The sequence below is a fragment of the Humulus lupulus genome, chromosome X (assembly GCF_963169125.1).
Source record: "Humulus lupulus chromosome X, drHumLupu1.1, whole genome shotgun sequence".
Classification (NCBI taxonomy): Eukaryota; Viridiplantae; Streptophyta; class Magnoliopsida; order Rosales; family Cannabaceae; genus Humulus; species Humulus lupulus.
In genome coordinates, this window is record NC_084802.1 from 67,169,275 (window position 1) to 67,241,363 (window position 72,089).

At 40.5% G+C, this 72,089-nt stretch overlaps 5 protein-coding genes across 5 annotated transcripts; 4 read left to right on the forward strand and 1 right to left on the reverse strand.

The window, feature by feature from the left end:
* The first annotated feature begins 17,226 nt into the window (after window positions 1–17,226).
* LOC133805915 (uncharacterized mitochondrial protein AtMg00810-like) lies at window positions 17,227–17,928 on the forward strand. Its single transcript, XM_062244061.1, has 2 exons — window positions 17,227–17,317; window positions 17,492–17,928. The coding sequence occupies exons 1-2, from the start codon at window positions 17,227–17,229 to the stop codon at window positions 17,926–17,928; spliced, it is 528 nt and encodes a 175-aa protein (XP_062100045.1).
* A 3,880-nt stretch (window positions 17,929–21,808) lies between these two features.
* Window positions 21,809–23,135, forward strand: LOC133804009 (uncharacterized). The gene is made up of 5 exons (XM_062242149.1): window positions 21,809–22,047; window positions 22,127–22,342; window positions 22,415–22,507; window positions 22,593–22,697; window positions 22,777–23,135. Exons 1-5 carry the CDS (start codon window positions 21,811–21,813, stop codon window positions 23,119–23,121), a joined length of 996 nt encoding a protein of 331 aa, XP_062098133.1. The 5' UTR covers window positions 21,809–21,810; the 3' UTR covers window positions 23,122–23,135.
* A 1,304-nt stretch (window positions 23,136–24,439) lies between these two features.
* On the forward strand, window positions 24,440–34,208 carry LOC133805916 (protein FAR1-RELATED SEQUENCE 5-like). The gene is made up of 6 exons (XM_062244063.1): window positions 24,440–26,518; window positions 26,692–26,784; window positions 26,866–26,973; window positions 27,063–27,128; window positions 33,314–33,710; window positions 33,937–34,208. The coding sequence occupies exons 1-6, from the start codon at window positions 24,440–24,442 to the stop codon at window positions 34,206–34,208; spliced, it is 3,015 nt and encodes a 1,004-aa protein (XP_062100047.1).
* Window positions 34,209–57,776: 23,568 nt separating this feature from the next.
* On the forward strand, window positions 57,777–59,756 carry LOC133805917 (uncharacterized). The gene is made up of 2 exons (XM_062244064.1): window positions 57,777–58,731; window positions 58,939–59,756. Exons 1-2 carry the CDS (start codon window positions 57,777–57,779, stop codon window positions 59,754–59,756), a joined length of 1,773 nt encoding a protein of 590 aa, XP_062100048.1.
* A 7,040-nt stretch (window positions 59,757–66,796) lies between these two features.
* LOC133804915 (uncharacterized) lies at window positions 66,797–68,725 on the reverse strand. Its single transcript, XM_062243019.1, has 3 exons — window positions 67,893–68,725; window positions 67,222–67,343; window positions 66,797–67,110 (listed from the first exon to the last, which is right to left on the reverse strand). The coding sequence occupies exons 1-3, from the start codon at window positions 68,355–68,357 to the stop codon at window positions 66,957–66,959; spliced, it is 741 nt and encodes a 246-aa protein (XP_062099003.1). The 5' UTR covers window positions 68,358–68,725; the 3' UTR covers window positions 66,797–66,956.
* Between the last annotated feature and the right edge of the window lie 3,364 nt (window positions 68,726–72,089).

Consider the following 72,089-nt stretch of genomic DNA (forward strand, 5'->3'; position numbering starts at 1 on the left):
CTTCCGGTCATTAGCGGATTACTTCAATGTCTCCCCTTTTTAGATAGCTCCCAATGGAATTCAGGCATTATCTGCTCTATACATTCTATACTTCTTTCAAGGCTGGGATCCACCCACTCCTCATGAAGTGCACTACCTCTTCGACGTTAGGACCAATCCGAGCCACAAGAATACAGGTTTTTTCCACTTATTCCACAGGCATAAAGGGATCAAATACCTCCATGGTACTGCACATAAATCAAATCTTGGAAAATACTATACAGAGTATTTTTTGACTTCAGATATTAAGGCCCACAACTTGGGCTTCACGCATGCGGGCCCATTCCATCAACCTCTGCCAACCAAGGAAATGTACTCTCAAGCAGAAAAACTGGCTAACATGTCCATCGAAGAGAAAAATGTAAAAGGGTTGGTCAACGTGGAGAATCTTCTGATGGTGGGTTTGTTACCAAGCAATCAAAACATCATAGGAGACAGCGCTACTGAAGAAGTGAACACGACTGACCAGTCAAACGCTGACGCTGAAGTAGTGACCGATCAGTTCTCTCCTGAATCGTCTCCCTACTCTCGTAGACCAGGCAACCTTATCATTAGGGAACCCCTTCCAGAGGACCAGTGCAGACGTGACATTCTTACAAAGCCTGGGAAAGGAAAGACCATTGAGCTCCATAGAGATGTCACCTCATCATCTGAAGAAGAGGACGACTTTCTTGATCAAATTCTAAACTCAGGTTCAGTAACCATAGTTTGATGTTTTGTTATAAGTAACATTCTTCGAGAATGATTGTATAAAATCTGTAGAGTTTTCTAGTAGTAGTAAAAAAAATTATTTATATACATATTGTTCCAATTTTTACTAACAAATCTTGTGCTTCACTCTTTTGCAAATTCAAATATGTTCAAGCAATTCAACACTACCTCTGCCCAAAAGAGGAAACCTGGGGAGGGAAGTAGCTCAAACCCTCCAAGAAAAGTTGCAAGGACAATATCGACCAGTCAGGGGAGATTACCTGACCAGCCCATCACCATCCCACAGCTGACTCCCTCATCAATTCCTCCTTCTGCTAGTTTAACGCCTATTCGCTCGGCTGGCTTAAGTGAGCCCCTTCGCATCGCTGGTGACATTGGGAAGGAATTTCTTGACCAAACTCTGCACGATGCTTCAATAATTCAAACCTTTGAATCTTTGCCTTGGCTCAGTGTTGAAGTCGTCATGCAAAGGGGTCTTGCCCAACTGATGAGTGTAAGCATTTTATCATAAGACATCCCATTTTGTTATTAATTGTTTTGACTTGTAGTAACTCTCTGTTTTCCACTACAGTCGCTTATTACTATCAGTCATGCACAGCACCGAGTAGTAGACTATAAGGAGTTGATCAAGGTCTTAAATGATCAGCTGGTGGAAGCCCAAGCTAAGACAGAAACTTTAACTTCATCCAAAAGGGATCTCCGATCCAAGGTCGAGCAGGCGGAGAAGACCATTGCCAAGAAAGATGGATCTCTAAGAGTGTTGGCCGATGAAAGCAAGAAACAAATTCAAACCCACAAGACGTTGGCTGATCAACTCGAGAAAATGACGTGTGAGAACGAGGAGCTAAAGCGAGAGAAGGAAGTCGATCTTGCTCGCTATGAAGGGATTTGTTTCAACTGCTTCTACCAGGTATGGAAGTTGAACAAGCCCCTCAACCTTTCTCACAGAGGAGGCCAGGGCAGAAGAACTTGCCAAGTACGAGGCAAAGGCCGCTGAGGAGGCAGCCAATCCTGCTGGTGTTATGCCTTTTTCTCCTGCGTTATCATTCCGACCAGAGGAAGTCACCAATCCCGAGGATGGTGCTGATCAACTTGTTAACAGTTTACCAAACCAGTGACCATACTTTTAGTCGACCAGGGAGTCCCTTAGCTAACCAATAAGCCTTTAGCCGACCAGAAAGCCCTTCATCTGACTAGTAGACACTTATCTTACTATCTTGTTATTATACTTTGCTCGTATGGCCGAGCTATTGGCATGAACACTTTACTTTTTAGACTTGAGTCATTTAAAAGTTTTATTCTAATAGATGCCTTACATTTTCATATGAGTACTTAGTTTTCTAACTTAGAAATTCTAAACATTTCATAAGTCACCACTAAGTATGCTTTCTCACATTCTTATTGCTCTAACATTTTATGAGCATAGTATTTTGTTTACACACGAATAGTTGTTCTATACTTAAAATTTTGAAAAAATTCTAAGTTACTTAAGCATTGTCAAACAAGTTAGCTTAATGGCCTTTTTTGACTTCAAAAATTACAAGTCAGCCTAAAAACAAATATCTTTGCTCGTGCTCTTGTTGACTGTGTTGAATCACATACCAGTATACCCTATGTGCCCCCCAAGTGATTGAGGGTTGAAAAATCCTTGATCACTTGCTACTTGACCGAATTTGTTCGAGCAGTTATTACTCGTGAAACACATCGAATATAAAGAGGATATTTCAGCAGTTAAACACTGCAAAAATATTCGACTATTTAAATGCTGGCAATTTATCTGATGGATACCGACCAGTTGAACACTACCCGATTTTTTCCTCTCAGAATTTTTGTTTTTTTAAATGAACTGACAGTTGAACACAGCCAAAGTAAACATAATAACAACATATGCAAAATTTGTAGCAAGATTCGACCGCGCTGCGCGTGATCTCTTTTATTACTCGTAAAAAATAAGGACAAAGCGTGTCTAATCACGAGTCTCAAACAAAATAAAATTGTTCAAAAATAAAATGACTGGTTAGCAAATAACCAGTTCACAAACAAACTTAAATAATAAGTTAAACACTTGAAACTAAGCTACTGCTCTATAAGCAGTATTCATTGATAATACTTCCTCAAGTGCTCACCATTCCAACAGTTCCTGATCAGCTCTCCATTTAATCGAGAAAGTTTGTAAGTGCCGGGTGGCAGGACTCACTCAATCTGATACGGTCCCTCCCAATTTGGTCCTAGCACTCCAGCTTCTAGGTCTTTGACGAACACCTTTCTGAGGACCAAATCTCCGACCTGGAACTTCCAATCTCTAACTCTAGGATTAAAATAGCGAGCCACTTTTTGCTAATGGGCAGCAACTCTCAAGCTTGCTTTTTCTCATTTTTCTTCAACAAAGTCCAAAGATTCAGCTAACAACTAGTGACTCTCCTCTTGGTCATACGTGGTTCTCCAATGAGATGGTGGGTCAACCTCGATAGGCAACATGGCTTCATATCCATATGCCAAGGAAAAAGGAGTATGACCAGCTGCTATCCGGGCAGTAGTTCTATATGACCAAAGGACCTCTGGCAATTCCTCCGCCCAACCACCCTTAGCTTGTTCTAGATGCTTTTTTAAAGTATCCTTCAAAGTCTTATTTACGGCTTCAACCTGCCCATTGGCTTGCGGATGAGCTACCGAGGAGAAACTTTTTGTAATGCCATGTCTAGTGCAAAAATCAGTAAACAAGTCACTGTCGAACTGAGTGCTGTTTTCAGAGACTATCTTCTTGGGCAGACCATAGCGACATATAATATTCTTAACCACAAAATCTAACACTTTCTTCGAGGTGATCGTTTCTAGTGGTTTAGCTTCGATCCACTTGGTGAAATAATCCACAGCAACTACCGCAAACTTCACTCCTCCTTTTCCTTTGGGTAGTCTCCCGATCAGATCAATTCCCCACACTTCAAAAGGCCATGGACTCCATCTGCTTCAAGACATTCGGAGGTGCCCTGGGTACTTTAAAAAATCTCTGGCATTTATCACACTTCTTCACATACTCCATGGAATCTTCATTCATTGTAGGCTAGAAAAATCCTTGCCGCAAAATCTTTTTGGAGAGACTTTGCCCCCCAGCATGATCTCCGCAGAACCCCTCGTGCACTTCGGTCAGCAAGTTTTTTGACTAGTCGGGTGCTATGCATCTAAGCAGTGGCATAGAGTACCCTAATCTATACAATACCCCATCCATCATAATATACCTAGCAGCTTGCCTCATAATCTTCTTGGCTTCATTACAATTATCTGGTAGGACTCCTTGCTCAAGGTAAGTAATGATGGGTGTCATCCAAGTGTCAGCTAATGTGATGGGCATGGCTTCCTGTTCATTAATACTCGGCTCTGCCAAGTATTCTACTAGCACTATGTTCAAAGTTTCAACATCTTTTGCACTAGCCAATTTTGCTAAAGTGTCTGCATTGGAGTTCTGCTCACGTGGTACCAACTTAATAGTATACTCCTCGAATTGTGCTAGCAGGTCCTTGGTTTTATTTAAGTATGCCACCATGCACAAACCTCTTGCCTGATATTCCCCTAAGACTTGGTAGACCACCAACTGGGAATCGCTATTTACTTCAACCGACAGGGCACAAAAATCTCTAACCAGGCGCAATCCTGCTAGTAGGGCTTCATACTCTGCCACATTATTAGAAGCGTTAAATCTTAACCTCAACGCGCAATGAATTCGGTGCTTCTCCGGTGTGATCAATATAATTCCCGCCCCTGAATGATGTTCGTTTGATGACCCATCAACAAAAAGTTGCCAAGTAGGAAAATCCTCTCTCTGCCCAGTCGCATTCTCTTGCCGGTCAGGTATATCAGGAATCCCAGTGCATTCAGCAATAAATTCCGCCAAAGCCTGTCCTTTAATGGCGAACCTTGGTTGATATTTGATTTCAAATTGGCCTAGTTCAACCACCCATTTAAGTAAATGACCAGATGGCTTTGGCTTCTGTAAGACTTGGCGTAGGGGCTGGTCAATAAGTACTTTAATGGGATGTGCCTGGAAGTACGGTCGCAATTTGCGAGATGCAAGTACTAAAAAATAGGCCAGCTTCTTGATCACGGGATACCTTGATTCCGCTCCTATCAACCGCTTGCTAACATAATATACTGGATGTTGCACCTTATCTTCTTCTCGCACTAGAGCAGCACTGACTGCATGCTCTGTGACTGCTAAATAAACAAAAAGGTCCTCTACATCTACTGGATTTGAAAGAATAGGAGGTTGAGCCAAGTGTTTCTTTATGGCTTGAAAAGCTTGCTCACACTCTTCCGTCCATTCGAATTTTTTGCTTCCTCTAAGCAAGTTAAAAAATGGGACACATTTGTCCGTTGATTTGGAAATGAACCTACTTAGAGCAGCACTCCACCCAGTCAAGCTTTGCACATCCTTAATCCTGGCTGGAGACTTCATTTCTGCGAGCACCTTTATCTTCTTCGGATTCGCTTCTATTCCTCGCGAGTTAAAAATAAACCCAAGAAATTTTCCAGAACTTACTCCGAACGAGCATTTGAGGGGGTTCAACTTCATGCTGTACTTTCTCAATACTACAAAGCATTCCTCCAAATCTCGTACATGTCCTTCAGCTTCCTTTTACTTTACCAGCATATCATCTACATACACCTCCATGTTTTTGCCGATTAAGTCACAGAACATGCCATTCACTAAACGCTGGTAGGTGGCTCCCGCGTTCTTCAAGCCGAATGGCATGACCTTATAACAATACAACCCTATGTCTGTTTGGAAACTGGTATGCTCCTCATCGGGTGGGTGCATACTAATCTGATTATACCCCGAGTAAGCGTCCATAAAAGACAAAGTTTCATGACCAGAGGTCGCATCAACCAACTGGTCTATCCTTGGTAAAGGAAAACAGTCCTTAGGACATGCTTTATTCATATCGGTAAAGTCCACACAAGTCCTCCACTTCCCATTGAACATGGGCACTAATACTGGGTTTGAAACCCAGGCAGGGTAATAAGCCTCTATTATGAACCCGTTTACCTTTAGTCGTTCTACCTCCTCTTTGAGAGCCTTTGCTCGCTCCTTGTCAAACAATCTTCTCTTTTGCTGCACTGCTGGGTAGTTTTCATCCATGTTGAGCACGTGGCTGATCACAGTTGGTGAGATACCCACCATATCCTTGTGAGACTAGGCGAAGACATCTTGATTCCTCCGCAAAAATTCTACCCGCTGTGCTTTTACTTCCAACTTCAACTTTTTTCCAACTTTGACCCCTTTGGTCGGGTCATTCTCATTTATTGAGACCTCCTCTAATTCTTCCATGGGTCCCACTTCACTATCGAAATCCCCAAAGCGAGGATTAAAGTCCATTCCCTCGCTTTGGGCAACGCCCTATTTGGTGACTTCATCACTGGATGGGGCTTGTTGCTTATTGAAACCAAGAGTGCTTTCTTGGTTAACATCTTCTAATACTCTTTCCTGATCGGATACAACCATATTGCTTTGTTGGTCAACATCCATCTCCTCTGCTTCTTCTATATCTACACACACAATCATATTATTCCCCTTAGCTCCCTTTCGCACTTTAGTTACCGAGGCATTGTAACACTCTCTAGCTTCTCTTTGGTATCCTCGGACACAACCTATTCCTGCACTGGTCGAGAACTTCATAGAAAGGTGCCATATAGAGATTTCCGCATGTAAGGCCGTGAGTAGTGGTCCACCAATCACCACATTATAAGCTGACGAACAGTCGACTATCAAAATCTCTGTCATAACTGTCTCGTGCTTAGGAGCATCTCCTGTTGTGATCAGTAACTTGATCGTTCCGGCTGGTGACAACCCTTCTCCAGTAAATCCATAAATGACTTGAGAGCATGGCTTCAAGTCATTAATGGATAGTTTCATCCTTTCAAAAGATGACTTGTAAATAATGTTCACAGAGCTCCCCGTGTCGACCAGACATGTTTTCATCTTCATGTTTGCCATTTGGACTGTAATGACGAGGGGTCATTATGAGCATATCTCACATGTCGTGCATCATCTTCAGTAAAAGTGAGAGACTCACTTTCATACCGTGGGTTCTTTGGAGGTCGCTCCTCTACAGCCATGACCTCAGATGTCGATGTTGCATCCAAATCATGTCGAAGTGTTCGAGCATATCTCTCTCTTGCCATGTTGCTATCCCTAGCCAAATGTGGACCTCCACATATAGTGTCTAGAGTGAAGTCCACAGACTCGGGTTTCAAGGGCGGAGACCGCTGTCGCTTAAACCTAGGATTGTTGTTACTTCCTTCCCTTGGGTCTTTTCTGCTCGATACTTTTTTAATTTTCCCAACCGGAGGAGAAAATCTATCCCATCTTTGAGATGATTGCACTCATTTGTGTCGTGACCATAATCTCCATGGAAAAGACAAAAATTATTCAAGTCTCTCTTACTCATCTCCTTCTTGATGGGTGGGGGTTTCCGGTAGGGAATCTCTTGATGACTTGCCAGATATATTTCTACTCGGCTGGCCAAAAGAGTGGTGTAATTGGTGAAACGAGGTTCATACTTAGTTGGCTTGTCGTTTGGTCCCGACTTAGCCTTCTTTTCCTCATGGCGGTCAAACCCATTATGTCCACATTTCTTCCCACCATTTTTTCCATTTCCACCATTCTTAGGAGGATCAATTGATCCGCCCGGATTGTTTAGGCCCTTCTTTCCTTTCTCAATCGTGTCATCCAATTTCATATATTTGTCCGCCCGGTCAAGAAATTGTTGTAGTGTTGAAATTGGATTGCAATGAACACTGTCCCACAAAGGACTCCGATAGATTATACCAAAAGATATGGAAACCATCTTCCCCTCATCTCCAACAGCAGTTGCTCGGTTGGCTTCTCTCATGAACCTTTGTATGTAGTTCTTGAGAGATTCATCTTTCCCTTGTTTGATATCTGCCAAGTGATTGGCATAAACTGGAGGGGTCTGAGCAGCGCTGAACTGCCTACAAAATTCTTTCCTGAAACTCTCCCAAGAGGTAATGGAGTTCGGCTTGAATTTCCAATACCACTCTTGGGCAGTATCGGACAATGTAGTGGGGAAAACTCTACAGCGATAGTCATCACTCACTCCGAGCAGCTCCATTTGTTCTTCAAACTTCCCAACATCCCTTATTAGGTCTGCCTTTTCTGTATAAACTGGCAGTACCGGTGCTTTATACTTTGCTGGCGGTTGGGCTGCTCTGATTTGGGCACAAAACGGGCTACCACTCCTGTGGTCTACCGGATCGATTGTAGAAGGTCGTTTCGACAAACCTTGAACTGCAGTCATTAGCGCATCAAGCTGGGCCTGGATGCCTGGGGCAACCGCTGGGGGCCCAAGGTCTGGACCGCCTGGTCGGGCGTTCCTATCCGGCGCACTATCATCAAGTATTTCTACTTGACTGGTAGGTCGGGTCGGATCTTGCCCTTCAACCGGGATGATCCTTCTTCTGTCAGTAATGAAATCTCTTAAATCCTTCTGAGAGGTATGTCTCCCCAATCGATCGAACACTGTGCTCCGAGTTTTTTTGGAAGGCTTACCGCGCGGGACATGCTCCTTCCCACTGCACTACTAGTTAGGATGCAGTGGTGGCCTTCTTGTCTGTGTCGGGCAGTCTTTTCCTCCTTGCTGGTCGTTGCCATCTTTTTCCTTCGACTGGTCGGTGTGATGAATATTAGCTTCATCACAACCATGCCCATATTTGAAGTGCGAAGTTCCTTTATCCCGAGGAGTTCCGGTTTGTTCCTGCCCGGGTGGAGTCTTTTTACTACCCGATCGGTGACTCCCGGATCTAGAAGTTTCTGATCGGTGGCTCCTATAAGGGGTTCTAGAGTTCCCCCTTTGAGTCGAGGCAGTGCCAGATCATACCCCATCATCTTCCCGAGGGTTACTCCCACTTCTATTCGGCCCTCGAGAATTGGGTCTATCAGTGGTTTTTCGACCAGCATCTGTTGTCCTTGCTCCTTGGGTGGCTGCTCCTTGTGCTACATCTTGGGCATTGGCCTGGATCAATTGCGTAGCTGCCTCCAGAGCGATTGCAGCCTCGCGGTGTCTCCTATCAGCCTCCTCCTGCCGTCGCCTGATCTCTTCGCTCCTGGCGTCCATCTCCCATCTTTGCTGCTTAAATGTAGCTTTCTGTCTAGCCATCTCTTCAGCGAATGACTCTTGTTAGGCGTTGAATTGCGCCATCTCCTCTTGGAAGGCCCCCATGGCTTCCTGGAGTTGTTCAACCTCTGGAGTCATTTCCTCGAGAAAGACCCTAGGCTCAGTCTCATGGTCTTGACGGCCAGTACCTTCTGATCTAGCAGGCTCTTTAGATGAGCCCAACTTCTTGGAGGCCGCATTGGTGTTCTTGGGCGCCATAATAATACGGTAATTGTGTGTTTTTCCCTTCAGGCACTCAATGAAAGCACCAAAATGTTGACCACGATTTTGGCCAACGACGAGTAGACGTCAAAACTACAATAAACCTTCAAGAGAAAAAATGACACTGATAATTTTTATAGTGGTTCAGCCCCAATATATTGGTAATAGCCTAATCCACTTAGAGTTGTGATTTATGGATCTACACTCAAGATCAGATGAACCTGTGTCAACTGAGTTTCTTAAGTGTAAATGAAAAAAATACAATATTTCTCTCAGAATACAAATACTCTCCCGGGAAAATCAGAATTCGAATCCTCTCAATGATGCCATGAGCTCTGTATTTATAGGCCTAGGATCGTACAAACCAAAATCCCTCATAATCGGGATCTTTCTGTTACTCTCACAATATTTAATTAATAATAAAATTTAAAATCCAACAATATGTGATTTCTTTGGGATAATCTGAGAGATTCCCGTGTAGGTACGACTAATTCTGGCCGAAGCCGTTACTGGAATTTCGCTGCATAATGATGATCTGTCTAGTCGGCCAACTTCACTCCTTGAAGAAAGACTGGTCGGCCAAAATACTCGACTGGTCGGCCAAAACATATGACCGGTCGGCCACACACTTCACTAGTCTGCCAAAGCAGATGACTGGTCGGCCAAGCACTTCACTGGTCGACCAAGACAGATGATTGGTCAGTAAAAAATCTTTACCAGTCGGACAGAAATTCTACCAGGTTGGACAAATCACTTCCAAACCAGATAAACAATTTCCATGTCAGTAATATCACCAGGTTAATCTAAAACCTTTGACCCAGCCATTTCTTGCCACTTGTCACTTTTATTGCCACGTAATCGTTTTCAAATTTTGGGGATAACAAAAGGTAATTGATTTTTCTTCATTATAATTATTATGGTAATAATGTCTATATATTCTATTTGATAGAAAATAGAAACAATAAGTTTTTGACAATTTTTTGTACAAGAAGAATAACTATCATCTTTTCCACTAAAAGAAAAACCTATTCTCTCTAGCCTATAATCAAAAGTCTCATGTATTGAGAATACTTTTGATTCACAAAATTGATCATTGTTCTCTATGTTCCCACCCACATCTTGAGGTGTAGAGAACGTCTTGGAAGATCTAGGTGTGAGTACTCAAGCAAGGATAGGAAGATCAAAATACATATGAAAAGATTCAAGGATTATTGATAGGCTACAAGAAGTAAATCATTTTCGTATTATCTTAATGTTCATATTATATATTTATTAACATATTGGATATTAAAGGATCCTGATATAAATATTGTTTATATAAAAAATTTGCTGTGTACCATTACCACAATTTCCGCTGCGCACTAGGAATCGTTCCTAACAATGGAATCTTTTAGGGTATATATTTTTTTAGTTTTTTTTTTATATATTTATATAAAGAGAGAGAAAAAATTAATTGCATAAGAAAGAGGAGAGAGAGATAATTAATGGGCCCTATGATGTCTCCCACATGGAGACGTGGCAAGCATTGGACGTCTCCTAGCGGGAGACGTCGAAAGTGACTTCTACCTTCTCCCGCTAGAAGACGTCCAATTCTTGTCAAGTCTCCCAGTGGGAGGCGTCGTAGGCAAGCCCAAATACGATTGTGGGGCCCGCCCAGTCTACTTACATCATCTCCCTATAGTTTTAATGACTTACAATTTTAGTAACTAAAAAAAATCTCAATTTCTCCCAACATAAGACATTAAAGACCCATTCTAACTTTTAATGTCTTACACCTATAGCGTTAGACATTATAGGGAGTCATTAAAAGTATAATTTGTTAGCATTCGAGAGGCTTGCATAAATATGTATGTGTGTGTGTGTGTTAGGATTAGTTAAAATACAAATCCTAAGTGGCATTACACAAGCTAGGTGTAAAACTCTAACAATTTCACATAATGTAGATGTGAAGTTTGCCTTTTTGTTGTAGGCATTTAAAATTTGTAATTTTTGGTCCAAAGTGATACATTGAGGTATTTAAGGATGCCCAAAAAAGTTTAGGAGCATTTAGAAGTATTTAAGGTCACTTTTGAGAAGTTTAACTGACCTATCTGGTGTTACTTTGCCTCCTTGTAGGTGACGCATCACCTAGGTCTTAAAACCTAGACGAAACGTAGTAGACAAGTCGCCTACCAAGTGACACCTATCTAGTATGTGAAATGTCATTTTTTTAAGCTCCAAATGATGTGTTTAAAAGCTCTAATCCTATTGGTTAGACTTAATGAATGTATCTATTCTATAAAATGGGCTTTTTTAAGTTTTGAGGCCTTGATAATACTTTCAATACTCTCTCTAACTCTCAAATATCACAAGTTTTCTCCAAGAAATTTATATAAAAAAAAAAGTACTTATCTTTGGAATTTCAAGGTTTGTTCATTCTTAATGATACATCTCATGTATAAGCCTTATGTTTGATTCTCCATCATCAAAGAATATTCAATTGGTGTTCCGTCTAGGGTTTGAAGCTTTCAAGAAGATCGAAAGTTTTTGTTCTACAACTAGGGTTTGTAATTCTCATCTCTTATCTTTTATTAAACTCTGTCAAGCATAATTTCGTGTAATTCTTATTATACTGGTGATGTAATTTCACTTCCCCCAACAATATGTACATGAGAAGAATATATGATATATTTTCTTTTTCACTTTCTTATTAAAAATGCATGTACGGATTAGTAAGTACTGAGTTGAACCATGGAGCCCTTAGGGTTTCTGAAGGAGACTCTTTATAATATAAAGATAAAGGTCATCTTTACTTCTTTTCCTCTTTTTTTTTTTTTAATAATATAGATATAATATTATATACATATAAGAGTTAGTTTCGAAATTAAATTACGATTTATACATAATATAAGAGTTTTTAATCTAATATTGTTCTAAATATTTCTTTTATATAATAAATTAAAATTAAATTAAATAAATACTCAAAAAATAATATTAAATATGAAAAAAAATTATAATACAAAAATTAAAATATATTATAAATAATTTTAAAAATACATTATTGACCAAAATCATTTCGAGATGTTTCTAATTAAATTTAATTAATAATTATTTAGTTGCAATATAATTTTTAATTCAAGTAATTGATGGTGATATTTTAGTCATGTATATTGTTTTTAAATGATATTATATTAATATTATTTATTTAATAAAAATATAATTAATTAATATTGATTTATAAATTTTAAATAATTATTTGAATTTAATTAATAAAATAAAGAGAGTGTTATATATATATATATTCAAGAGAATATAAAAATATAAATTTTTAATAGTTAATATATTAAAATATAGCTTAACCAAGCTTTTCTAAACTTAATTTTTAAAAGGCATACTTTTTTTATCTATTAAGTTTTAAATTTACTCATAAAACCATATATCTCAAATTGATAAAAAGCCATAGAAACAATAACAAAGGTAGATTCTCATAATAAAAAATATATATAACAAAAAAAAGAAATTAAGTGGCAAAAAAAGGCATATATAGTATATAGTGTGATATTTAGAGTATTGGATTGGAGATGAAAATAAAGAAAAAATATGAATAAAGTAAAATTAATGTAAAAGATTGAGTAAAATGGAAGGATGGCCTTAGGCCATCTCCAACCTATGCATCAAACTATCTTCAACTTCAAAAATGTCAAATTTCCTTCTCCAACCTAATGATCCAACTCATAGAACAAGGAAAATGTGGCAAATGATCCAGAAGAAAACGAGAACCAAAGCCTACAACTGGAAATTGTAAGGAAAGGTTTCATTGTGGAACTCTCTCTGGAACTTGAAGCGGACATTGAAGTCAATGCAGAGACCGTTAATACATGGGTGCTGGCCAAAATGTTTGGTAAGAGAAACATCTTGAGAGGTCAAGTGAAACAGAACTTGCTTAGGTTATGGTCTTTGAAAGGAAAATGGAGAATGAAGACTATGCAAGAGGGACTATGGGGCATATTTTTTGATCTGGAGGAGGATTGTCAAGAAGTACTTTGAAGGAGACCATGGTTGGTCTTTGGCCAACTCCTCAATGTTAGGGAATGGCCTGAGGATGAAATGTGGCAGAACGTTGATATGGAAAAAGCCAGATATTGGGTTCAAGTCCAAGGACTCCTTACTCCCTATCTAACGTGGGAGAATGCACTAGCGATAGCTCTGAAGATAGGTGATTTCTTTGGCTGTGACACTAAAGATAGAAGGCTCACAACGAGGAGGGGTTTCCTCAAACTCCTAGTCTACATAAGAATCAATCATCTGATTCCCTCTAGGTTCTTCCTCAGCATAAGCAGAGACAGAAAAGAATGGATCCAATTTATATACCACAGGCTGTCATTGTTGTGTTTCAACTGTGGGTACATTGCCCACTCAAGCCAGAAATGCTGGAGAGCCAAAGCTTTCGTGTATCCGCCGATTGGCAAAGCAGTCCAAATGTATGGGGCATGGCTTAAAGTCGATGTTCCCATTGAAAAGTGCTTTGATACTCGAAATCTCCTCCTACTGAGACGTGCGGGTGGGCGGCCGGAGGTGGAAAGTGTAAAGAAATGACACGTAACCTGCCTTATCACTCAACAAGCTGAGTCATAGTGCTGATGCAGAAATTCTAGAAGATTGTTTTTCGTATCTCTGTGGTCCTCAGAATCACATCAAAATTGCTAGAAGAATGAAGTTGTTATTTTATTCCTTTTCTGTTATGGGTTGGGGGCACGTGTAATCAGCCAAATGGCTTGTAATGCTTACTTTTGTATTCAATTCATTATACATACAGTTCTATACCCTGAGCTCCAATTGAACTGAGATTTCATTCTTCATTTCGTATATATTATATTTTCTCTTGGTATCAGACGCCACCATGTCCAACGACGGCAATAAAACTCCAGCCAGCACTAGCTCTTCTCCTTTGGCCACCAGTGCTTCTACTGCTCAGGCTCTTTTAGTTCCTCACCCAGCTCTTGTCACTTCGTTCAGTAGTACCCTCTCCCAACCCTTCGCTCTTAAGCTTGATCGTCAAAACTTCACTCTATGGAAGACCATGGTCTCTGCTATTATTTGTGGTCACCGCCTCTTTGGGTATCTCGATGGTACTAAAGTTTTTCCCTCTGAGTTTCTCTCTTCTGGTGCCTCTGGTGACTCTACCGATGCTCCCGCTGTCAATCCAACTGCGAACTCTGGGTTTTCAACGATGAGTTGCTTATGGGTTGGTTATATGGTTCGATTTTGGAGGTGATTGCGACAGAGGTTATGGGTTGCACGTTTGCTGCAGGTCTTTGGCATGCCCTCAAACAGCTTTATGGTGCCTATTCCAAAGCTTGGATGGATGAGACTCACACCAAAATTCAGACTACTTGGAAGGGGTCTATGCCGATGGCTGACTACCTGCGCCAAATGCGTGTTTGGGCCGATATCCTCGCGTTGGCAGGTAGTTCTTACCCTGAATCTCATTTAGTTACTAATGTCCTCAATGGTTTGGAATTTGATTACCTCTCCATTTTGGTTTAAATCGAGGCCAAGCCCTCCATCACTTGGTAGGAATTACAAGATCTTCTCCTCAGCTACGATAGTCCTCTTGAGAGGTTTAGCGCCTTGTCTCCCTCTTTCAAGTTGCTCAAGGATTCTAGCTCTCCCACTGCTCACATGGCCACCAAGTCTGGTTCCTTGTCTTCTCCACACTGCTCCTCCGATTTCTCTCCTCGGGGTTGTGTGTCCTCTACTCATCCTTGCTCTGATCGTGGGGGTGGTTCCCGGCCTCGTGCCAGGGGGTAGAAGCAATAGCAGTCGACCCACATGCCAAGTTTGTGGAAAATACGGTCACTCAGCTGCCGTGTGTTACAATCGGTACAATGATGCTTTTATGGGATCTTATCCAAATGGGAATCAAGCTCACTCTACAACTCAACACTCTGCCTATGTTGCTTCACCTGAAGTCATTGATAGTGAAGCTTGGTATACTGACAGTGGAGCCAGTAATCACTCACAGCTGATGTAGTTGCCATACCAAACTATCGTGACTAGAAGGGTAAGGAAACTGTGGTTATTGGTGATGGTAACAGACTCCCTACTTCTCATATTGGGGCTGGTTTTCTAACTAAAAAATCTGAAACTCCTCTTGTTCTTAAAGAAATGCTGCATGTGCCCAAAATAGCCAAAAATCTTATTAGTATCTCTAAACTTATAGCTGATAATAATATACTTATTGAGTTTCATGCTGATTGTTGTTTTGTAAAGGACAAGGTAACAAGGAAGGTGCATCTTCAAGGGATACTTAAGGAGGGATTATACAAATTCGACACAGTCCACACCAAGACAGCCTCCACAGTCTCTAAGTTCAGCAGTCCGAGTCGGTCTTCTAGTTGTTTTGCTAATGTGTTTTGTATGTCTGAATCTGATGTAAATCGGTCCATGACCAATGTGTCTTTTCTTTCCAAGAATGATGTTTTGCATAGGAGATTAGGTCATCCATCTACCCGAATCTTGAGTCAAGTTTTAAGTTCCTCAAATGTAAAAATTTCAAGAAATGAGATAGTTCATTTTTGTGATGCTTGTCAACTTGGTAAATCCCATGCACTTCCTTTTCAATCCTCAACAAATAGGTTTCAATATGTCTTAGATCTTATTCACACCGACCTTTGGGATCCTGCACCAGTAATGTCAAACACAAAGTATCGATTCTACATCCATTTTATTGATGATTTCAGCCGATACACATGGATTTATCCATTGCGAACAAAATCTGAAGCACTGGGTGCTTTTGTCCAGTTCAAAGCTTTGGTAGAAAATCAGTTTGAACGAAAAATCAAAATACTCAGATCTGATTGGGGAGGTGATTACCAATCTTTTTCCAATCTAGTTGTTGAAAATGGGATCATTTTCCAACACTCTTGCCCACACACTTCAGCTCAAAAGAGGAGAGCTAAAAGGAAACATAGTCACATTGTGGAAATGGGTCTAACACTCTTAACACCAGTCTCTATGCCCTTGAATTTTTGGGTTGATGCATTCCAAACCTCTGTCTATTTGATAAATAGACTTCCCACTCCAGTCCTTGACCAAAAGTCACCATTCAAAACACTTTTTCATAAGAAACCAGATTACCATCTGCTAAGAGTGTTTGGAACTTCATGTTTTCCTTGCACTAGATCCTGCAATGAGCATAAGTTTCAATTTAGAGCCACTAAATGTGTCAATATGGGTTTCAATGAGTCATTCAAAGGCTACAAGTACCTTAGTTCCACGAGGAGAGTATATATCTCTAGACATGTAACCTTTAATGAGTCAGAATTCCCATTTCATCAAGGATTCTTAAATACACACAAACCAGAAACTCAAACAGAGGTTTCCATCTCAGGTTGGTCCCATCTCCCGAATATGCATTTCACGCCTATGTATACCACTCCAACATGTTCCCCTTCCAGCTATAATTCTCCGCAAGTATCTCCTGAAGCAGCATCAGCCATAGAAAACTCATCTTTACAAGGTAACAATCAAGTAGAACAAAGTGTACATTTAAATTCCAGCCCACCTTCCACTGATATTACTGGCCAATCTGAGTTTAAAGCAGAATCACAAACTCAACAAGAATCACAAGTTCCATCTGATGCATTTGAAATATCTCAAAAGATACCAGCTCTCCAACCATCGCATCCTATGATCACTAGAGCTAAGGATGGCGTATATAAACCCAAAGTGTACTTGGGTCTAGCAAAATGGAATCCAGTTAGTGATGAACCAACTAGTGTAGAAGAGGCACTTAGTCATCAGGGGTGGAAATCAGCAATGGAAGAGGAAATTAATGCACTTCAGGCCAATAAAACTTGGATTCTTGTCCCACACTCAGCTCAGTACAATCTTGTTGGCAATATGTGGGTATTCAAAATCAAAACTAACTCTGATGGCTCATTTCAACGCTATAAAGCCATATTAGTGGCTAAAGACTTTCACCAACGGCCCCACATAGATTTTGGTGAGACTTTCAGCCCAGTGGTGAAAGCATCTACAGTTCAGATCATACTCACAATAGTTGTATCAAGGAATTGGGAGATTTGACAACTCGATATTAACAATGCGTTCCTCAATGGTTACTTGGAAGAAGATGTATATATGGCCTCACCTACAGGATTTGAAGATGCAAGCAAACCTCACCATGTATGCAAGTTGGTTAAGTCTCTGTATGGTCTAAAACAATCGCCTAGAGTCTGGTTTGATAGACTCAAACGAACCTTGGTGGAGTGGAAGTTTACCAATTCAAAAGTAGACAATTCTCTATTATTTTACAAGACTGACACAGTGATAATTTTGGTGCTATGTCGATGACATAATTATCACAGGGAATAATTCCGCAAAGCTTAGAGATTTCATTGATGCACTCAACAAAAGGTTTACACTCAAGGACCTTGGGGCATTACACTACTTTCTTGGCATTCAAGTTCATAGAGATAACACCGAGGTGTATTTAACACAAACAAAATACATTGAGGAACTGCTGCAACTATTTGATATGAGGAATTTGAAACCAGCTCCTACTCCTATGACCGCAGGGAAGCCAGTATCACAAGCAGATGGTGAAGTTCTAGCAAATCCAACAGCCTACAAGAGTCTCATTGGAGCCTTACAACATCTATGTTATACTCGGCCTAATATTGCATTTTCCGTCAATAAACTAAGCCAATTCCTCCAGGAACCAACAACAGTCCATTGGAGTGGGGCAAAGCGCATTTTAAGGAACTTAAAGGGCACTCTCAATCATGTTATAGCAACAAGTTGAGCATTACTGGTTACTCCGATGCAAACTGGGCTTGTTGTCCTGGCGATAGGTGCTCAGTTGTTGGTCATTGTGTATTGTTTGGAGACTCTCTCGTGTCATGGTCATCAAAAGAGTAGGTTGTTGTATCCAGATCTAGTACAAAGTCAGTTTTTGGCACATGTTGCAGCAGAAATATCATGGATACAGTCACTATTACAAGAACTGAAGTTTCCCTTGCCATCTGTATATGTTACTTGGTGTGACAACGTAAGTGCCATTGCACTAGCCTCTAATCATATTTATCATGCAAGAACAAAGCATATAGAAATTAATATACACTTTGTGAGAGATAAAGTACTGAAGCAGGAACTTCTGTCTAGAATATAATATAATATAATATAATATATATTATTACAATATTTGAGTTTATTGAATTTTTGTTAATCACTCTTTTTTTTTAACGTGTTGTTATATAACTTACTCAATTTTTTTTTTATATTTACAATAGCCACTACAAAAATATTAGTCTCTAGCGACGACACCTCTAGCGACGACATTGAAAAAGTCGTCGCTAGAGGTAATTTCATAGACGCGCCCACATCTTTTCTATTACGCGCCAAACTAAATAAAAAGACCTCCAAAATTTTATTTTTCTCTCAGACCGTATACTCAAACGTCTCAAACCCCTCTCTCTCTCATCTTGACCCCAAACCTCTGGCAACTGAACCCCAAACCCCAAACCCTCTGTAAGGATCTCTACTCTCAAACCTCAAACCCCAAACCCTCTGTAAGGCTCTCTTCTCTCAAACCTCAAGCGACTGAACCCCAAACCCCAAAATAGTTTCAGACGCAGACGGGTCCAAACGCAGACGCCGACGGCTCCGATCTTGGGCAGCTCCATCGTAGACGGGCATCCCCAAGCTCTCTGATCTTCCTCTCGGCATTCACAGGTATATGTATATATATATATATATTTTTTTTTTTTTTTGAGGTATATGTTCTTTACTTTCCAGACCTTTCTTCTCTATCTTGTCTGGGTATAAGTTTTCTTCTTAAGTAACTTAATCATGTATTGTTTGGGTTCTCTTTGCAGTGTTCTATAACACCTTCTACTGCTATCTTCTTCTAGTTGGACTCCTCAGGTTTGCTTTCTTGACCCTTTTTTTTTTTGTAATCGAATATGTTTAAATTTTGTGATGGGTTTTTCAAATGCTGAACTTTTAATTATGTTACATTTGGGCTATTTTTGTATATATTGGCTCATGAATTCTGAATTTTTTTGTGATGAGATTTTGTTTGTGTTTTGGGGCAAAATATGTTGTCATTTTGCAATTTCTTTATCTGGTAACAAGACTTTAATTTGTTTATGTTGTTTCTTTAATTTTTATTGTTGTTTCTTTATTTTCTGAAATTGGTGTTTTGGTGAAAATAAATAGGGGTATTTTGTTGATTTAATTTGGTATTGAAGAAAACAATTAATCAATTAACCTTTATTAGACTCATATTGTTTAATTTTTCAATTGTTCTGTCTAACAATTAAGTGATCATAAAAGGTTCTTATTGTGGTATTTTACTTTGATACTTGCATTGAGCATAAGTGACTGCACTATTTTGTTGAAACTTTGGTTCTATTTTTGGATGTTCTGTTTTGGTTGGACAAGAATAAAGTGACTGCACTGAGTGCATTTATCTTAGAAACTTTTTTAGTTATGGAGTGTCTTTTAGGTCCATTTTTAAGTTATGGAGTATTTGGATAGAAGGTAGGTTGTATATGTTCTGTTTTTGTATGATTGAGAAGAAACATTAATGCCTAACATATACATATATGTTATATATAAATATATGCAATTGCCATTACTTAATTAAAATGTGGTTCCCATATAAAAAAAAAATAAGTGGACAATCTTCATTAAAAGTTGTTTAGTTAAGTTTTTTTGAATGTCAACAGAAGAAAACTCTGATCAACTACGGACAAGTTTCCTGTATATGAAGTGGGAGACAAGTTTTACAGTTTATTAATTTTCCCTATATATCTATATATTTAATTTTCATTATTATTATTATTATTATTATTATTATTATTATTATTATATATGAGTCTTAGGCTGTTAGACTTATGGATCACTAATGGTCTCTTTCTCTATGATTGATAACTATATATTAAATGAAGTGTGCACATGACGATTCAATTAATACAGATCTAGCTGACATTATAAGAAAACGAAAATAATATGTTTAAATGTTAAAAAGAAGACAAATAAACTAGCTAGCAAAAAAGTGAAATATAGTACTTTATTTATTAAATAAGGAGAGTTATATGTCACCCAATCAAGAATTAATTGACTCTGGTTTATGGTGTTCAGAGGTACTTGTTATATAAGTATGTATAAGTTATATTGGTACAATTTGATCTTGCTCATCAGGTTGGTACTTGAGATTTATCCTTGTTTTACTTTTCTGTAGCTTTGATTATTAAGATCATTTTCTTTTTGATGTTTCGAAGTCTAGATTTAGCTATCTTGTTTGCTTTGTTCATTTTTATGTTATCTTAATTTATAGTGGGGTTTTATACAAATGCACGTATAGAATTGTAAATTTGAAGTACATGATTACATTTAAATCATAAACTTAACTGGGATGACTATTAAGGCTTTCTTCAGATAGGTTTTCATAAACCTTGCTGAATAGGTGTCACTGGAACTTTTATATTATTTTATTAATATTTCCTATATGTATTGCAACCATAATTCTGGCCAGAACAAATTAATAGAGAATAACTCACATGTAACGTAAGCATCAATCACAACCACCAATATACGGATACAAATGAGCTAGTTTTCAACAACAACATGAAAGCTTTTTATACTATGTCTGTTTTTATATTATAATGAAAACAACCATATTGAGTATTAATTAGAGCCCAAGAAAACAATGACCAAATTGGATGACTTGTCCCTTTCATATGCATTGACATTAGACATAGTTCTCTATAGTTATAGTTATAGTTATAGATGGTGTGGACTTTCTAAACAAAAATCTATTGTATTCAGTTTGGTATTTCTTTTTGGAACTATAATAATAAAAACATTTGGACTTGCTGGTTTTGTGCTCTTGCTTGTTCTGTTTTGTGTTAATATCAGGATTAAAAAATATATGCTTTTACTTTTTGCTCTGTGTTTTCTGTTAAGTGTTTTGAATTTTAAGCTTATTTTATAGCAATCAAAGAATAGCTTAAGCTCTGTTTTTTCTGTGAAATCTCATTAGTCGTTTTTTTTATGCAATCAATATTTATGGACTTTGTATCTTGAGGTATTCTTTTGGTTCTTTTATATGTTTAGGATTAATTAGGTGCCCATTTTGTTATTAGTTTGTGTATATGTGTGTTTAAATCAAATTCTTATCCTGTGCAGAGTATGATTTATGGTTTATTTTAAAGAGTGTTATTAGTTGGTTTGTTGAGATTTTTAGATAGAAATGTATATGTGTTTGAACTTGGTTTCTAATCTATTTATAAGTCATGTTGATTAAATCAACACTATTCTGAAATATTAATGATGACCCATTGTTTTGAGGCCTTTTGTATGTTTAGTATATGATTCATACTTTTGACTTTGATGAATATCTGGTTTGGCAATTTGTGTGTTTCATTCCTTAGGCTTTGAGTTGTATGTGATGTTATGGAGTTGTGTTTTTTATCATAGGCTTAGATATGTCTTCTGCGGTTATGCAATATCACGAAGGTGATGGTGGGGCAGATCCTCCTCCAGATCCAATGCAGATGCAGGCTGATTGTGAGAGAGGTATCACATGCAATTATTATTATTTTGGATGAATATATTGAATTAATTTATTTATGTGTATATAATAATTATATGTATTTGAGAAATAATAGTGACGACTAAAATGAAAAGGCGCGGCATCAACAAAGGGTTTTCAACTCGAGAAGCTAGAGTTGCATTAGGTAGACCACTACCACTGGAGTGGGATGTTCGAGGGAAGACTTACAAAGAAATTGGTGATTATTCCCAACATTTCTCTAGAGAGATCGGCATTCTCATTCGACAATATGCCGATCCCGACTACGACCGATGGGATAAATTACCCAGCGAAGTTAGGGATTGCATACTTCCTCGTCTAAAGGTAATTTATTTCTATAATTTTTTTATTGGGTTCACTTTAATATTAAATCTAGCTAATTTATTTTATTTTTTTTATTCAGGATGATTTATTCGACATTGGTCGAAGTCGATATGCCTCAGAGAACCTCCCCAGTATTCTTTTAGGCATTCAACGGTCGTGCGCTGATCGTTACTCGAAGTGGAAGAATGTCTTGTCCACTCATTTAAAAAAGAATGGTCGAGCACATCCTCCTGATGGTTTGGGCATGGAGAAATGGCAGAAGGCGCTCCAGTATTTTGATCGCCCTGAAGTGAAGGTATTCACAAACATATTATTTTTTAATTTATTCTTGTTAATTTAACATATGGTTAACACAAGTTCTTTGCAGAGGCGTTCTGAGATTAACTCTGGGAACCGTGCAAAACAAAAACAGAGAAGCATGCAGGGCTCGCAGTCTACGCCAGCCCTTCGTTACAAGAAGGTACTTTCTTTTTTACATAATTTTTATTTATGTTTTTTTATACTGATTTTTTTTCTTAATTTTTTTCAAACTTCTTGTATTGTAGCGTGATTTACAAACTGGGTGTCTTGCTGGGGTTCCAGAGATTTGGATGGCGACTAAGTACATAGACGGGGAAGGTTGGGTGAGCAAGGCAGCAAAGGATAACTATGTAAGTAAATTTATATTTTATGATTTTCTTACTTTATTGTGTTGTAAATTCTAATATTTTTGAAAATTGTGTGATACAGGAAAAGATGATGGAGATACGTGACACTCTGCAGTCACAATCATCTACGAGCGCTTCTGCTTCGAGTACTATCCCGAGAGAAGAGGATGACATTATTCTTGTTGAGACGATCTTTGGACGTCGTCGAGGCTATCAGCCGGGCCTTGGTCGTAGGATTCGCACGAGGGCGAATTGTGAAGCGGCTGATGTACCTCAACCAGCCCAACCACCTCCTACCGCACAAGACATGCAAGAGGTGAGGGAGCGACTCCGAGCCATAAAGGAGCACTTGGCTAGGATTGGTGGAGTCTCGGGATCTGGATCTTCTCAGCAAGGTCATGGTGTCGATCCTACAACACCTAGTTAAAAACATTTATATTTATGTATTTTAAATTTACTATGATACTGACTTTGTCATAAAAATATTTATAGTAAGAATATAATTTTGTGCATAGTTAAATTTCTCTTCTACTTCAAATATTTTAGCAAAAAAAATGTGTTGGTATATATATTGAATAATGGCCTTTTTTTTTAAGTATATATAATAGTGCATTAACGATTGCCAAAAAAAAATTAAATTTAAAAAAATATATATGGACTTTTAGCGACAACATATTGTCGCTAAAAGTACAAAATGTTGTCGCTAAATCTTAACATTATGGCACTAATCGGAGGAAATTGCAAAGTAACAGCGACGAAAAAATGCACCTTTTAGCGACAATGTGTAGTCGCTAGAGGGAAATAACAACGACATTTTCCAGTTCGTCGCTAATTAAAAACAATTAGCGACCGGCATTTAGCGACGACAAGTAGCGACGACATAGTGGTCGCTAAAGGAATTAGCGATGACATTTTGGGAATTAGCAACGACTGAAGTCGTCGCTAAAACCCTTTTTTTTTTGTAGTGAGCTATTTCTTTTATATAAATATTATTATCATTTAATTTAACCAATTATTTTTTATTTCAGTAGCTATTTCTTTTATAAAAATATTATTATCATTTCTTTCTTCATTTAATCAATTACTATACTACTGCCAATTGTCTTACTATTTTATTTATATGTACATATGCAATTGCACTGCCAATTTACTTATTAAGCTATTTTTTTCCAGGCTTTGAAGAACACATTTTTTTTCTCACGGTAAGTTCTCCAGTTTTTTGAGTTTAAATATATGACTCTATATGTATATGCAATACATCCTATTTTTGTTTCCATTACTTTCTGCATTTTTTTTGTTTCACTTTTATTTCATTGATGAACACAAATAATACATATGACATACTTATATATATAAAAATAATTATAATTGTAGCTTATATAGTTTTTAAGATAAGTTTTTTTAGTTTTAGATTTAAGTGATATCTCTTCTATATTCATGTGTATTATATTAGTACTTAAATCAATATAAACGATATTTATATATGTATTTAAAAACTTAATGAATACAATTTTTTATTTTTTTATTGAGAATAATACAATTTTGATACATAATCATATTACTTACAGGAATTAGCACTCTCAAAAGACAATAATAGTTAATTGAAATAGAGTCAAATACAGTTTTCATCTACGGGTATGGTTTTGCATTCTTTGTTATTTTGTTTGAATATTATTTGACTGCTTTGAGAATGTATCATTTATTTTTCAACATACTTATATTTGCAAATTATTTTATTAAAGATTATGGAATGTGATAATCTAGAAGAGTATCGGCCATGTCGAAAGTTAGACTTTGAAGGTAGAAAAAATATTGAAGGTAAGGAAAGAATAGAGATAATTCATTCTAAAATTTTAGATGAAGAAATACAAAAAATTGATATGGAATTTGGAAGTGAAGAAGAAGCATATAATTTTTACAATTCCTATGCTTTTAAGGTTGGATTTAGTATTCGTAGAAGTAAAGGACAAAAAGATCAAGATGGTAGAATGATAGATAGAATGTTTTGTTATTCTTGTGAAGGATACCGCAGAAGAGATAGACGAGATATGAATGTAAAGTATCATAGAGTTGAGACAAGATTCGGGTGTTTAGCGAGAATGAAAGTTACTTCTCGTCAAACTGATAATTATCGTGTAATTGAGTTTGTTGCAGAACATACTCATGTAACATCGAGTCCTTATAAGAGTCATTTGAATAGATCACATAGAAGAGTGACTGTTGCTCAGGTAGCTGAAATCGATACGGCTGACCATTCGGGGATCGCTCCAAAAGAAAGTTGTGAATTAATGGCAAGGAGAGCCGGTGGACGAGAAAATCTTGGTATGATTCCACTTGATTATAAGAATTATTTACGGACTAAACGGATGATCCAAATGAGACTAGGAGAAACAGGTGGTGTTTTAGAATATCTTCAGCGCATGCAATCAAAGGATCCAAACTTTTTTTATGCTATACAAGTTGATGTAGATGATTTAATAACCAATATTTTTTGGGCGGATGCTGCTATGATAACATCATACTTTCATTTCGGTGATGTTATTAGTTTTGATACTACATATCGGAAAAACCAAGAAGGAAGACCTTTTGCTATGTTTCTTGGAGTAAATAATCATAAACAAAAAACTGTTTTTGGGACTGCACTCGTATATGATGAAACTGCTGAAACACTTATGTGGTTATTTGATACTTTTGCCACAGTAATGTCTGGGAAGAAGCCAAAGACAATTCTTACTCATCAAGATGCCACTATGGCTAAAGCATTATCTTCACAATGGCCAGAAACATATCATCGCTTGTGTATTTGGCACACATATCAAAATACGGCAAAATATCTTAACAATGTGTTTGAGAAGTTTAGAGAATTTTCAAAAGATTTCAGTAACTGCATATATGATTATGATAAAGAAAGCGAATTTGTCGAAGCATGGAATAATATGCTTATCAAATATGATCTTGAGGGAAATGATTGGTTGAAACAAATGTATGACTTACGAGAGAAATGGGCTTTGGTTTATGGTAGAGAGACATTTTGTGCTGATATGACGACTACCCAAAGAAGTGAGAGTACGAACAATGCAATAAAAGGTTTTGTCAGTTATAAACAGAATCTTTTACGCTTTTTTGAAAATTTTGAAAGATTGCTTTATTATCGTCACTATGAGGAGTTACAAGCTGATTTCAAAGCGACCCAAAGAAAAGTAAAATTGTCATTTGAGGTTGAAATTTTGAAGCATGCATCAAGTTTTTATACACCAGCAGTGTTAAACATGTTTCAAACTCAGGTTTGTGAGAGTTATGATTGTGTTATTACTTTATTCGATGAGAATGAGACATTGTTTAAGTACAAAATTTTCCCTAAGAAAATGCATCTTCATCATATTGTTGAATACGATTCAGCTGATGACACAGTGACATGCTTTTGCAAGAAATTTCAATTCACAGGTATTTTGTGCTCATATGCTCTTAAAGTTCTTTCTGAAAAAAATATATTGAAAATTCCTTCTCGATATATTTTGAAAAGATGGACAATTAAGACAAAGGTGAGAGATGAATTGGATAATTGTGCAGCAAATGACCATAGTGAAGATCCTAAAATTGCTATGGTGAATCGTTATCAAGAGTTGTGTAGATTATTTCAAACTTGTGTTGTAACAAAGGCATCAAAGAGTGAGAAAGCATACAATTATGCTAAGAGTGGTCTAAGAAAGATTGTGGAAGAAATCGACGATCCATCAGATGACCAAATTATACATAGCTATGATGAGAATCAATATTCCAGCAGAGAGATGAATAATATTAAAGGAATTAAGACAAAAGGAAAGGTTCGTGGTAAATCTAGCAGGCCAAAATGAGCTCTTGAAAAAGCTAGAAAGAAGAAAAAAATTGAGCGCAATAAGGTTTCTTCACATCAGATATTATATATTATATCTACATTTCATAGTAATTTAAAATATTATATCTCTATAATTTAATTATTTGTGCTATGCTTTTTTAGAACGAAGGATCAAGTGGAAGTGGAAAGAAATTTAATCAAAATAGCTTTGATGGTCCATATCAACATGATCCATTCATTTTTGGTGCATCACAAGTATGTAACTATTTTTTTATTATTAAATATCTAATTTTTATGCCAATTATTCTTTTAATTGACGCAAGATTCTTTGTTTAGGCTTCATCTCTTTTTGGTAGAGATAGACAACTTCATTTTGAAGTCCCTCTTGCTCAACAACCATTGCAAAATTCAGAGTTATGTATATCTCCACTTAATCTTAACAAAGTACGTATATTATTTATTTATTTTAAAATATATATAATTCTTCTTATTAATATAATGTTTTGAGAGAATAACACGTTATTATTTTGCAGCATGAAAGTCAAAATGCTTACACTAATCTAAATAACAATATGAGTATGATGGAATTGCTACAACAGGTACATTTTTATTTCATACTTTATTTACTGAATAAATATATATATATATTTATCTTATACATATCTAATCTATTAATTATGTTTGTCTATTTTATGATCTACAGATTCATTCCTTTCATACAAGCTTTGAACTTCCCCAAAATCCATCAAACTCTTGAAGGAGGACACTTATATTAAAAGTTGAAGATAGACGCTCATAGTAAAATAACTAAATCACTTTTTATGCAAAGATTTTATTGACAATTCTTAAACATGTTATTATTTAAGTTTTGATTAATTTCACTCCTTATTTCTTTTTTATTTTTGTATAGTAATCTTTATGATATTTTCACAACTACTCTTTTAAATACTATTATGGGCTTCTTTTTTTTGACAAAACTACTACTATTGGCTTTTGTGTCTACATTTTAGCACTAAAAAAAAGCCATAAAAAATACTTTACCACAAAATTATGGTATAAAAGAAAAAAAAATAGAATTAGTTTAATTAAATGACAATAACATTTATACATAAAAAAAAACGAGCCACGGTCTATATAAAAGAAATGAAATAATAATTGGTTTAATTAAATGATAATAATATTTATATAAAAGAAATAGCTACTGTAAATATAAAAAAAAATTGAGTAAGTTATATAACAACATGTTAAAAAATGAGTAATTAACAAAAATTAAATAAACCCAAATATTGTAATAATATATATTATATTATATATATCTTTGAGTTAAAAAAATAAAGGAAACAAAAAATGTAGAAAATTATGAAAACAAAAATGGAATTGGTTACAATTACATGTAGACGTGTATGTACATATCAACAAAAATAGAATAAGATAATGCAGTAGTAAAGTAAGACATATAAACAAAAATATTAAGAATGGTGGCTGTAGTAAAAGTAATTGATTGAATGAATAAAGAAAAAAAGGAAATAAAAAATTGGACAAAAAGTAACGGAAGATAACAAACCGCAATTGAGTGTTAGGTTTTATTGAAAAAATCATTAAATGATTTGTCACAAAATTATTGGTGACACACAATGGTACACAAATTCCAGACAGAGGATCCTCATCCACAATCAGGTCCGACCCTCTGGCAATCACTTGAAATCCCTCACGTGCAGCTATGTAAATCAAGAACACCCCATAACCACCCTGAGCCCACTTATCTTCCTTGGCCCAATGACACTAATATTGCCCAATTTGTTGGAAAGATGATGGGGCCTAGGGAGGTAGACAAGTATGAAGCCCAAAACACTATATTCTATGAACCTTTGTGTTGGTATTAAGAGAGCAAATCAAAGATACGCAGAGGGGAATGAGCCCTTTTTAATAATTATTAATAACAGCCAAGACTATACACACATATATATATATATATCTATTAAATCACATACAATTATATTAGAGATTACCTCTTGTAGCCTATCTAGTGTCATCAAATCATTTTGTATAAAATCAACAATTTTCCTATCCAGATTCTGAAAGCTCACACCTTGATCTTCCAGACTAATCCCCAAACACACAAGGACATGTGTGGGCACTTAGGATTCAGAAGGTTGATTTATGACTCTCTAGATGTACTCAACACATGAGATCTTGAGAGGTTTGATAGAGAGAATAGGAATTGAATAGTTTTCAGGTTTGGGAAAATTATCGCTTATGTTTCAGAGAGACAGTCTATGGAAAACAATCACTTGAAAAGTATCGCTTCTTTTCAGATTTATAAAGATAATTAACTAATTTAATCAATCTTTATTTTATTAAAATAAAACTGATCAGTTATAAATTTTTTTAATTATTTAATTTAAATTATATTTAAAAAAGAATAATTAAATAAACAAATTATTTTAATTTTAAAATTCAAATCTCAATGATAGAAAATCCTTGTATGTGGCACCACACTCACTGTACAATGAGTGTGTCGACCACACCATTAGGGTTATCCTATTTTTCTTCTTTGTTTATTTAATTAATATTTAAGACAATGTATTTATCCCAAAATAAATATCAATTAATTCAAAATTAACTTTATCTTAAAATATCAGTTTTAAATAAATAAATAAATATTTTATTCTAAATAAGATAATTATTAATCTCTTTTTATATATTAATCTAAACAAGATTAATATTTATTTTAACCTATAGCTTTTCAAAATAAAAACTATATAGTTAAATAATTAATTAATTCATAATTAATCAATTGCCCATAACTATCACATATTCCATTGCCCTGGAAAATTAATTCATTTGCAATCAAGTCATTCCCTCTACAAATCTTTCTTTTGACATTCATACCATTGACATTGTAGGACAGAGGTGATCTAGGGACCATGGATCTATATTACGAAGCTCCAATAAACCAGATTATTAATTAAACTCTTTAATCCAATAATCTTATTTATTAACACAATTTAGCATGTAAAAGCATAGAGCTAATCATCTCAAGATAATTCATATTATTTCTTTCAGTTATTCCATTTTGTTGTGGAGTGTATGGTGCAATGCATTCATGTACAATGTCATGTTGTTTACAAAATATATTGAAATCATTTGAAAAGTATTCACCACCTCTATCACTTCTAACAGTCTTTATTTTCCTTTCCAATTGATTTTTTACTTCAGATATATAGATTGTAAATGCATTAAATGTCTCATCCTTACTCTTAAGTAAATGCACATAAGTATACCTAGAGCAATCATCTATAAAGGTCATGAAGTATTTATTTCCTCCTCTAGTCAACATGTCATTCAATTCACATAAATCACTATGTATTAAATCTAGCAAGTTTGAACATCTATCAACACTTGAAAAATGATTATTTACCATTTTAGATTTAACACATAATTCATATTTATCATGCTCATTCACATCACAATTAATCAATCCAAATTTGATAACTCTTTTAATTGTGCTATAACCTATATGAGCAAGTCTATTATGCCACAAATTAACAGAATTAGAATTAATCACATTGCAAGATTTAGATGCCATATCATTATTGTCACTATCAAGAGCACAAAGTTTGATCATTTCATCACATGTATAACCCTTTCCCACAAAAGTGTCCAATTTAGTCAAAGTTAGTTTACCGAATTCAAACTCCATTTTGATACCGGATTTATTCAATAGACTTCCACTCATAATGTTTCTAGTCATATCAGGAACATAGAAAACATTAATTAGGGTCACTTTCTTTCCATTAGTGAAGAACACATCAATGCAGCCCCTTCCAAGCACCTTGGGTCTCTTTTCATTTCTCATTTGGACTTCAAGTCTCACCTTTGCACGTTCAAAGGTTTTGAAAAGAGTTTTATCATAGGTTGCATGAATGGTGGCACAAGTATCATACCACCATCCTTGCACATTTTCTTGGGTTGCATTAACTTCACTCAAGGTTGCAATGATCTCAACATCAATTGCATTGACATGTTCACCTTCTCTTAAGGTTGCATTAGTCTCATCACTACATGCATGAACCATGTCAATTCTCTTTAGGGTTATCTGTTGGGGTTTTATGCCCTAATTAAAACCCAATTTCTTTATAATCTCATTTTATTATCAACAAAACAATAGAAATCATTTTTTGACTTGGTCAATCACTTTACTCACATATTTTATTTTCATGATTATTTGTTTTATATAAACTTCTATTAAATCTTGAGCATATAGCTAGTCGTATTTATAGTGACATAATCACAGTGGAATATAAATATGATTATATGTTCAAACATAAGTTAGTCTTAAGATTAGTCAGTGCATAGGATATACACTGACTTGTCAATCTACGATATGATCTACTTACACATTGTAGTGTTATGTTCTTTCTAGAACATTAGCAAAGTAGAAAAGATCGGATGTATTTGTTACATCAGACTGGACCGATATTGAGAGTAGATAGGATAGGTAAGCATACAGTTATTAACTATTCTAGTCATATCATATAGTTGACCATAGGTCAATTCAATCTCAATTTTGAGCGGTTAGTATTTTAACTGATTGTATTATTTGAGTTCTTTGACTTGTTCGTTACTAGCTTACCCTACGGACTAGCCATACTTACATCTTGGGAACTCGGTAGTATAATTGAGTGGGAGTGTTAATCATAGATATGAACATCTATAGCTTCTGATGAAGAAGTAAAATGATGGTTTCCTTTTAGCTTGGTTTAAGGTGCTAAATGATAAAGATCTCATTTTAGTAATTAATATTAGTTTACTGAAATATCATTTACAAGGAACTAAGTGTTTTAAGGATAAAATACAATGAGGGGTAAAATGGTATTTTAGTCTCATCTCATTGTAGACCGTCTATAGAGGATTGAGTAACAATTATGGTGTAACAATGGATAATTAATTGCATATCTATATTGGTTATAGAGCATTCTATGAATTCAAGAGTGTGATTCTGAGTCTTTAGTGGAGTCACGAGTAATTAATAAGTTAGTAAATTTATTTGTTATGTTAAACGGAAAGTTTATAAAGATAATTAATTCTTATCGGTCATGTCATATATAGTCTCTATTATATACAGCACATTTACTAAGATGTCTATCCACATCAGTAATCTGAATCTGGATTTCTTGCATCCCGTATGCTTAGTAAACCGCACTAGTAACCATTCATTAAAGATTTCTTACTTTAATATGTTACTAACTATTTTATTCATTATATATGATCTTAACTCTCTCGTACTAATACAATAACATATTCTCAATGAATAAGGAATTTTCTTGATATTATCATATAATTAATTCAAATAATAATTATAATAATCAAATATAATAAAATTATTCTTTTTATTTAATTCAATAAAATGTATTTACATGCTTTTAGGGCATAAACCTAACACTTTGGACCTATCCAAAAGAATACATTGAGATACTGGCCCAAGAAAGAGAAAAGAAAACCTATGCATTACTCCACTCATACAACCAAGCCCAGATAAAGCCTTCATCAACACAGAACCGACAAAGCTCCATATATTCAATCCTCAAGTGGTAGATTCACCTTTCTCAATTGGGAGTAGAGATGTGGGTTCCTCAGCAAAGCAACGACCCAAGCATCTCAAGAAGGGGTCATCGCAGAAAGCTTCTGAGGGCAAGACAAGTGTGGTAAACAAAGTTCCTTTTCCTAATCTCTTCAATTCTCGGGAGGTTAACGAGCTTACCAAGAATTGTATAGATGTTCAAGTACAACTGGATCCACTTTTTCAATCGGGCGAGGAGGCGTCCCTTATAAAGCCCCCTCCATCCCAATAAGATTCCTGTCGTGGAACTGTCGGAGGCTAGCATGAGCCTTGGCAACCCAAGCGCTGAGAGCCTGGGAGAGGAGATGGAAGGTTGACTGTATTTTCTTAATGGAAACGAAAGTAGATAGTGAAAGAATGAAAAGGTTGGGTTGGCAACTTGGTTGCAACAGGGTGGAATGCATATCCTTTGAAGGAATAGCTGGAGGTTTTTGCTTATTATGGAAAAAGGAAAGAAGATTATAGATCACGAATGTGACGGAGACTAGCTTTGAAGCCAAGATTTGGGACATATCCAAGAATAGTGTGTGGACTCTTTTTGCAGTCTTTGGGACCCCGTATGTAAGTAATAGGGCCTAGTTATGGCATGAAATGAGAATCAGAGTCAATAATTGCAGTGAACTGTGGGTGTTAGTTTGTGATCTTAACATTATTAAGGCTAAAGAAGAAAAAAAAGGGTGGCTGGATGCTCACAGAGTGGGAGACTGCAGTCCTAAAAGATTTCATAGATGGCACAGGGTGTGTAGACTTGGGATACAAAGGAAGCCAGTTCACTTGGCAAAACAAAAGAAGCGGGAGATGACTTATTAAGGAACGGCTGGACTAAGCCTTAGCTTCCAACAAGTGGATAACTGAATATCCCAAGGCTGGTGTTCAAAATTTCCCCATTATGGGTTCATATTATAGTCCTATACTATTGGACATGCTTCTCGACACCTCAAAGGGTTTCAGGCCTTTTAGTTTCTTCAAAGCTTGGGAAAGAGAAGAGTCTTGAAAAGAAGTAATTGCTAAGAGTTGGGGAAGTCAGGACGAGGGCTCTAACAAAGAGATTTTGAGAAAGTTGGATGCTACCAAGAAAGGTCTGAAACATGGAATCATGAAGAGTTAGGAAATGTTGAGGAAAGGATCAAGGTAATTGAACAACAACTATCTTGAATTCAGAATGATCAAGCGGATACACAGGATAGCAAAGATGAGAACAATTTGTCCAACCAGTTAGAAGAACTTTGGCTTCAGAAGGAAAATATGTGGAGACGGAGATCTAGAGAGTTATGGTTAACCAAGGGGGATAGGAATACACAGTTCTTTCACATGTCCACCATGATTAGAAGGAGAAGAAACCAAGTGTGGATGATTCGAGATGAAAGTGGGAAAGTTCATAAGACAAGAAGTAGAATCGAAAGCACCTTCGAGAAGTATTTCAAGAATCTATTCAGCACAGATTGCCCTCTCATTCCAGCAGAGGTTCTTCAGTTGATCTCAAATAACATTTCAATTGAAGACAATAATAGGTTGTGCAAGATTCCGAATAAAGAGGAGGTTGAAGTGATGGTGGCAAGTATGCACCCGCTCAAAGCTCCCGGGCCTGACGGAATGCCAAGGAGTTTCTATAGAAGATACTTGAAGTGGGAGATAATTTTGTTAGATGTGTTCAAGATTTCTTCACCAATGCTTAACTCAGAACTGTCTAAACTAAACTTACATCTGCCTTATCCTTGAGGTGGAGAATGTTGATAGAGTGGAGTTTTTCAGACCTATTAGTTTATGCAACTTTGCATATAAAGTCATTTCTAAGGTCTTGGTGAATAGACTTAGGCCATTGATGAACAAGTTGATCTCGCCGAACCAATTAGCCTTCATTCTAGGAAGGTGGATTTCAGAATCGTCCATCTTCACTCAAGAAATAGTGCATGCTATTCAGAAGAAAAAAGGGCTTGGAGGGTTAATGGCAGTTAAGCTTGACATGCATAAGGCTTATGACAGAAAGGAGTGGGATTTCATCATAAAGGTGTTAGAAGCAAATGGATTCAATCCTCAATTCTGTAACATGATTTAGGCTTGTATTTCGACAGTATCTTACTCAATCCTCCAAAACGGGATGCCTCTAAAGAATTTCTGCCCCCAAAAGAGGATTAAGGCAAGGGGACCCTTGATCTCCGTATTTATTTCTATTGTGTAATGAAGTAATGTCTAGGTTCATTCAAAGGAAAGAACCTATGAGTCTTGTGCATGGGATCTCCATTTCTAGAAGCGCTCCACCAATTTACCACCTTATATTTTTTTATGACTCTATTTTGTTTGCTCGAGCCAATGAGGCTGAAGCTCTTCATTTAATGGAGTGTATCAATGTAACGCCCTGGTTAGCCAAGACCGTTACACTATGTATTTTAAATTGTGCTAAACTAGCTAAACGAGTCATTTGGCCATAAAAGTGCAACTAAATGTGATTAATGGTCCAGGGTTAAAATTTTTGTCAAAAGGGATAGATATTTCCTTAAAACGTTAAGTTGTACATGGGATCCCAGAATAAAAATCTTTACAAAGTTGTTTACAGTTCAAAAAGGATAATTACAACTCAAAAGTTAAAACTCACCGACCTAAGCGGCGAAAATAGGGTTTAACCCTAGTTCCTCTAAGAGACCTTGGCCGTGGTGGTCAAGCGGCCGCATATACACGTCACCACCGAAGCTCTCTAACTCATGGCTGGTCCAGCTTCCCTTTCCCCTTATCTGCACCACATAGCACCCGTGAGCCAAGCCCCTGCAAGAGAACTTAAACATTCTCATAAGCAATGAATAACACATTACCAAATCATAATAGGCATGCCTAGCAGTAATAACCCTACTCATGCATGCATATCATTCATATAAATGACTACAGTGTTATATGGGGCCAGCTACCCTAAATAAATGACTAATTGAATCATATCGGAGCCCGTTGCCCAAAAGACATAATTAATGAATCATGTCACGGCTTGTTGCCCAAAATACATGATTAATAAATCATAGAGGGGCTACGTCCTAGGATATGGGACTAATAAGTCACCCTGGGGCTCGTTGCCCTATCCTTTGTATAACCAGCCTGGAAGTTGGCCTAGAGGACTTGGCGCTTAATTTCCACGACCATTGGGTCAGACAAGCATATGATGCACTCTTGATTAGGTCTAACCATATCACTCAGCACTCAGCGTGCTATTTCCGCCCTTGACTTATAAGTCAATACTTTTCGACCAACACTCAGTGCTATTGTCATCCTTGACTCATAAGTCAAGCCTTTCTCAATAAGATAATGCAGACAGGCATTCATTATATAACAAATATCCAGATACAGAGCATTCAACATGCTTAAACAATCAATCATAGGCATAATCATAATCATGCACATTCATAGGGCCCAAGCCCTAATCAAATCTATATTCAACATTCGGGCCAAGCCCTAATCATGTACATCACGTATTGGGTGCAGTTTTCTTACCTCAAGTCCAAGTGTAATGTAAAATAAGAACGACCCTCGAGCACGATTCTGATCCCGAGCCCCTAGCGATAACCTAGTCAAAACCAAGTATAGAATCTCGTCAAAAATGAGGGAATAAAGGTGTACGCCCTAATTATCCATGGGCTATTAGCGAGCTGAGAGAGGGAATAATTATATCAGCCACATGGATGCCATGTACCCGGAGCTGCTGTTACAAGATCTTACCTCTTTAGCTCGAGGTAACCAAAGGCTTAATGAGATTACTAAGGAGTTCGGTTAGAAGTATGGACACCACGGGCTAAGGCTACGCCAAGCTCGGGGTAGGAGCTTGAGTTGGCACCTCTGACCTTTTATAAAGTCAACAACGCAATATAAACGTGCATATATCAGACATCGCGTGTCTGATCCATCCTTGAATTCTCGGACACGCAGCATAAACGTGCGTGTTCAGGCACCCACGACTGGGTTGGGCCGTGCGGCCCACTATCCCCCTTACCTATTGATTAGACCACACTTCATTGTCAGGTTTTAGGAATTAATCATGAATGTCACAGAGGTGACATGATGGGTAAGAAGGTCACGGGATGACCTCCCTTGCCAACCCTCAGGTGCCCTCTCCCTATAAATATGGAGACCCTGGGAGTTGCAGGGGATTGGATTCTAATTTGTAAGGAAATACCCTGTAAAGAATATCAGAGAGATATCAATAATATTGGCTGGTGGACTAGAAGGATTTTAACCTTTGAACCACCTAAAAAAGCATTTGTGTTATCATTTTACTTTGAGATCATTCATCTATTAAGGTTCATTATTTAGCACTAATCCCACTATTTATTCTATTAATTATCTGTTGCCGAAGAACTGCGTCAACATTTTGGTGCTTTCAATGAGAGGTTGTTAGATTGGTGCTATCGCAAATACCCAACCATGGTAGTCACTTGCTCAAGACATGGTAACGAGCCAGACCAACGTGATGGGCAGGAGGCCCATCATGCCGCCATGTCCAATGAACAGAACCCTGAGGTCCAACAGCGACCGGGAAAGCAACCAATAGGCCAAGACAACACTGGAAGTTCGACTCCCCAGCCGCCCAATCCGAACCAAGATTTCTACACGGTGGTAAAAATGGAAAATGCTCAGTTAAGGAGTCAGCTGGCGAAAGCTAACCAGCAGATTCAAGAGGTTTTGGCCCGACTGCCCCCTCTTACAACCGACGCTAACGTCGGAAAGAGGAAAGGCGAGACTCATAAGTCCCGCTGAGGTAATCGGTCCAGACCCAGTCGATCGGTCAGACCCCCAACATCGAATTCTACTCCCACATCGCACCGCCAGGAAACCACTTTTGAGGAACTTCCTAGGGTCAAGCAGTAGTACAGCCGATCGGTCCGGACCTCAACTCCCAGCTCACTTCCGCCCTCAAGCGCACCCAGGAGGGCTCGAGGAAGCTCGCGAAGGAAATCTGGGGAGGGCTCACAACGACAGCCCGCCCCGACCAGCCGTCCTGCACCCCGCTCAGACCGCCGAGCACAGGACGCAGAGGATGGCAGACCAGAGCAGCCGCGACCTAACTTGATCCGCCCTGACAGGACTAGAATCGCATCCCCGGTCAGGCATCCTCCTTCACCAATAAGATACATGTCTCCTCCCTGGCCAATCCGAGACATTCTGGCTCATGGGAGCAGTAGGAGAAATCCTCCTTCCGTCGGTCCTTCCCATCGTAGCCGGACGACCAGAGAAGTCCCGGATCCTCACCCCCAGAGGCGGGCTCCAAGCTTCTCAAATGGGAGCTATTGGACCGGAAGCCATCGAAGTGACCTCTCCGGCGGAGACCTGCGCCAATGCTTGAGCTCGGCGCAAAGTCCTCAGGCCGCCCCGAGGGGTGACCTCCGAGATCGTCTAAACTCTCAAAGGGGAGACCTAGTGGGAAACAGCAGCTGTGCTCGCCAAAGGGAAGACCTGTCCGAAGTACGTGACAGCGGGAACGTCCCATATAACCTATCTCAAGATAGGAGGGACAATAACCCGCCAAACGCGTACAATGGATCCGAAGCTGTTGAACAGCCCCAGAACAACCAAGGAAGTCAGGACAAAACCCTTGAGCGTCTGGCTCAGATGGAGGAACTAATGAGGAAGCTCTTATCAGAAAAAGAAAAAAATGAGTATGATTTATGGGACGAACTTGAGCTCTTCACCCCCAGCATAGCAGCAACGGCATATCCACCTGGTTTCCGTATGCCGCACTTGTCCAAATTCAACGGAGACGGGGATCCGTCAGATCATCTGGGTATGTTCAATACCTTGATGATGGCCCACAACATTGGTCCCGAGCTGAGGTGTTTAATATTTCTGTCCACCTTGACTGGACTAGACAGGCAATGGTTCAAACAGAGTAAGAAGCAGTCAATCAGCTCGTGGAAAACTTTCTCTGCTGACTTCAAGAGAGCATTCTGAGCTTCCCAGGTTGCCCGCGTCAAGGCCGATACCCTGGAAAACGTAAGGCAGCAACCCGACGAGCCTCTGAAGGCTTACCTGAGCAGATTCGCAATCATCACTGCTCGGGCCAGAGACGCAGATGATAGCTCCAAACTCATGGCTTTGAGGACCGAGATCCTCGTCGGAGGAGGACTCTTGGAGGAGATACAAAGGAATGGAGTCAGCACTATAAATGAATTCCTAAATAGGGCCCAGGGATGGATAAACCTGGAGGAGGCGCGGGCATCAGCCGTGGGAACTAGCCAGGCCCCTGAACAGCCAGCTGGAGTGGGAAGGGACGTCGTGGCAGTGACCCAAACCGTTACACAGAATAACTAGTTTGGTGGAGGCAAGAGAAAGGGGAGCAGCAAGGGCAACCAGCACTGCCCAAAGAAGAACAAGTCTGTAGAAAAATTTAAGCCGGTCTACGCGACTTATACCGAGCTCACTCACTCTAGGGAGAACATCTTCCTAGCAAATTCTGCTCGCCTCCCCTGGAAGAAGCGGGAACTGTTGAAGCACCAGAAGGGTAAGCGAGACCCTTCCAAGTTTTGTCAGTTCCACAATGACATTGGCCACAATATCGATGATTGTAGGCACCTGAAGGATGAGATTGAGACTCTCATCAAAGCCGGACCCTTGGCTCAGTATGCGCGGAATAGAGTTCCCGCAGGCCATTCAGCTCCAGAAGTCCCGATCAGTCAGCCCGGATCTCGGGTAGAACAGGAAGTCCCTCCTTCTGTGATAGGAGGGGAGATCTCCACGATCTCTAGAGGTCCCCATCTAGCTGGCATGAGCAGAGGTGCCCAAAAGAGATACGTCAATGAACTTAAGGCTCATAATGGAGTGGAGTTCGTCCTTGAGCAGCATTTACCAAAGCAGCAACGATTGGAGAGGCAACCAATCATATTTACTGAAGAAGATGCCAGCCACGTCCAGTTCCCTCATAACGACCCTCTGGTTGTAGCCGTTTAGCTCGCTAATCGAAGGGTTAGGAGAGTGCTGGTCGATAATGGAAGCTTGGTAAACCTACTGTTCCGGTCTACGCTGGAGAAGATGGGTTTGTCTGTCACCAAGCGGAAAGCCACCTCCATGATGCTGTACAGATTCTCTGGAGAGGGATCGGCGGCAATAGGTACGATCGAGCTGGTGATCACCTTGGGAGAGGGACCTCGGACAGTCTCGAAACTCCTCGAGTTTGTGGTCATCGATTGTCCTGCCGCGTACAATGCCATTTTGGGTCGACCTACACTAATAGCGTTTGAAACCATTACCTCCATCTGCCACCTCGAGTTAAAATTCCCCTCTTCCTCAGGGATATGCACGGTCTGTGGCGATCAACTTGCTACCAGGGAATGCTACAGCATTTCTATGAAGGGAAAATTAAAACCCGGGCAGTTAACGATGACCGTCCAAGGCGGAAATGAGGAATCTCAGGAACTTGTGCCTAATCTTGAGATTGAAAGACCTTAGAATGCCGGAGGGGAAAATATCATCTTAAGTTATGATATCGACCCCAGAATAGGTGAGGATAAATCTGAGCTCCAAGTTATCGAAGAGCTCGAGGAGGTAAATATCGATCCGCAAAATCCCTCACGGATGGTAAAGCTCGGGAATAATCTATGTGTCGAAAGGAAGGCGGAGCTGATTAAGTTCATGCAGGAGAACCTGGACGTGTTCGCATGGTCTCACGAAGACATGGTGGGGATCAGTCCGAGCGTCATCATGCACACCCTCCACTTGGATAAAAGCGTGCCTGCGAAATCCTAGAAACAGAGGCGCCTAGGAACAACCCGAGCTGAAGCCCTAGAAGAGGAAGTAGCCCGGCTCTTAAAGTGCGGTTTTATCCGCGAAGCTAAGTTCCTAGTCTGGGTCGCCAATCCTGTGTTGGTCCCGAAGCCCAACGGGAAATGGCGGACCTGCATCGACTTCTCCAATCTGAATAAAGCCTGCCCCAAAGATTGCTTCCCCCTGCCGAGGATTGACCAATTAGTAGACGCCACGGCGAGGCACGAGCTCATGTCCTTTATGGATGCGTATTCGGGCTATAATCAGATCGCTATGAACCCAGCAGATCAGGAACACACGAGCTTCATGACACCAACTAACGTTTATTGTTACAAGGTCATGCCCTTAGGACTGAAGAACGCCGGAGCTACATACCAGAGGATGGTAAATAGGATGTTTGCCCACCAGATCGGGAAAAACATGGAAGTGTACGTTGACGACATGCTGGTCAAGTCAAAAACTGCCGGTAACCATGTTTCCGACCTGGAGGAATGTTTTAAGATACTGAGAGAATACGGCATGAGGCTTAACCCGCAGAAGTGCACTTTCGGGGTCGCATCTGGAAAATTCCTGGGTTTCATTGTCAATACCAGAGGAATCGAGGCAAACCCCGATAAGGTCAGGTCGTTGCTCGAGTTGCCCTCACCTTGGTCGCGAAAGGACGTCCAAGGCCTGACAGGAAGGGTGGTGGCCCTTAATCGGTTTATTTCTAAATCTACCGACAAGTGTCTGCCATTCTACAACCTGCTCCGGGGGAATAAGAAGTTCGAGTGGACTGAGGAGTGCGAACGTGCCTTCCTCGACCTGAAAGCACATTTAGCCGAGTCGCCCGTATTGTCCAAACCAACGGCAGGAGAGCCTCTTTTCCTTTACCTAGCTATCATGAAAGATGCCGCTAGTGCCGTATTAGTCCGAGAAGAAGACTGGTCTCAGAAGCCAGTCTATTACATCAGTAAGAGGCTTCTCAGAGTCGAGTTCCGGTATCCATTGATGGAAAAGATGGCTTTCTGTCTCATTACGGCCTCCTGAAAGCTCAGGCCGTATTTCCAGTCCCACTCAATACATGTCATAACCGATCAGCCTTTAAGGCAGGTTTTGCAAAAACCTGAAGCATTGGGATGTCTGCTGAAGTGGGCTATAGTGCTCAGCCAGTTCGAGATTTTGTACACACTGTGAACTGCAATAAAAATCCAGGCCCTGGCTGATTTTGTGGCAGAATGCATAGGATTCCGAGAAGATCCTGTGAAAAATTCAACCTAGACCGCCATAGCCCAGGGCTCCTTAGTCCAGGCCTCATGGAAGGTCTTCGTAGATGGCTCATCTAACGAGAACGGCTCCGGAGCTTGAGTCATTTTGATATCCCCAGAAGGACATCAATTCCACTCGGCGTTGAGATTCGGATTCAAAGCGTCCAACAACGAGGCTGAATACGAAGCTTTATTGGTCGGGCTAAGGGTGGCCCAGAAGCTTAAGGCCAGCTCCGTGCAGTGTTACAGCGATTCCCAACTCGTGGTAAACCAAGTACTAGGTGAATACCAAGCACGGGGAACCAAGATGGCTGCTTACCTGGCCAAGGTAAAAAGCGAGTTGTCTGCATTTGAGCATGGCTAAATCGAGCAGATACCGCGGGAGCAGAATGCCAACGCGGACTCCCTTTCAAAGCTCGCTACCTCCGGGGAGGCGGAGACTTTGGGGTTAGTGCCGGTAAAGTTCTTGGAGAAACCAAGCATAGAGGGAGTCGGAGCGGAGGTCGAGATGATCGACGCCAGACCGACCTGAATGACCCCCATCCTCGAATATCTCACAGCAGGAAATTTACCCGAAGAGTGAAATGACGCAAGGCGGGTGCTTTACCAAGCTCCAAGATACACAGTGGTAGATGGGATATTATACCTGCGTGGACACTCCTTACCTCTCCTACGATGTGTCCTACCAAGTGAAGCGAAGACCATTTTGCAGGAAGTGCACGAGGGCTTTTGCGAAGATCACACTGGGGGGCAAAGCTTGGCCCTGAAGATCTTAAGGCAAGGATATTACTGGCCCACTCTGTCAAAGGACTCGATCTCCTACGTCAAAAAATATGACAAGTGCCAGCGATTCGCCATAGTTACCCAAGCTCCCCCAGTCGAGCTGAAGATGATCTCGTCCTCGTGGCCCTTCGCGATCTGGGGAATTGACTTGGTTGGCGCCCTCCCTACTGGAAAGGGAGGAGTCTGTTATGCGGTGGTGGCTATCGACTACTTCACCAAGTGGGCAGAAGCAGAGCCCTTGGCAACAATCACTTCAAAAAGAGTCCTTGACTTCGTGGTCAAGAGCGTCATCTGCCGATTTGGGCTGCCAAAAAAGATTGTATCAGATAATGGAATGCAGTTCGACAGCGACCTCTTCACCGAATTCTGTGAGAGGCACGACATTATAAAAATTTTCTTTTCCGTGGCCTATCCCCAGGCAAATGGGCAGGTCGAGGCCATCAATAAGACGCTAAAGGCAAGCCTTAAGAAAAGACTGGATGAAGCCAAGGGAGTCTGGCCAGAACAGCTCCCCCAGGTTCTATGGGCATACCAGACCTCACATCGAACGCCGACGGGTCATACTCCTTTCTCCCTGGCTTTCGGGAGTGAAGCAGTCCTTCCTGTTGAAGTAAAGGTAGCCTCGCATAGAGTCCAGGCATTTGACCAGGACCACAATCATGAATTGCTCTGCATGTCCCTCGACCTGATTGATGAAAGAGGAGAAGATTCACAGCTACAGCTAGCGCACTATCAACAAAAGATCACTCGTTATTTCAACTCAAAAGTCAGAAAACGGGCCTTTAGCGTTGGCGACCTGGTCCTCAGAAGAGTCTTCTTAGCCAGTAAGGATCCCAAAGACGGAGTATTGGGACCGAACTGGGAAGGGCCATACCAAATAACCGAGGTCATAAAGGAAGGAACCTACAAGTTAGCTCGGCTTAATGGAGAAGCAGTCCCACGAACTTGGAACGCTATCCATTTGAAGAAATATTATCAATGATACCTTTGTAAGGCTTAATCATAAAGTAATGAGAATTAAATATTTTTACGTTATTGTGTATGTTTGTGGATGTAAATTTAAGTAACCACGAAAGACCCTTCCCTAGTTACTTGGGGGGCATATGCCCTAGATATAACCAAGTCGTCCAAAAAACTTAGAAGTTAATTCAAATTGATTGATCGATGTTTTTCTTAAAAAGCACGAGATATTAATAAAGGATTAACGTGAACTAAGTTGTATCCTGGATATAACCAGGTCCTAAAACTTAGAAGTTAATTCAAATTGATTGATCGATGTTTTTCTTAAAAAGCACGAGATATTAATAAAGGATTGACGCGAACTAAGTTTTCAAATTAACGTCCTGGATATAACCAGGTCCTAAAACTTAGAAGTTTATTCAAATTGATTGATCGATGTTTTTCTTAAAAAGCACGAGATATTAATAAAGGATTAACGCGAACTAAGTTTTCAAATTAACGTCCTGGATATAACCAGGTCCTAAAACTTAGAAGTTTATTCAAATTGATTGATCGATGTTTTTCTTAAAAAGCACGAGATGTTGATAAAGGATTAACATGAACTACGTTTTCAAATTAATGTCCTGGATACAACCAGGACTTAACTCTTAGAAGTTGGTTCAAGTTGGTTAACGGATGTTTTTCTTAGAAAAGCATAAGATGTCAATCACAACACCAACAGAAACTAAGATTATTACCAAATGCATAGAAGAGAAATAAGATAGAGGCAAAAATATGTAAATCAATTAAAATAAAGTTGAAGAAATCAATTGTCTCGAGGTTTAAAAACCTCATAACATAAAGTTACAAAAAATAAATAAACAATAAACGAGGAGGAGAAAATTCCTAGGCCCCACCAGGCCGCTCTGTTGAAGTCACCCCCTAGCCATCCTGCTCAGTTGCAGTCGGAGTTTCCCCGGTCTCAGAGGGCGCCTCTTGTTGGAGGTGAGCTTTGAACTTCCCCAGGAAGGACTCCCACGCTTCCGTCCCCAAGAAGGAAAATTCACCATCCGGGTTGAAGGCCCAGCAATGGTACAGCATGGTCTCCATGGAGGTGCTGGAGGTCGCCTTCTCCGCCACAAGGGCAGCCTTAGCTTCTTCAAGTTCCACCTTCACGGCGTCCAGGGTGACCTTGGTGGACTCGGCCTCTAGCACCTTAGGTCGAGATGCGCCCCGCTCAGCCTGCACGGTCACCAGGGCGTCTTTGGCGTCCTGCTCCTATTTCTGGGCAGTCGCAAGGGCGGCCAGGGCATTCTGGTGCTCGCTCCTCATCTCCTCGATCCTGGCCCTGGATCGGGATATGCTCCGGTGAAGAGCCAAAGCCGCCTGCAAGAAAGAAAAAATGTGTAAGGCGGATGCCTTAGAAATAAAGCAAATGAAAAGAAACTAATGGTAAAGCTTACTTACCGTGAGGGTCATTCCCAATGAAGACTCGATCACGTTCTCAGTACTCCTCGTCTCGATCTCCCGCAGGTCCCTCGGGGTGGCGTTGTTGTAGTGGTCCACCGTGTAGCTTGCAGTCTTGTAGACCGTCCCCCGAAAGACATCGAGAATTTTCTCCAAGGCCCGGGGATTGACCGGGATGCGCACCTCGGGGGTCGTAGTTGACAAGATCCCAACGGGCGCCTCCTTTTCCCGAGCAGAAACGAGAGATCGCAGGGGAGGTGGATCCATATTCTCTGCGGCAGGAGGGGGTGGAGGCACCTTTTCAGTGGCAGAAGGGCCTGGGTTTTTCCCCTTAGCCGGGGACTTGGAGGATGTCCCAACAACCTTCTTCGTCAACCGGAGCCTCTTCACCAAGGGCCCGGAGGGAGGATTTCCCCCCTGGAACATGGCTCACAAGTTGTCATCCCCGGCCTGCGACATCTCCTCAGTTGAAACAAAGACAGCAAAATATTAATATACATGTAAAAATACTTTGATAAAAAAAACGGGGGGGGGGGGGGGGGGGGGCTAGTATATAGAAGAAGGTCCTACCCTCTGAGCTAGAGGAGGAATCTATTGTCATGACCTCTGGCCCCAGAGCTTCTACGGGAGAGTCTAAGGTAATGACCTCGCGGGTGAGAAGAGGTTCTGGATCTGGATCTGCCTCAGGGCTAGAATCCTCTACGTACTGCCTAATATCCGGAGCTACTACACCCTGCAGAAGGGAGGTCCACGACCTAAGATTGGTCCCATACTCCTCAAAGAAGGCCGACCTAAAGGCTAGGGTGTTGTCTACTACTACAGTTCCCCTAGGGCGGCCCATGTCATTACGCAACATGAGATGGTCAACACACTGGAGTAAAGTGATGTTGCGCTCTGGGTTTGTTCGGTAGCGGTGAACGAGTTGACCGGGATTAAACCTAGCAAGCCTTAAGTCTGCAGTGGCCCTATCTAAATCCCTAAATAAATAAGAATTACCTTGGCCGGAGGGGCCAGCTGCTGGCCCGGACTGGGCCCTCTCCACATTTACTTCTTGGGCGACCTCCAGAGCCCGCTTCCGCCGCACGAGAGGCACCTCGTCCTCCTTGTCCTCATCCTCGCCCGCGGCCTCCTCCTCGAGGATGAGCGCCATCTCGCGAGCAGGGGGGAGGGTCCGCGGTCTCCTCAAGGCCAAAGGCTGGCCCAGAGAGATTAACTTGCACGCCAGCATCGTCTCGTCGAACACAAGTTGGCGATAATCCTTTTCACTTGGGGGGAGCCCCGCCAAGGTCTCATATTGACCCCCAAGGGTCACTGACTTGGTCGTCCTCGCAAAAATAGCTGCATGATAGTTTCTAAGTCAGGAACGAATAAAAAGAGGCTAATCAGCAGTCAACTTACGAGCTGAGAGTAGGAGGTACTTACGAGGACAGTTGAAATAATGGTGCTCGCAGTTGCGAAACCCCTTTGACATAAAGAACTGGTCCTTAAAGTCATTGGGGTGGCTGGGCAGCTCGATGACCGCAGCCGAATTTGGAAAACGGGTCAGGTAGTAGAACCCGTTGCCTCGCCCCCGCTGCTCCGGGCTGGCTTTGAGGCAGAAGAAGTAGAGGATGTCCGTCGGCGTGGGGACCTCCCATTCCTGCTTTAGGAATAGATACTTCAACCCCGCTAACAAAAAATATGAGTTAGGGGGGAGCTAGAAGGGAGCCAGCTTCACGTAATTTAAAAAATTCACGAAATACTGGTCCAGTGGGAGGAAGGCCCCGGCCTTGAGATGCTCGTCGCTCCAGGCGGCGTACTCCTCATCGAGCGGGGCGCAACTCCGCTCGCCTTCAAGGGGGGTCGGGCGTCCAGGGCACCCCTCCCTATCTCAATATTATGGGAAAACAAGATTTTATTCACTTTCCCCTGGGTGGTGACCTTCGAGGCGATCCTCTCGGCCTCGAAAAAAGCGTCGGGCCCTACCTCGACCTCCTTCTCCACAGTTGGACCGAAGTCGGGGATCGGGGATTCCATGGCCACCTCCTTTCCTTTGTTGGTTTGCTGGGAAGACGAGCTGCCAGCACTCTTCTTGGGTGCGCTCTTCTTTGGTCCCATCTGGTCGCCTAACAAACAAAGAAGAAAATTTAGAAAGGACGACCTAAGCATAAGAAAGAAGCTAGCACGAAGTGTCTTCTTTACACGGGCTGAGTTAATCTCAGCCCGTGGCAAGTGAGACCACGCGGTTCTATGAACACGCGCCTATGCTCCCAACGGGTCCCCGATTACTCGGAATCCGTGTGTCAGGAGGGTCAGAGTAAAAGTTTTCCTTAGAAGGAAAGTTTCAGTAGGAAATAGTAGGCAAAACCGCTTGTGAAGCGTGTCCCCTAAGCTACCCAGTTTTTGCACCCTAAGAACTGGTTATTCCAAACAGGCATAAAAAATTTACCCAGAAAATCACCTTTGAAATTGTATCCTATGAGTCACGCTCCTAAGTGGTTTTTCCTACGGTCGACACCCCTAGGATAAAAACCTACGCATAAAATACCAGCAAAAAAGAGCAGAAGACAAGCAACCTACCGCATGTGATTAAAGAGAAAGTTTACCTAAGCAACAGTGAAGGAAAACATTTAAAACATGCACAAACAGAGGACTTACAGAAATGTTTTGCTGTGAAGAGACTGAAAGGGTCGTCTGGGTTGAAATCCTGTTGGGATCGCTGGTACCGGAGTCTCGAAGGAGCTCTCGTGTCTGAACTTCTGGAATGCTGGGAACAGTGACCGGAAGAAAGAAAGGGTTTTGAGACTGGGAAGAGAGAAGAAAATGAGAAAATTTTCAAATGAGAGGGTAGCCCATGCGAAAGGTGGCCAGCCCTTTTATATACGTAAAAGGCCAAAGGATGAGGGCCATTCGATCGCCTTGATGTAGGATACGAGGATCACTACTCGAAAGAGGAAGCGACGGCCGAAGATAGGCTAGGCCATTTAATGCGGTTCTCGGAAGACGGACCGTCACAAACCACGATGCTCCACGTATTCGATACCAGCGTAGTGGGCGGAATGTGAAGAGTCCACAAAGAAGCCTAAAAGCCCCACTGTGGCCCCAGGTGACGTCATGTGCCACGAGCAGGGGCTTGGGGGGCAAATGTACGCCCTAATTATCCATGGGCTATTAGCGAGCTGAGAGAGGGCATAATTATATCAGCCACGTGGAAGCCATGTACCTGGAGCTGCTGTTACAAGATCCTACCTATTTAGCTCGAGGTAACCAAAGGCTTAATGAGATTAATAAGGAGTTGGGTTAGAAGTATGGACACCACGGGCTAAGGCTACGCCAAGCTCGAGGTACGAGCTTGAGTTGGCACCTCTGACCTTTTATAAAGTCAACCACGCAATGTAAACGAGCATATATCAGACATCGCATGTCTGATCCATCTCTGAATTCTCAGACACGCAGCATAAACGTCCGTGTTCAGGCACCCACGACTGGGTTGGGCTGTGCGGCCCATTATCCCCCTTACCTATTGATTAGATCACACTTCATTGTCAAGTTTTAGGAATTAATCATGAATGTCACAGAGGTGACATGATGGGTAAGAAGGTCACGGGATGACCTCCCTTGCCAACCCCCAGGTGCCCTCTCCCTATAAATATGGAGACCCTGGGAGTTGCAGGTGGTTGGATTCTAATTTGTAAGGAAATACCCTGTAAAGAATATCAAAGAGATATCAATAATATTGGCTGGTGGACTAAAAGGATTTTAACCTTTGAACCACCTAAAAAAGCATTTGTGTTATAATTTTACTTTGAGATCATTCATCTATTATGGTTCATTATTTAGCACTAATCCCACTCTTTATTCTATTAATTATATGTTGCCGAAGAACTGCATCAACAAAAGGCTTCTGAACTGAGTCCTAGCCTCCTGGACATCGAATTCCACTAATTCGGGTAGTAGGATTGATCCCGAGCCCTAAGGTTTGAGTTCCCAGACATAAAACACTTTCTTGCCAAAATCCTCTATTTGTGCCGCAGCACCCCACCATTAGAGTCGCGGCTCTCACAAACAGATAGGCCAGTCCCAAATCACTCAGGACACAGGCCGCAGCGCAGCTCAGCAGATGACGCAGCGTGACCTTACTATAGGAACCACCTTGACATTTGAGTTCATGAAGGCTGGGGCACCCAAGAATAGGGTCACAGTGCGACCCCACGAACTCAGCTTTCTCATATCCAAAACCTCCCAAAAATCAACCCAAAATTGTACCAAGCTCACCATTCAATCTCACAACATCCCTAGAACCTCCCAGGCAACAAAACTCGCGTTTCTGATGGATCAAAAACTCACCAAACAGTAAAATCCAAATCAAAACTTAAGAAACTTAAGGAAACAGAAACTCAGAAATTCAAAGCTTAGATTACCTTTGATTAAGTTGCTTTCTAGCTAACTCCTCCAGGTCAAGCTTCTAATCTTCCCTAGAATCATTATGACTTTAACCTTGCTTGAATCCAAGCCCTAAAACTTGAGTTTCCTTCGAAAATGCAACAAGCGGTAAAAAGAGAGAACACGAGAAAGAACGAGAGAGTTTGAACGTGTTTCTGTTTCTGACAAGTTACTTAGGGCTCAAGTAACCTTAAGCAAATCCCAAGGCTCGGGGTACCCCAAAAACGTCCCCGCGGGTAAAATAGTCAAAATTTCCATAATTCCCTCCTGATCTCACTAACTCCAAATATATCCTCGAATATTCATTCCCATTACACAATATCCCAGTAATGTACTAAATACCCAAAATACCCCTTGACTCACCCCGAGTCAAGTATTGATCTCATTGTGACTTTCCCGCTAACTTGCTCCCTACGATCGCCTCGTGCCGAGTAACCCAAATATATCCACATAATAATATGGTCTCACACATATATTACATATATGTCAAATATACCCATAACAGGCCAAATTGCGAAAATTGCCCTTCTGATAAGAAACGTGTCTACATGCATATTTAATACACTTAAACATGCATATTAAGTCATATTATAATATAACTCACCAAATCAAACAATGATACTCATAAATATCACATAAACACAGAATTTTCCATAGTTTTCCATCCTGGCCCCCTAATCAAGGCCCTAAGCCTTATTAGGTAATTTGGGATGTTACAATCAATGTGTATGAAAAATTCTCAGGCCAACTTTGTAGCAAGAGCAAATGCAACGTCCTCATCTCTAGTAACTTGGCCCAGCAGAGACAACTTGCACTTCAATGGATTATGAAGATCTTGGCTTCATCCGATGAAGAAAAATACCTAGGTAACCCATTCATTTTCAAAAGAAGGAAAAGAGATGACTACTTGTGACTAAAAGAAAGGTTAATGAAACGACTAGAGGGGTGGAAACTAAAGCTTATTTCCTTTGCTGGAATAACTACTCTTTTAAAATCAGTTGCAATGAGCCTTCCTATGTACAACATGTCAACCACAAGAGTACCAGTCTCAATCTGTCGTGAAATAGATGTTGCAATGAGTAAATTTTGGTGGGCAGGAGCAATGGAAAAGTAAATATATAAGGCCCACAAGAATTGGGATAGATTATGTCAACCAAAAGCATCAAGTGGTCTTGGCTTCAGATGCGTTGAAGACATTAATAGAGCTTTATTAGCAAAGTTGTCTTAGGCAATGGCAATAGGAGACAACAAGCCTTGGACAAAGTGTTTGAGGAAGAAGTACTACCTTAAAGAAAGTTTCTCGAAAGTTTAGAGCAAAGTATTGGACTCTCCTATGTGGAGAGGAATCCTTGAGGCAAGGAACATTCTCAAGAAAGGTTACCACACTTTGTTGAGCAATGGTGTAACGCCCTAGTTACCCCAAGACAGTTAATGTGAACTTTGAACCGTGCTTAACTCGCTAATCGAGTTCTTTGGTTAAAAACGTGCTTCTAGGTGTTATTAATAGGTTAAGGTGGAAAACCAATCAAAAGGAAATGATATATTTTATTTAATACATAAAATTTTTCATGGGCCCATAAAAGCGTTTACAAGTTATTTACAATCCAAAATGGTCATTACAGTTGAAATTTACAACCCGTCGACCCAAGCGACAAAAATAGGGTAAACCCCCTAGTTCCTCTGAGAAACTCGTTGGTCGTGGTGGTCAAGCGGCCGCATATGTATACATCGCCACCTAAGTTCTCCACTCAAGGTTGGGTGAGCTTTTCTTTCCCTTTACCTGCACCACATAGCACCCATGAGCCAAAGCCCAGCAAGAAAACTCATTACTGCATGTAAATATTATCAAATGATGATCATGATAATCATACGGAGCTTATGGCTCTGAACAGATGAGGGAATATCACTTTGAGGTTCTGTTTAACCATAATGGGGCTTATAGCCCTAATCAAATGAATGATTGATAAGTAAGTCACTAACGTAACCATATGAGTGACTGATGGGTAGTCACTAGCTTAAACAGATGAGTGACTAATGAGTAAGTCACTAACTTAAGCAGATGAGTGACTGATGAGTAAGTCACTACAGGGCTCAGCACCCATAGCCATGTGACTAAACCGTCACTGGGGCTCTCTGGCCCTGGCTCTAAGTGACTAGCCTTAGGCTAGACAAGCGCTTTTAATATTCATCGAACTTGAGGTCAGTCCCGCATTAATGCTCATTTGAGTCATTCAATGCAGATGTCGATTAGATATAATCTTTGTCGGCTTGCGTTAAATACGCTAAGACCATTTTTGACTTATGAGTCAATACCATATGACCACTGCTCAGCACTACTGCCGAACTTGACTAATGAGTCACAGCTTCACAGTTAATACTGACACCATTGCCAATTCTGACTAATTAGTCAGTGCCATGCACAAGTGAGCAAGATTTGCTAAGCATTTGATATGCAATCAATGTCCACATTTAAACACTCAACATGCCTCGTGAAAAAAAAACCATGCATGTCACATATGGGGTACAGTTTTCTTACCTCTGATTCGAGCGAGAAATAGTAGAAGAACGGCCCTTGAGAACGATCGACCTTCTGATTCCTTAGCGGTTACCTAGCCATAACCAATTATAACCTCCATTAATTCAAATCAACAATAATAAGGTATTGACCTAAACCTCACTCCCGGGACCCCGAATTGTACCCAAACAGTGAGTAGATTCGATCCCGAGCCTTAAGGATTGAAACCCCGAGCCAAAAACCCCTAAAAATGCCTAAAACGAGAATCTGATGGAACAGGGTAGCACCCCAGCGCTACCCCAGTAGCGCCCCAGCGCCCTAAGCAGAGCCAAAACCACCCAAAGCTACACTGAGTAGTGCTGTAGTGCCCCCTAGTGGGCACTATGGCGCTACACCCAGCCAGAAATGGCCCTGAAACTTTCCCCTTCGATTCCTCCATTTCCAACCTGAATCAAATTCTTCCAAACCTCATTTTAAGTCCCAAATGAACCCAAAAACCATCCCCACATATCCTAGGCATCGCAACCCCAAGAACCCTAGCCACAAACTCTCATCAATTCGCCTCAACCAATCAAGAAAACCAAGCTGAAAACTATAGCAAAAACAGAGCAAAGCTAGAGTTTCAATGGCTAGAAACTTACCTCAAGCTCAAATTAGGACCCTCTTCAATGGTGGAACACAATCCCAAGCCCTCAAGATCCACTTCCCTAGCTTGAATCCTCATGAACAACCCAAAAATCACAAAGAAAAAGGAAGAGAAAATAGGTACGGGAGATAACCTTTTGATACTCTGTTTTTCCAAACCTTCTACAGCCTTCAATGGCTTATATAAATCTTAGGGTGAAAAGACCTTTTTTCCCCTAGGTCATTTAAAGGTTTCTAAATACTCCCAAGGGTAAAACCGTCCTTTTCCACATATTTCGTTAATCATAATTAACACCCTCAAATTCTCGCTATTCTCAATATTCTCAAATACCAATAATTCATACCCCGTTACCCTTTAATTCCCGGCAATGCTCTACTCCTTAAAATCACCCCGAGACTCACCCCGAGACTCACCCCGAGCCCCGAACTTAAACCCGTTATGACTAAACCGCTAATCTGCACTCAAAGATCGTCTCATGCCGAATGGCTCGAACAAATCCACATTATAATGTGGCTTCAACAATAGATCACTGACATGCTTACAAATATACAATTTACGCCATCAACGGGCCAAACTACCAAAATACCCCTGAGATGAAATGTGGACCCACATGCATGCATTTAACATCATATTATAATATAATTCACATAAACATGCATATAATAGTTTAATGGCATAATAGAACAGTTATGGCCCTCCCGGCCTACTAATCCAACCATTAAACCGCATTAGGAATTTTGGGGCATTACAAATGGATCAAAGATTGACAATTGGTATCAGCCTTGGATACCTTGGCTCAATCACGCTAATTTTAGAGAGTGATGGAAGCTCAGAGTCCGACCCCCCCCCCCCCCCCCCCCCCCCACTTGCAAACTGTTTCTAATTTGTCAATAGGGAATGACTGGAATGTGGAATGAGCCTCTACTGTTAGAGATATTTGGTGAAGAGATAGGCAGAAGAATCGCGTCAATCAAAAGACTTCCTATTGGGAACGAGGACACGATCATTTGGAAGGGTGAATCCAATGGGATCCTCACTGCTAAGTCAGCATATAAAGAGGATCAAAAGCATAGATTCCACGAGACAGGCAACATTTGGAAGGCGATTTGGAGACCCCAAATCCACTTTAGATTGAGCATGACACTATGGAGAGTAATATCCGAAGCACTCCCCACTAGGAGAAAGCTAGAATTCCTTGGGGACAAGCAGTGTGTTTTCTGTGATAAGCCTGTGGAATCACATCTGCACATTTTCAAAGATTTCCAATTAGTTAAAGCGTTGTGGTTTGCCTCCCCTTATCAAATTAGAACTAACAATCTGTCGGCCATCTTGATGGAGGATTTTGTGTCTCATTTGGTCTCTGACATTGGTGTAGGTTCAGTTGTGGATTTCCTTTCAGACACCGGCTGTGTTTTTTAAACAATTTGGAATGAAAGAAACAACATATTGTTCAGAGGTAAACAGAGGTCCTTTCTAGAATTGTCGCAAACCATATGAGACATAAACAAATAATTGAAAAAGGCTAGAGGAGATTTGGAAGAAGTGGAAAGGTTAAGACAAGTTGAGCCTAAGAAGAGCCAAATTTTGAGGGAAGTCGGCAGGGTACCTTTCTGTGATGCAGCTTGGAAGGAGAATTGATTGGCTATTGTGGCTAGGTCTAAAGGAGATGACAGAGGCATGGAGTCAATGACTCTCAAGACTTCGGCTACTTCACCTTTAGATAGTGAGCTACAAGCCATTAAAATGGCACTAGACTGGAGAGCAAGCAAAGGATGGGATCGCATTGTGTTGGGCCCAAAATGTTGGGCCCAAAAACCCTTTCCTCATTTATCGAATATTCAAAACGGAACGTTTTGGCGTATAGAAGCTTCGAAGGCAAAAGTTGTGGGTCAGAGGCCTAAACGAGACATTCAAAGTCGGTATTTTTGGAGGGAAATTCAGTTATTTCTTACCCCCATTCCAGGGTTCGCTTGAACCAACTAACTGCTTTACATATTTTGTCCTATAAATATAAGATTCATAGGAGGGAAATGGGATCGAACTTTGAACTGACTTAAGCATCGGAGTGTCTTTCTTGCAGGTGATCCCGACGAGTCAAAGGCAAATTTCATCACCGGAATAGTGACTGAGCATCGTCCATTGTTGGGAGGAACCTCCAGATATAGAAAGACAAATTGTTGCTCCAACAATTGGCGCCGTCTGTGGGAAACAAAAAACATTTCGGCCTTAGCCACGTTGTCAAACCAAGAAATCAAGATCCTCTACGAACCCTGAAATCATGCCACCAAAAGGCAACAGAGTTTCGGGTCCATTCGCACAGAGTGTCCCTCCGGCAGACGTGAGCGACCAGATCAACAGGATGTGTCGCCTGTTGGAAGCGAGCCAGCAGTGGTCCGACGAAGCAATCAAGACATTGGCCGAAGCCCAAGCTAGGCTCAAAGCCGAGATTGTTGAGATGCGCAGATCTGCTGACACAACACGCAACACCCAAGCCCACAACAATCTTGATTCTGGCAGATCTGAAGTTCCAATCGATCGCGTTAATTCCCCTCATCAAAACATGAACCCAGGTAACGAAATATCCCAAGGCATACCGTCTTCATCCGGGGCCGAAGAGCGACGAGCCCCAACCTCTGACACGCATGGGCGGACGGAAGCAGAACCCACCAGATCCGCTCAGCCAGCAACCGAAATCTGGCCTCAACGCACCACACCTCAAGTCGCGCACGATTCTCCCTCTAAAGGTCGTGTTCCCTCGATCCGGTTCTTAGACAGTTGGAAAGAAGACATGATGAGGGAAATGATGCATAAGTTCTCAAATGGGCGATCAGCATACGCCACCGAGCATTTGGATCTAGTGTCAAGAACCACTGAGAAATCGCCTTTCTCGGAATGGATTCAAAATGAGCCAAAGCCTCGAGACTTCATCATCCCTTCCCTGCCTGCGTTCAATGGAAAGGGAGATCCGCTAAACCATTTATTCCAATTTCAATAGAAGATGGCATTAGAAGCTAATAACGAAGCTATTCAGTGCAAAGTCTTTTCAATGACTTTCTCCGGGCCAACTCTGTTATGGTTCCGAAAATTAAAGCCCGGGTCACTCAATAGTTTTAGTGATCTCCGACAGACCTTTTTACAGCAATACAGTGCGAACCGAGAGGCGCCCAGAACAATGGCTGATCTCTATTGGATTGAACAGAGGGATAATGAACATCCGAAAGCATACTTATAGCGTTTCATTGACCTCGTGCATCAAATCCACGACGTCGATCCAATCACAGCAGCCAATCTCTTCGTCAAAAGCCTGCAGGTGGGATCTCTTTTACATGAGAATCTCACCATGACGCCACCATACAACATGGCAGACGTGCAGACCCGAGCCGAGGGCGTCTTCAGGGTCTTGGAATTTCGAGAACGTGCTCAGAAGAAGTCTGTAGTCATCTCTGCTCCACCAACAAATAATCCTCTGCCACCTGCTAGGGATGACAAGAGGAAGCGGAACCAAACGGATCACACGAAGGAAGGAAAAAGGCCAAGACAGGATCGACAGTCATCACGATACCCGTCCTTCGAATACACCGTCCCGCAAGAAGTCATTTGTGAAGAAAATAAAGACAGATCTATCTGGCGAGAGCCCTACAAAATTACCACTCCTTCTAACATAAGGGATAAAAGCAGATATTGTCTCTTCCACAAAGATCACGGTCATACGATTGCTGAATGCCACAACTTGAACAATCAGATCCAAGCCCTCATGAGGAGTGGGAGGCTTACCCAATACATCAAGGAGACAGGCAGACCCGGCACCTCGCAGCATAATCCCGCTTCTACCCCCCTCCGCAAGCGTCAGACCCCGTGCACGCAGCCTCTGACAGCACCCAGGAGCCTCTTAAGCAAGTCCCTATGATCCACGGGATCGTAGAACTCACTGACAATCAAGAGCATATCACCAAAATCCATAAAAGGATGGAAGAATGAGTGAAGCGATACAAATCATTAGGACACACGGTCAATCTCGTCACCTCAGAAGACATAAGTTATCCAGCCTCTGCAATCACCTTCACCGACGATGACCTGAAGGGCATACACCTACCCCATGATGATCCACTCGTCATTTCCCTACAGGTTGACCATTGCCAGCTGGGCAGACTTCTAATCAACGGGGGCAGTGGGGTCGACATCCTCTTCTGGGAAGCCTTCCAGAAGATGGGGCTAGAGGAGAATCAGATCCGGCCCTCCACCATGCCCATTTTGGGATTCAACAGCCAAAGGGCATATCCGAAGGGTATCGTTCGATTAACTGTGGTGGCCGCAGAACGCGCCCTGCCAGTAGACTTTCTCATTATAGATTCCACCACAAGCTACAACGCCATCATGGGGAGAAATTGGATCCACCGGATGCAGGGGGTAGTCTCGACTCTACATCAGGTGATGCGGTGTTAATCACTCAACGGGCGCTACACCGTCGATATCAAGGGTTGCCAGAAGCAGGCCAAAAAGTGCTTCCTTACCTTGAAAGAAATAAATAGCTCTGGCACTGCTTCCCATAACAACTCCCCTGACAAATAGCAATTACAGCAGGACCTACCAGCATGCCTAAAAGGAATCGATCTAGAGGAAGACCAAGAAAAACCCCTAGTTACGCTAGATACCTTAGAACAAGTGGGTCTAGACAACGCTGACCCCCCTAAGACAGTGTTGGTGAGTACCAAGCTCTCTGAAGAAGCAAGACAGACCCTCATACGATTTCTCAAGACCAGAATGAGAACTTTCACCTGGTCTCCACATGACATACCCAGATTAGACCCCTCCGTCATGAGTCATAGCCTAAATATCTCCAACAACTTCCCACCTGTCAAGCAGAAGCAGAGGATGTTCGCTCCAGAGGTGAATCAAGACATACAAGAGGAGGTCCAATGGCTCCTGAGCACAGGGGCAATCGAAGAATGCTTATATCCCAGTTGGCTTGCCAACCCCGTCGTGGTCCCAAAAAAGAATGGGAAAAAGAGAGTATGCATAGACTACACAAATTTAAACAAAGCATTCCCCAAAGATAGCTACCCTCTACCGAAGATCGATCAGATGATAGACGCTACGGCAAGATATGAAAGAATGAGCTTCCTCGACGCTTACTCTGGATACAATCAGTTCCCCATGAAATCAGAAGATCGGATTCACACGGCTTTCATAACAGAAGGTGGTTTATATTGCTACAAAGTTATGCCCTTCAGTCTAAAGAATGCAGGCGCAACATACCAAAGGCTGATGCACAAGCTGTTTTCCTCATTGCTCGGGAGAAATATGGAGGTTTATATTGACGACATCGTCATCAAGTCCAAACAAAGCTCTTCACATATAAACGACTTGACCGAGTGCTTCGACATCCTTGATACTTATAAAATGGAATTAAACCCCTCTAAATGCGTCTTTGGGGTGTCCTCTGGACAGTTCTTGGGGTACGTCGTCAGTCAGAGGGGCATCGAGGCGAACCCAACACAGATTACGTCCCTCTCAGAAGTCAAAGAACCCCAAACCATCCGAGACATACAGGCTCTGACAAGCAAAGTAGTAGCATTAAGTCGATTCATATCACGAATGTCTGACCGTTGCCAGCCCTTCTTGCAGTGCATAAAGAAATCTACCAACACCACCTGGGGACCAGAGCAAAGAAAAGCGTTGGAAGAATTGAAAACTTATTTGAGCTCCCCTCCTATATTGAGCTCCCCCATAGCTAATGAAGATTTATTCTTGTACCTGTCTATCTCACAATTCGCTATGAGTTTCGTTCTCTTCTGAGAAGAAACTAATCGTCAGAGGCTAGTGTTCTACTGTAGCAAGATGCTCCTGGACGTTGAAACTTGTTACAGTATGATGGAAAAATTGGTACTTGCACTCCTTACGGCAAAGAAGAAGTTACGACAATATTTTGAAAGCCACACCATCATTGTATATACGGACTATCCATTAAAGCAAATATTGAGTAAGCCCGACCTCTCTAGAAGGTTATCTAAATGGGAAATTGAGCTAGGGACGTATGATATTCAGTTCTCGCCACGAAAAGCAAAAAAAGGACAGGTACTAGCTGACTTCCTAGTTGAAATTCAGTCGTTCACCCCTGACACTCTACCAGAATTGTTAGAGTCAGAAAATCAATGGGTGTGGACGATGCATACTGACAGAGCATCCAATTCCCAAGGGGCTGGTATTGGCATCGTATTAGAAGCTCCCTCGGGCCTCAAAATCGAAGAAGCCATTCGTTTAGAGCAATCCACGACAAATAATGAAGCAGAATATGAGGCACTAATCTATGGTTTAGAACTAGCACGAGAAATGGGCATCCAACGTCTGAATGTCAGAGGAGACTCACAGCTTATGATAGAGCAAGTGGCTGGAAATTTCGATACTAAAGCACCCCATCTGGCTAGCCTTCTACAGAAGGTAACTGACTTGCGATCACATTTTCACCAGTTTGAACTCATACAAGTACCTAGGGAACAAAATCAGAAGGCCGATGCCCTTGCCAAATTAGCCTCTGCAGGAGGTTGCACACGCCAATCATCCATATCTATAAGTCGATCAAGCAAAGACATGGAAGTCTATTCAACCTCATCAGAACCTGAATGCTGGATGGATCCAATCATACGATACTTATCCACCTCCGAACTCCCACCTAATCCAAAAGACGCAAAACTTATGCGCCTTCGGGCACAACGCTATTCCATAATACATGGGACGCTATACCGCAAGTCCTTCAACAGCCCCTACCTACGGTGTTTGCGTCCATCAGAAGCTAAAAAATTGCTGGAAGAGATACATGAGGGGACATGTAGAAATCACACAGGGGGACGGAGTCTGGCACATAAAGCGCTTACAGCAGGGTATTACTGGCCATACATGATGACAGAAGCATGTGACTATGCCAAAAAATGCGACAAGTGCCAACGATTTGCACCCATCATCCATCAACCTGCTCAAACCTTACACTCCATCGTTGCACCTTGGCCTTTTGCAAAATGGGGTATGGATGTGGTAGGTGAACTACCTAAGACTGCTGGAGGAAGATGGTATGCTCTTGTAGCCACTGATTACTTCACGAAATGGGTTGTGGCAGAGGCATACGTCACAGTCAGCAAAACAGACACTATGTCCTTCATCTGGAAGCATATCATATGTCAATTTGGGATACCATGGGAGATAGTCGTGGACAATGGAACTCCGTTCCAAAATGCAAAGGTACAAGAACTATGCGACACATACAAGATCAAGCTTAGCTTTGCCTCTATCACTTACCCACAAGGCAACGGTCAAGCAGAAGCTTCCAACAAAGTTATCTTTGCCAACATTAAGAAGAACTTGGAAGATAAAAAAGGAGCATGGGCAGAAGAATTACCAAAAGTGTTATGGGCATATAGGACAACAAAAAGATCCTCCACGGGAGAATCCCCCTACGCCATGGTATATGGAACAGAGGCCATCATCCCAACAGAAGTAGGCCTACCTACACTTCGGTCAGAGATCGCATCTGATCAAACAACAAACAACATTCAACTACTGCACAACCTAGACCTTCTAGAAGAAATACGTACGGTGGCACAATTACGACTAGAAAATTATCAAAAGGCTGCAGAGCGCTACTACAACAAAAGAGTCCACTCACGCACATTTCGGGAAGGCGATTGGGTTCTGTGCAAGGTCACAGGCAACAAGAAGAAGCTAGAACCTAATTGGGAAGGGCCTTTCAAAATCATAAAAACACTAGGTAGAGGGTCTTACACCCTAAAGAACGTACGTAATGGAAAAGTCGTACCCCGTACTTGGAATTCAATGTCTTTGAAACAATATTATTGTTAATGATTATACTGTGCTATTCGAAAGTAAAACAACAACTTTCTATTTTTTTCACATTATTTTAAATTTCTCTTGTACATTCAATTTCTTGGCATTATTTCTCATGACATCACACTGAACCAGACACGTGACAATGAACATCTCACTCGAAAAATCCTCTCAAATGTATCCCCACCTACCCTTGTTAAAAAAAACAACATTATTCACGTGCACTCAAAAACCACCTACCGCAATGGCTATAAATAAGTAACTATCTAAATGCTTACAATAATCAACCCCCCATAGCAGTGCACCGTATGTCTTTGGTCTTAATACATACGTTGCCCACACCCACAACAAAAAATAAGCGCTCCAATAAACAAAGAACAATAATAATGCACGGTGGGGTGCTGCCTCTCACCCCGCAAATTGGCACTAGGCTAAATCTCAGCGAATCGTGGCAGCAAGGCCACTACACATAACCTACGTACACAATCCTACCGCCTCTGCCGTTTCACTGGATATTGTGTCGCATTCTAATCAGACTTGACTAAGCTCACAGGGAGCTACGGCCAGCCATTTCGCAGTCTAATCTGCCCTGACTATGCCGATCTGGCCGTCCGACGGAGGTGTACTGCAAACCCTACCCTCTTACCTACATAAGAGGAGCACCTCCTGCTGTCTACTCTGCCCTGACTATCGCAGTAGAACCATCAACTGTCACGCTTCGGATTCCTCACCAGTACATACTAACTGGTTTGGCAATCCAAGGCCTGGGAGGAACTTTTCCCGCAGTCACACCCATATCCTACACAATGGGTGCCTCTGACAGAATACAAGACAGCCCAAACAAGCCATCGCTATACCACACGGTATGGGTGCATTGGAAAGCTATCTACCTCGCAATCTTGACCCATTTGCCTCTACCTCGACGCCCGATTCTATGCTTCGTCCCCCGCGTTCGGCCAAAATCACATCAACCCCTCTGACTTTGTGGGAAAGTATCAGCCACCAGAGGCTGAACCCCCTCAGATCAGACCGTTACATAAATCCCTACGGGTAAGAAGGTCTACCACTCAACAATAATGACAACGTCGCAGGAGTACAATACTCTTATCACTATAACTTAAATTGGCAGATGCTAAGCGGGGCACACATATTTGCTCAATTCCTTTCTTTATAAACAAAAATGAATATTTGTACTATGCACGATCAGAAGGCGACGTGTACTCAAAAATGGCAATGAATCAGAAGTTGTTATTTATAAATTATGCTACATTAACAACAATATTAATTCCTAATTTCATAATTGATCTATTCTCTATGCACAAATATTCTCTTGACCATAATTAATCCCATTCAATACGACGCATGTACTCTGCCATCGCACTCTCTAGCTTCAGATGGCCTAACCCATAGCGTTCACACGATATGTAGTACGGGATGCCACTTCTGATAAGTTCTTCCATAGCCCACGTCGAGTAAAGCCACTATGGGCTATCAAAGATTCTCCTCAAAAAGGGAACCTTCGTCCACTCACGGTGCTCACCTACACCAACAATGTTGTCAGCTCCAACCCATCACCAAAACATTAAGACAGATCATTCACACAACACTTAATTGGGCATTCTCTCCCACCATCTGTATGATCTTTCGCTGTATCTCGCACGCAATGGCCTGAAGGGTCTATGAAGCTTCTGATCCGAATAAACCATATGTCTCACACCTGTCATCACACCTTCAATTAAGTCCTATATGAAAACGAACACATCCAATACACACACCAAGACAGCCAACAAGAAACAAAGCTCAATTTGTATTGATAATTTGCTCTATTACAATCATCTACATACTAGTGGCCACAAAAGCCCAAAGAATGCATATACAAAAATTAATTCAAAGCAAAACATAACAGAATTTAACAAAACGATAGTGTGTCGTTCATTCTACGACACCTCTTTCACCATCTGACTTGGCCTCTGCAACAGGTGTGGGTTCTGCTGCCTTCTGATCAGAAGCCTCATTGACAACACTATCTTCAACAGCTTCCCCGTTGGCATTATACATCGACCCCAGCGCGTCGCCCCTCAACTTCAACTTCTCCAGATGACACGGTGGATAGGAAATCTGCAGATCCCCAAGTTCGTTCAAATACTTGTCGACATCATACTCTCCTATTTTCACATCGACGCTTTTACAATACATCTCCAGTTTTGCCCATTTCTCCTCTGGGGTCTGCTTCTTATTGCGTAATGCCAAATCCAGATACTTCGCAGTATCTACCTCAGCCACCCTCACAAGTTTGCGTTCGGTGATCTCGCGATCTCGAATGCGCTGCCTTGTGGCTTCAATCGCCGCCTCTGCTGCCCTCTGCAAAACCAAAACATTATGAAATCAACACACATGTTTTATGGGCCCATTAATTTTCCAACACATTAATAACAAAAGAAGAGTCGCATACCTCTGCCATCTCCTCCAACTGCTTCTTCTAATTTCGCCATCTGCTCCGCCAGTTTAGAGCCATTCTGTACAGCCGCCGCATATTCTCGCCTTGCAGCAGAAGCGCATACATAGCTCTGTGACAAATCAATTATGCCCATTAAAAATAACATTACCCACATATCACGAGATATAAAAAGGGCATAATTTTTTAACCAACTTACCATCCAGATGTGGTCTGATACTTGCTGCAGCAAATCACCTTGCCCGCTCAAGGATCCAATTGCTTCTGTAGGTAGATGGGGTCTGCTTATGCGTAGCATTTCCTCCATCACTTCCGTAGACGTAGAAGGGCCATATTCCGACACTACTCCTGCTCTGTCACTTGCTTCTCCCCCCGCTAATGCAGCAGCAGAAGCATCGGGGGCAGCCGACTTCCCACCTTCTGCTAACGTCGATACCATAATACTATCAGACGCCAGCGCAATTTTTCCCACGCCAGAAGAATACGTCTTTGAAGGGCGTACAAGTATGCTATCATCTTCACCCAAATCACTTGGAAGGTAAACCGGCGTCTGCACGGCAGAAGACGTTAGCTGCTCCAAGAAAGCGCTAGGAGAATCAAAAGTACTAGTGCCCTTCGAAGACACAACAATGACATCTCCTAGATGAGACTCAGAAGCAGTAGGTGGTAATAAGGAAACGTCAACACTGAGAGTGTCAACACCTGTTATTTCGACAGCCCCTGATTCCTGACACCCAGGGGTAGTTTCAGATACAACGGTCTTACTTAGCTCAACTGGCAGAGGAGGGGTATCCGCAGACTCAAAACCCTCTCCGAAGGCATCCTCTAGAAGCTTGTTCTTACGAGAGGTAGAAGAAGGGCGTCTCCCCTCTGAGCCACTCTTATGGCCAATGTCAGACCCTTCAGCCAAAGCAGAAGCAGAGGGTAATGCCTCTGACGGCTTCATACAGACAACAGGAGACTTCACCTCAACTAGTAAGCCACCCCGCACTCCATCTCCAGTCACCACTCCTGATAATTTGGACGGAGAAGAGGAAACGCCCTCCGCATGAGCCACACCTTCTGAGCCGGCTGCCAAGGAAGACCCAATTACGTGTGAAGTAGGAGACGCCCCAGGTAAATTTCTAACGGGGGCAGATCCTCGTGGCTTTTTGCACAACTAGAGAGCCTGGCCCGTTGGTAATTTTCCTACGGTTAGTTTGGGGATTGCAAAGGGAGATCCTTGAGCAGTGGAGACAGAACCTTTTGGGATCCGAAGCTTGGACGAAATGCACTTCCCGTCGTCCGAATCTTCGCCAGAGGATTCCTCACGCTCCTTTCTTTTTCCTAAGGCGTCTACAGGCAAAGGCACTTGTTGGAGAGGCTGAATTGGGAGAGCGTCAGAAGGCGTGGACGATCGCCCTCGAATGCGAGAAGATCTGCGCGATAAGCTGGACTTATCAGGGGATGACTCTGCAGCAGGAGCTAGACCAAAACCCTCTTTATTTTTTCCTTCTGGGACCCCTTGACGTTTGGTGCATGCGGCGTAGGTCTCAGAACACGCCCTTTCACACTCGGTCTTCGACAGAGACAGAGTTGAGGGAGTGGGAGGAGATTTCTTCATAAAAGCCCCCAGCTGCTTCGCACATGCTGCTGTGATTTTGCTAAGGGTCATATCCCCCCTTTGCGATCTAACTCGCACAGCGCCAGGATCGACTCGATCCACGAAGCAAAGCCGAGTCATAATTTGCATGCAGTAGGGGTTCAGCACACCCCTGATACTAATGGCGTTCTCCTTAGATTCATGCAGAAGCCCCTTCTCTGTCAGCATGCTCTGCCGTTCAGGACTCATACTAACCTGAGACCAAGAAAAATCTGATGCAAAGAACCAAAATAGTAATACATAGAGTTAGACTAACAGATAATCATCCAGATATGATTGATTCACATTAATGCTAATAACGAACATAATGAAAAATGTGACTCACCTTTTATAAACACCCTGGCCAAAGGAAAAATTTCCTGAGGCAGGTATTCAGGATACCACGCTCCTCCAACAGCAAAGAAATATTTATCCCAATTTCGATGGGAATTATCGAAATCGGTGAAGATTGTCCGATCCTTTTTGGGAGAGAGGTAGAAGGTTTTCCAAGGCTTTCCTTCTATCGCCTTGTTCGTAGACTTGGTGAAGCACGCGTAAATGTTGTCTGATTGAATGTTGACATTCCTGAGGCTCCCTATCATCTGAGCCCCGACTATTGACTGAATGGCATTTGGGAGAAATTGCGAAATGTGAGCCCTGGAGTTTGAAATTATCTGAACAAGCAGAGCTGGGAGAGGGAAGCGGAGCCATTCGATATGTCTCAGACTCATGACGATCTCGGAAGGCTTCACTACGTCCTTAAATCACCATTCTCGAAGCTCAGCATCCGAGAGCATCCTCACCGTGACATTGTCAGGAATGTCGAACGATTTGCGCATGCGTTCAAACGCATTCTTGTATCCTTCGCGATCCAAAGGCTCGGGAGATGAACGAGAAGACATTATTATGCAAGATGAGATGATTGTCGAAGGATTGAACTGAGGGAAATCTCTAGGGTTTCTTCGGAGCTTCTCTCTGGAAGTTGGAATAAAGTTTGGAAATTTGAATGAAAATTATTTTAAAATAAAACTATTTAAGTGAAAGGTAAAATTCTGAATCAAACGCTTCACTCGATAACTGTGTTTGCATTAAGTGTGGCTTGTCAGGCAATCAAATGATCATGCACCTACGGATTACCTCGGTTTACGAAGAATGACGGTTCTAGGCGAAATTTTTGGTGTTGAAGAGTCGGCCCAAGATTCGAACAGATTAGCACGCCTCGCCTGTTCGAAGCTTGGGCCAGGGGGCATCTGTTGGGCCCAAAATGTTCGGCCCAAAAACCCTTTCCTCATTTATCGAATATTCAAAACGGAACGTTTTGGTGTATAGAAGCTCTGAAGGCAAACCGCCTCTGACCCCTAAACGAGACATTCAAAGTCGGTATTTTTGGAGGGAAATTCAGTTATTTCTTCCCCCCATTCCAGGGTTCGCTTGAACCAACTAACTGCTTTACATATTTTGTCCTATAAATATAAGATTCATAGGAGGGAAATGGGATCGAACTTTGAACTGACTTAAGCATCGGAGTGTCTTTCTTGCAGGTGATCCCGACGAGTCAAAGGCAAATTTCATCACCGGAATAGTGACTGAGCATCGTCCATTGTTGGGAGAACCTCCAGATATAGAAAAATAAATTGTTGCTCCAACACATTGCTATTCTGTCTGCTCCTACAGTTGTAGTGCAAGCCATCAATGGGAAGCATACGCCACCTGACTGGCAATCTTGGCCTGTGTTTTTTGAAATTATGTATGCGTTGAATATGTTTCAAGTTTGTAGTTTTCTTTTCATTAGTCGTATGGAAAATAATGTAGCTTATGGTCTGACTAGAAATGCTAGAGTGGATAGCATCAATGTTGGATTTAACCAAAGGGAGGGACCCCCTTCTGTGGTACCCAGAAGCCTAATTTAATCTATGAACTCATCTTGTTCCAACAACAAAAAAAACTAATACTAACTTTATTTTTATTTTGATGTTATTCTACTATGCAACGTCAATAATTATATATGTATTCTTTATCAAATATATTAATTTAATTAATCTTTTATTAATTTTTTTAGTTTTTAATTTTTAAAATATACACCAACATTATAAGAATAAATAAAAAATATACAATACAAAAATTAATTTATTTTTGGGAATACAATAATATTAAAAACATAAATTTTACTTCGAAATGTACTAATTGATTATTTGTGGAACAAATTTACTAATTTAAAAAATTAGTGTATAATTATTATTTTTACTTTTTGTTTATTTATATTAATAAAATATTTAATTTTTTTTTTTAAATGTAATGTTTAATTTTTATAATGTAGTGATTTAAGTTAAGTTTATTAACAATTTTTATCTTTTTTTATTGATATAAAATCATTACTTAATTATATATTAATGTTAATATATAAGATTATTATTAGTTAAATTATTTATTGATGTTTAAAAAGAATTAAAAATAATAACTATTTTTTTAAATATATTAATGTTAATATATAAGATTATTATTAGTTAAATTATTTATTGATGTTTAAAAAGAATTAAAAAAATAAATATGTTTTTTTTTTAAGTAAAAATTGAAGTAGTGATTAGAGATGAAATAGTAATTTGAAGTGAAAAAACTAAGTTAAATAGATTTAAAAAGAAATAAAGATGGAGATGAAATAGTAATTGGGAGGGAAAAAATGAAGTTAAATAGATTTAAAATGAAGTAAAGGGAGATGGCCTAAAGAGCAATGATCCATACATTAGATACTAATACCCGACCTTACATCATTAAATTTTTGTTTGTATCTTTGACAAGTGAATCCACTAGAACCGACAAAAGGTTTATGAAAAAATTCACATAAAAATGCAAATTTGATGCTGACGTTCACAACCATTTCAACATTGATTAATGACAAAATAATCATTTTTCTTAAATCACCACATTTAGTTTCCTCTATGCTTGGTCCTACTTCTTGTCTTGTACCATACAAAACACAAATGCAAGTGTTCAGAACCATAAATGGAACTGATATTTCAATTTATTTTAGATTAGATGAAAATTATTACAAAGAGAAGGAAGTCACTAGTTAGTAGTTACAAAGTGGTAAAATTAGAGCTAAGACTAAATAGCTAAGTAGGGAGACTTAAACTAAACTTAATTAAGCCAAGAGCCAAAAATCCTTCTGCCATCTGGTACTGATAAGGTAACCGCTCACTCCTCTGCTCTGCTTTCTCACTCCTACAGTCAAGCAATCTGCGCCGTTGATGCATTGCTCCACAAACTCCTCTGTCCTGCTGCTCATCCCACATAAGCTGCATGAAAATATATAAACAAATGTATAATTATCTAAAGATCCAACGGTGGAGAAAAACCGTGACTAAAAAAAAGGTTTTTTCTTTGAACTTGGGAGTAATAGGACCCACCAGCTGAGAAGTGGAGAGGTTTTCTTCTGACCCAGAACTAGCACAGAAACCTCTAGCTTCTTCACCTGGCTTATCACTGTAGCCAGTTTTGGTCCTTGAATCACCAGAGCTTCTACTTCAACCTGAACGAGTTAAACATAGCATTTTTAGCCTAAACAAGTAGCAGATTAGACTAACTAAAGGGACAACATCAACAGCATCTATTCCTGTTCCCCCATTACCACCTTCCTTTTCTTTTTCTTTTACCTAAAAAAACAAAAATGATGTGCACTGAAAAGATGTATGGACCAACTCTGTTAGATAAGAAAAAGAAAAGAGAGGCTGACAAAAAAAAATCATTGCCCTTCTACCTCTAAAGAGAATGACAGAAAAAAAATGCTAAAAGAAAAAACTAAAACAACAAAGTAAGAGACTTGAGAGTAATCGAAAATACAAAACAATACACCATGGTGGTTACTGGTCAAGATTCAAGTTCAAGAGCGATCTGCCGAATCTAAGTAAGAAACTCTCTTGCTATCTTGTTCTTACCACATCCAACATACTAAAGCTTATTCAAACAAAGTAAAAACATGACTTAATGCAGAAAACAATGGAGACCCATTTGGTAAAACTCTCATTTAAACACAACTTGAGCTACAAACATGGTGAGAGAGAAGGAGAAGCAAATGTACCTCAGGTTTGCAAGCCTTGCAAAGTGACCCAAGAGAGTTGGCAAGAAAAGGAGAAGATGAGGAGGAGGAAGAAGAAGAAACAAAGGATGAAGAGTCAGAAGCCCTTTCAGAGGACACCACCTTATGGGAAGAAGGGACTATATGAAGAAGAGTGAGCAAATCACCCTTGTTGGCCACATGAGTGAGTGCCCAAATCATGGCATGTTTGGAGTGAGAAGACTCGTCCACCACAACCATCACTCTTTTCCTCATAACCGACCCACCATTTTCACCTCCATATACATACATGTTGTTCATCCCTTCCATTTGGGACAAACTCCCCTCACACTGGCTAACACCATAACCCATATTAACACCACCGCCACTCCTACACTTGCTATTCCCACCCCACCTCTTGGATGTGGATTTCCAATCCTCACTCCGCCCACTACTCAACTGCCTCAAAAATGAGCTTGAACTTGGCATTTCCCTCCTGCCCTTTTGACCCAAACGAGAGTTTTATAGGGATACGGTCCTGGAGAGAGAGAGAGAGAGAGAGAGAGATTAGTGTGTATATCAAGAGTGTAAATTAAAATGGGTTATGAGATACTATAATGGAGAAGTGAGTATAGAGACAAAAGAAGGACTAAAGAGATGGTGTGGGGGAGAGTGAGAGGAGTGAATGTGATGATAAAAATGTCATAATTTCTTTCTTTATGTGGGCAGATTAAAGTATCACGGGATTCACTGACCACTTAGGCTTTTCCTCTACAAAAGAAAACAGTAAACAATCACTATATTTCTGTTTTGATGATGAAATGGCCAGACCTAATACTAGACCCGGATTCTTTAGTATATATCAAACTCACAAATCTTTTTCAGTTTCCTTTTTTTACTAATAAATAAACCATTATTTTATGATAAATTATAGAAACATATAAATAATGATATATACATCAAAGTTAAGTTTGAGATCTAATATTTATAAGGAATTCATATAATATCATAATGTTGTACAGTCATTGCTATTGGTGAATCTTTTGTTCAGATTCCAAATCCTTCTAATTTAAAAAAAGAAAAATGATTAAATTGTACTAATTTCAAATCTTTTGCAGGTAAGAGCCTGCAAATGTTGTCCATGCTTTCATGGGCTTCAAACTATTTAAATAAATACTAAACTAGCCTAGCTGCTGTCCTACTCCTTTTAGCTGGTCCTGCACTGATGACCATACCAAATATCAATAGTTTGGCAATGTTCCTACTCATTTTACGTGTTTGGATCATGTGGTAAGATTTTTAAAGGAAAATTTTCTGTTTTTTGTTTTTTAGAGGAAGATTTTTATATGAACACCGGATACTTCTTGCTGTCAATTAATCGTACCAACGGTTTTATTTTACCTAAGATTTTTTTTTTTTTTGTTAAAATATTATATTTTTATGGTCAAATAATATTTTTTTTTTAATTTTATAGTTTAAGTAAATTTTTATATTTTTACGGTTTTTTTAAGTTGTTTTTAGATTTCTTTTTTTCAAGTTGTTTCTAATTTTTTTTTTTATATTTAACTGGTCCAATGAGTTATTTTTTAGTTATTTTTCTTAAAAAGTATATTTTCATAATTATGAAATTTTGAAAATAATATTTTTGAAAACTTGAGTGTCTATTTTTAAAAAAAAAATAAAAACCATAAAAAAAACAAAAAAAAATATGAGTATATAAGAAAAAATCTCTTTTATTTTAGCTAAATTATAAACAGTTAAATTAAATAAATTTATTAAAAATCAATTTTACTTAGAGCCCTTGCAATAGCTTCTCTACTCTATACTTCAAAATACATTACCAAAACTCTATTTTTTTTATTTTACCTCAAACTTTTACATTACATCATATATCAGTTTACTCTATATTTTCTCTTTACAACATTTAAATATTATATTTATAGATACTATTTATTTATTTAAATAAAAGAAGATGATGGAGAAAGAAAGAGAGAAGAATAAAAAAAATAATTAAATAACTTTAAATGATGAATAGTGTGTAGCTAAATGTGGAGAATGATATATCTTTAGTATAGCTTAGCTAAACACCTTAGCTATTATACATCATCTAATGGAGAAGAAATTTAGAGCTTTGTAGCTATTTTACATAATCTATTGTGAGTGCTCTTGTAACGCCCTGGTTAGTCCAAGACTGACAGATTATGTACTTTAAATAGTGCTTAACTCGCTAAACGAGTCATTAGGTTGTAAACGTGCATCTAGGTATTATTAACAGGTCAGGGTGAAAATCTCGGTCAAAAAGAATAGATATATTTATTTAAAACGTTAAACTGTACATGGGCCCATAATAGTATTTACAAGTTATTTACAATCCAAAATGATCATTACAGTATAAAAGTTGCAACCCGCCGACCTAAGCAGCAAAAATAGGGTTAAACCCTAGTTTCCCTAAGAAACACCTTGACCGTGGTGGTCAAGCGGCCGCATATGTACACATAGCCACCTAAGCTCTCCACTCAAGGTTGGGTGAGCTTTTCTTTCCTTTACCTGCACCACATAGCACTCGTGAGTAAATGCTCGGCAATAAAACTTATTACTGCATGTATACAATATAAATAAATGATTCTGGGGCTTGCAGCCCTAATCAGATGATGACTAATAAGTCTTTCTAGGTAGATGACTAATAAATCTCTCTAGGTAGATGACTAATAAGTCTCTCTGGAGTAGATGACTAATAAGTCTCTCTGAATAGATGATTGATAAGTCTCTTTGAATAGATGACTAATAAGTCTCCCTGAATAGATGACTAATAAGTCTCTCTGGGGTCCCGCACCCCAAACCATGTGACGTTTATGTCACCTGAGCCTTTTAGCCCTGGCTCTAAGTAACTAGCCTTTAGACTAGACAAGCGCTTTAGTTTTCTTCGACCAATAGGTCGATAAAGCATTTAATGCTCATGTTGATTAGATCTAATCATTTCGGCCTGCATTAAACACGCTAATGCCGCTCTTGACTCATAAGTCAATACCATACAACCAGCGCTCAGTACTATTGTCGATCATGACTGATAAGTCAGAGTTTCGCGACAGTACTAAACACCATTGTTGTTTCTGACTAATAAGTCAGTGCCATTCACAGGTAAGCAAAGCTGCCAGACATTTATAATGCAATCAATGTCCATATATAGAGCACTCAACATGCCTCATTAATAACCATGCATGTCACATACTGGGTGTAGTTTCCTTACCTATAGTTCGAGCATGAAATAATAAAATAGCGACCCTTGAGAACGATCTGTCCTTAAGTCCCGTAGCAGTCACCTAGTCATAACCAAATATGAAATCTCATCAATAAAATAAGCAATAAGAGGTTCATGGACTAAAACCCTGCTCCTGGGGCCTCGAATTCTACTAAAACAGCTAGTAGATTCGATCCCGAGCTTAGAGAAATGAAAACCCACGCTTACAAGTGACTAAAACACATCCTGGCACAAAAGGGACTGGTGGGCCGCGACCTGCCCCCAAGGGCCGCGGTGCGCCCCCAAGACAAGAGCCCCCTGTCTGGGGTGCCAGGGGCGAGCCTCAACTTGCCCTTGTGGGTCGCAGCGCGCCTGCTAGATAGAACCCAGGGGAAGCTCTGGGATGCATTCAAGTCGTGACTTGCATGAACTCGGTCGCAACTTGACCCCACGAACCCAGATCCCCTGCATTTTTTTCTCAATTCAAACTCAGCCGAATCTTCAACAAACCAATCCCAAAATCACAACCAACATTTATACAACATATCCACCAACCTAACATCAAAACCCAAGCTTTATACTACTTGAAACCTCACCACATATCCAATTACACAATCAAGATAACAAGCTTATGAACTATCTCAAAAACAAAGTAAAACCCTGAGATTCAAGCTGAAAACCTTACCTCAATTACGAATTAAACCCATTCTAGTTGCAGCAACACAACCCTAAACTCCAAGCCTTAATCCTCAAGCTTGAATCCTCCAATTTTGCTTCAAAATTTCAACCCGAGAGAGATGATTGAAAGAGAGATAGGAAGAGGACCTCTATTTTGTTGCCTTAAACCAATCCACAGCCTGCTAACTTAAGTTTATCTAGCAGCCCAAATGACAAAATTGCCCCTAGGGCCAAATTAATCCTTCAAAGCTAAGCAAAGCAAAATTGTCATTTCTCATCTATCCCGTTAATCATAATTAACGTCC

Bases quoted from the DNA above. Each gene is read 5' to 3' on its own strand.
- LOC133805915 (XM_062244061.1), top strand. From the start codon at position 17,227: ATGCGTTCCTCAATGGTTACTTGGAAGAAGATGTATATATGGCCTCAC. The intron at 17,318-17,491 runs GTTGGTTAAGTC...TAATTATCACAG, and splicing joins AAACCTCACCATGTATGCAA to GGAATAATTCCGCAAAGCTT.
- LOC133804009 (XM_062242149.1), top strand. From the start codon at position 21,811: ATGAAAAGGCGCGGCATCAACAAAGGGTTTTCAACTCGAGAAGCTAGA. The intron at 22,048-22,126 runs GTAATTTATTTC...TTTTTTATTCAG, and splicing joins GCATACTTCCTCGTCTAAAG to GATGATTTATTCGACATTGG. The intron at 22,343-22,414 runs GTATTCACAAAC...AGTTCTTTGCAG, and splicing joins TTGATCGCCCTGAAGTGAAG to AGGCGTTCTGAGATTAACTC.
- LOC133805916 (XM_062244063.1), top strand. From the start codon at position 24,440: ATGGAATGTGATAATCTAGAAGAGTATCGGCCATGTCGAAAGTTAGAC. The intron at 26,785-26,865 runs GTATGTAACTAT...TTCTTTGTTTAG, and splicing joins TCATTTTTGGTGCATCACAA to GCTTCATCTCTTTTTGGTAG. The intron at 27,129-33,313 runs GTACATTTTTAT...TCTTGAATTCAG, and splicing joins TGATGGAATTGCTACAACAG to AATGATCAAGCGGATACACA.
- LOC133805917 (XM_062244064.1), top strand. From the start codon at position 57,777: ATGGAAAAATTGGTACTTGCACTCCTTACGGCAAAGAAGAAGTTACGA. The intron at 58,732-58,938 runs GTAGAAATCACA...TGGATGTGGTAG, and splicing joins AGAGATACATGAGGGGACAT to GTGAACTACCTAAGACTGCT.
- LOC133804915 (XM_062243019.1), bottom strand. From the start codon at position 68,357: ATGCCAAGTTCAAGCTCATTTTTGAGGCAGTTGAGTAGTGGGCGGAGT. The intron at 67,344-67,892 runs GTACATTTGCTT...TAACTCGTTCAG, and splicing joins GCAAGGCTTGCAAACCTGAG to GTTGAAGTAGAAGCTCTGGT. The intron at 67,111-67,221 runs GTGGGTCCTATT...ATTTTCATGCAG, and splicing joins ACCTCTCCACTTCTCAGCTG to CTTATGTGGGATGAGCAGCA.